This window comes from Strigops habroptila, chromosome 14 (genome assembly GCF_004027225.2).
Source record: "Strigops habroptila isolate Jane chromosome 14, bStrHab1.2.pri, whole genome shotgun sequence".
Classification (NCBI taxonomy): domain Eukaryota; kingdom Metazoa; phylum Chordata; class Aves; order Psittaciformes; family Psittacidae; genus Strigops; species Strigops habroptila.
This window is the reverse complement of record NC_044290.2, coordinates 10,546,958-10,619,046: the sequence shown is the minus strand read 5'-3', so window position 1 is coordinate 10,619,046 and position 72,089 is coordinate 10,546,958. Positions and strand designations below refer to the sequence as shown.

The window sequence follows — 72,089 nt, the reverse complement described above, 5'->3', positions numbered from 1 at the left end:
TGTTAATAAAATGAAAGGGGGGAAGAAGAGAAAAATTCAGATTTTCTCTTGCAAATTTTACAGTTACTTATCACATACCTCAATTATCTCCACCTTCATTTCATATATGAAAAATCTGTGCCTACAGAATGACTCAATAAAAGCCAATAAAATGAGAACAGTATGAGACAGATCTCTGGATTGTCTAAATAAAGCATGGCTGAGGTGACATCATTGGGGCAACAGTGATTTATACCAGCTGAGGATCTGGCCCATAAACTGGGAATAACTCTTTCTGTGGTGTTATTTATGTCCTCCTGTTATTGACTGCTTAGGAATAAGCTCTCTGTTATAAACAACCTGGGAAGCGACGGAGGCACTTGTGTCTTAATGAGACCCTGGTTCAAAGCACTGCCCTGTTCCACTGACCCTTCTATAGATCAGAAAGTCTCCTTGATTTAATTACCTTATAGAACCCCAGACTAGACAGCTCCAAAAGTCATTTATGTCCCAATCTTTCTTTTCTTCTTTTTGGTGCACTTTATATAATGATTTACAATTCAGCCAAGGGACTCTTCAGGCAACCGATGAGAATTGTTTGTATGCAATTACATTGTTTCTTCAAAAAAAAAAAAAAAAAAAAGTCTATTTTGAGACTGTAAAGGTCTTGTATCATTTCCCAAGCACATAGAAGAAGCAGTTCTGCCTTTTAAGTCTAAAGGACCAAAACCATCAAGGATAGAATTAAGAGAATTTAAATTAGAGGCAACACACTGCACACATTGGGAATGTTCTTGTTTGAAAGTTCATAATCCAGTCTTGCACAGAGTTTCCAGCTGATGCTACAGGATTGCTCCACCAGGATCATCTCATCTTCAAGCGAATTACCCCCCGCGCCCACTCCCTTCAAATCTATGAGATAAAGCAGTGGAAATAATATGGTGTTGCCTTGCATTCACAAATGACTATTCTGTCTCAGGATGTCTCACAGTCTCTAATTAGATAAGGTTTAAAACATCCCCTCAAATCAATGAAAATGAAAAATCCAACTATTACATCTTACTTTCTTCTGGAGCAATACAACACTGCATCCAAACGTGCAGCAAACAGCCTTGGCTCCTCTCTGGTGCTTCCTCTGTGCTGCTTCCCATGGGATTTCTTCTCACTGCTGACAGGGAGGGATGCTCAGAGTCACCACAGCCCAAATCGAGTGTAACCAAGCCCAGGGATCAGAGCCATCAGCAGTGCCCTGTGCCCAGAAGTGTCTTACGGTCACTGAACCAGTGTGGGAGTAGTGTTCATGCTATCAAAAGTCTTAATAAATATTCAATAAACACCAACCTGCCTGATGAGCCTTTGGAAAAATAAACAAACACTCCTCTCAAAGCCTTTCCTCGTCTCTGTGTATTCAAAAGCTTTCGTGTTATAGTTGCCAGAAGTCCCCGGATGATTTACAAGCTGACATCCCATTGCATTTTCATAATTTACTGAAACACACAATTCCCACTCACTTTTCTTCAAAACTCCTTTCTGCACATCCCCTACCCTGACTGAGGAGCTGCCTTTTCCCTTTCCACTAAAGCTTTCTCTCCTGGTACCTCCCCCTTGGCATTTTCCATCTCTTTCCTCTCTCTGACTACAGATAGTTAGAGTTTCAGTCTATAATGTCATGGTCTGACCTTGGCACAACTGCGAGTGTCTGCCTCAGTCTCAGGGGTTTAAAAGCAAGAGCCTGACACAGAAATGACTCAGGTCCTTTTGCCCTGGACATGAGCACAGTACCTGTGCTCAGCAAAGCACTGTGCTCAGCAAAGCTCTGTCATTAATTACCTCATGCCATTAATTATCATCAGTGTTCAAAATGTAGCAGAATTCTGAACAAAGCATCCCATATAATAGCATATTTATACCCTGTGAATACACTTTTTTCTTTACTTTCAAAACCCGTAAGCAGAAACATTCCCTCCCTCAGGAATTAAGTCTCCTGGGCAGTTATAATACATATTAAGAGACGAACTTTAACCCACACTGTAAACCATATATTAATACTTAATAAACCCCTGCCTTCTTTCAGCACAAAATATTATTGCTCTGAGCCAATACATGTTTAGCTGGAACAATGATTTATATTTGTGCAAAATAAACAGTCTTCAAGTGAAGTTCTTTTGAAATTGAGACATATTTTTGTGAATTTGTTGGGTCCCTAAAAATAACGTTGTAGGCTATAAGATCTGACAATACCAGTAGTTACACCACCATATTTCAGGTTAAGAACCCTACCCTTCCTCTGGGTATCAGGATTCCCTTTTCCTCCTTGATGTCAAGGACATTTTCATAGAATCCCAGATTTGTTTGAGTTGGAAGGGACCTTAAAGCTCATCCAGTTCCAATCCCCTGCTATGGGCAGGGACACCTTCCACTAGAGCAGGTTGCTCCAAGCACCGTCCAACCTGGCCTTGAACACTGCCAGGGATGGGGCACTGAAGCAGCGCTTCAGAAACCCATCCCTGGGTTGGAACTGGATGAGCTTTAAGGTCTCTTCCAACCCAAACCATTCTATGATTCAATAGTCACAAGGCAGGTTTCAGGAACACTCTCTGCCTGTGTGTGCTGCACAGTTCTGCTGGATCCCCATCCAGATCCCAGGGCTGGATTGATGCTGCATCACATGGCACAGACAGGATTTGCTGAAGCCACTGGAGGTTTAGGAACCGGAGACCTACAGGACTTGGAGTTTACTTCACTCAGGCTTTGAAAGCCCAGCCCCCCTGTAACACTTACCGGTGTGGTGCTGGTAATTATGTTAGTGAGAGGACCTGGATCCTCACAGGGTTTAAGTGGGTACCATTCAAACAATGCAACCACACAGCCTCACCTTGCCACGGGTCTGGTACCTACGAACCATCAGCAGCGCAGCCTCAGAGGACAGAATGCAAAATCACTGTGTGAAAAGAGAAATGACACCAATAACAACAGAACGAAGCCCTCCCATGTATCAAACAGCTGGAACGGCTGCAAGCAAATCCTGTCCATTACCTGGCAAAATAGGATTAAAATTATGCCTGTAAGTTCCTTAAGGGGACAGATATGGTACATATGAAACTTACATATACTTCAGGGCTTCCCTGTCTCTCTGCAGTCAGATTTGCAGCTTGCTTTCAGAGGTTACTGCAATGAGTGTCCTGGGGTTCGCTTCTCTCTTGGCTGGGTGCTGTGGACCTACCCCTGCACCCTCGGGTAGGGTGAGTGCTCCCACCGCTTCCACCTGATGCAAACCTTGGGTACCACTTGAGCATGACTATAAAAGCCAGCCCAGTCTGCTTATTTATACTACAAATGGGACAAGAATAACACAAATCACTGTGATATGCACTGCTGACGATGTGTCTGGGCTTTTGCCTAGTTGTAAATCACTGTGACACAGCAGAGCTTCAGAAAGTGAGATTGCTTTTGGTGTTACCTAGTACTTTTGTCAACATCAACCCAGCCCTGCTGCATAAAACTAAGGGGAAAAACCAACTTCTTACTGGTTTTTGCTCCATATTTCTAAGTGCTCTCCTTAGCCCAGTTCTCAGTGTTCCCAAGTGATGGGGACTCCAACACAGGCAGCAGTCCTGTTTATTTATAAGAATGAACCAGAGCTACACAAAAGGTTATGGCTACAGGCCAAATGTCTTTGACATCATAGCCTGTCATTAATGGCATAAATCCTCCGTGATTTCATTTCCCAGTCAGCTAACCAGCATCTATCACAGATTATTTTAAAGGAAAAAAGATGTCTAAACATTTACCTTCAAAGCCCAAACAGATCATATCGTTCTTTTCTGCTTTCCCAATATTAAATATATTCCCTTGCATATGGCATTTTTATTACAGGTTGCAACCAGTCACTGAGCTTGTTTCAGAAAGAGATATGGACAAAAAGAAGATTTCTTATTGTTCCCTAAGGGAAAGAACAAAACCAGCATTTCATTTCACAAAACCTTTGCTGACCACAATACTCTGCTTTTTCACTATATTTTTGTTCCTCTGCTTGTGCACCAGATCTCTATCTGGTCATTCGTTTTGAAGGAGAAAAAGGTTAAAAAGGTTGCTCTCTGCGCGGCAGCCTCTTAAATATGAGAGCATTTAAGGTGGACAGGCCAGAACAGTTTTCCTTCAGACCATGCCTGGCCCTTCTTTTCCATACGATTGTGGTTATGTGCAAAACATGAGTAAACAACTCAGAGCACAGAAGGACAGAATATACATGTAGTAGACTGAATATACATGCAATACCTGAGTGTTTTAATTTAAGACACCTCAGTATTTTAAGCCTTACTGACCTTAGTATATTTGCTGGTGGATAACACGCTGATTGATAGTAAGCCTTGATATTTGCCCAGTCATTGCTGGTTACATTAGATTGGGCCTAAGAAGTATAAGAGAAGTTTTCCAAACCAGGGCTGCTACTAAACCTGCAGGGGTAAACTGGGAATTCTACATATACATGCAAAAGCAGAGAGTCAGGTTTGATCTTGCCTTTTTGCATATAAACCAAAATCACAGAAATTAGTCCACATTATAGCATTTGCGAGCAGAAGGACCCGACAGGGATGCATCCAGAAGAAAACATCCATAATACAATGCACAGCACTCACTTATCAGCTCTCATCTCAAAAGCATCCTGGGAGAAGTTAATTACACACAATTACAGATGAATTCTGAGATCTGAATGAATTCAAATGAAGAAAACAGGCTCAGATCAAGCCCATTTCACGTCTGCTGCACAAGGGGCAGAATTACACGGGCAATTTGGTACACGGTGGCAGCAGCTTGGCAGAGACAGCGAGCGTGGGTCCTCCTGATGCCAGTGCAAATGCCCAGAGGCTGTATTTTCTCAGTCCCTGATGCCTTTTGGTCACAGGGGATGGAGCATCACAAGTAGCCCCACACAGTGATCAGTGTGCCAAGGGACCAAGGCAATGCAGCCAAGAAGGTATGATATTCCCAGTGCAGAAAATAATACACAGGGGTACACGAGCAAGACTGGCTGAGCAAATACAGTCTCCCCTCTCTCTGGCCACCCTGCAGTGTTCAGAGGGAAAGGACAGAACTGGAGCTGGACATTACAGCACAATCCCAAAGTTCCCATTCGAGCCATCACTCCTGCCTTTATCTCACATTAAGCCTGTACCCCAAAGCCCTCACCACCACCAAAGAATAACAAAAGGACCTCACGCATACCTTCACCAATATAAATTAGATGTTTCCTTTTTTTGAGCTGTCTGGAATCTCAGGAGGCACCCGCAAGCAAACGCTACCCAGACGTGCAGACAGCACAGATGTGTCAGAGCGCTCATGCGAGAGCCAAAGTTAAAATATGCCTGCAAAGCACCAGTAGCTTCATTCTTATGACTAACACATCCCAAAGGTGCCATAACATGCACTGATGCAATGAATTCTGGGGCGCTGGAAGGAGTACAGTGAGAGGAGGAGCTGGAGAGAAGAGTTTCTTAGGAAAGCCAGCAAGTTATTTTTCCACAATTTATCATGCTACTTTTACACTGGGAGTTAGCCTTTTCCTCTGACTGCAGAGATGAAAAGTCACACAACTCCAGCATGAATTAAGCCAGCCAAGAAAAAGAAAAGCAGCTTTCTCTGCTCCCCAGGGCATATATTATGCCTATTTGTTAACATTTTTTGATATGTGGAGGAGAGAAACTTCAAGGAAGGAATGCGGTCATCTCCTATCTGAAGGGAAATCTACCATGCTGGAATGGGCTGAACGTGTTTAGTTAGGAAGATGTGTTAGGGGCAGTAATATATTTGAGTGGTCATGCTTACACTTTTCAGTGCAAATAATACAGTGTAGCGCTGTGAGTAACAGTCACACAATGGACTCTTACAGTACCAGTGGAAATAATAACTAGTACATCTGTACCCTGGCAGAAGCAGAGGAAGTGTGCCCAAGCAGAGAGGGAGGTCAGCAGCAAAAGGCAGACCCCATCTGTGGTCACGGAAGCTCACAGGGTTTATGTGCTCCTGTGGATAATGAAGTGGGTGTCAGCAAAACTCCATGAGCCTTTAGAGTAGATAAAGTTACCTGTAAGCGTGTTGGGAAGCTTCCTCCTGAACAGCCACCAGCAACAACCATTATCTGAAGCAATCTTTCCAGGGACATGGAAACACCCATGGAAGGAAACCTGCAAGAGTTGAAGTGTGTGAATGAGGCTTTCAAACAATACATCATGAATTATGTCTCAAATACATGCACATAATTTACATGGGTAACAAAACCTCCAAGTCTGAAACCCCAGAATACGAAAGGCTGCAGCTGTTGAATCATTTACTGTAACAGCACTATCGGCATTAAAAAGGCACCACGATGCAATTCCTGCATCAGATGAAAAGGAGGGACAATACATGCAAATGCTACTCACATTTTCTTTCCCTGCTCTCCCAGTGGTTTAATTTATATCTGATGAGACCACAGTTTTAAGAAGGAGTATGGCACATTAGTCTCACTGGTAATACCGCTCAGGATGAAAGCACTCTCGTTATTCGCACTGAAAGATTCAGATTTGCTTAAACAAGAACTGTCACAACACGCTGAGGTCCAGGGATTCCTAGGGGAGCTGGTCTGACATATTTGAAGCTGATTTGCATTAATTCATGAATCTTGCAGAGTCTATTTGCCCAATGGTTCTAAAGATGTTTAGTCAATGCATACCTTGAGTTAATTCAGTAGAAAAACTGACAGATAACATGCCAAGGGCCAGGCACAGCAATTCTGGCAACCCCTCTTCATTAAACACCAAGCCTGAAAAACTGTGCAAGGATCTCATCACGGGAGTTAATGAGCTATAAATATTGAAAATACCAAGACACTCCAACTACATTGAAAACCAGCAGCTATAAAGGTAAATACCAAAACCACAAGGGTCCTTGAGGTCAAAGCTGATGATGATTGTCACTGGGACAAGAGAAAAAAGAAAGGGGACAGAATGAGAAGGGCAGAAATAAACTCCTGAGCCCACTGGGAGATAGGTTTGGAAAACTTGAGATAATGCTTCTAACACAGCTCCAGCCCTGGCTGTAATTAGGATAAATCAGGGCTTCCCCAATTGCTTTTAATCCCCTCGGCTTTGCAAACAGGAGTGACCATGCACCAGCCCCGCAGTCTCTCTACCCACTGGTACTGCCAGAGGCAATTTCCCATATGGAATCAGGTTCACAGGCTGGCCAAGTATGGAGGGGAGAAGGGACATTGAGGACACTGGGATCTGCAAGAGCACCATCAGCACAGCCTTTGCAAAGCAGGATATAGGTGGCATCATGCCTTCCTCCACTGAATTCATTGCTTTCCTTTCCCAGATACTACTGCCACAACCACCCCAAACCCTGCAGATATGGGTCCTTCAGGTGGAACTACTCAGCGTGCTAAAAAAGCAGACGGAGCGTGTTTGTACTCCACTTGCTTTGAAATGCAGTGCATGCATTTGAGTGGCTTCATACCTTTATTCACTTTATTTTTCCTTTAAAGCTTTTTTTTCCCCCCTCTTCAGTTAGCTGCTGGGCTTCTTATTAGAGGGTAGGCTTCTCTTGCCAAGCTCTGTTGCAGAAGAAAGAATGGAATTCCCTCTGTTTCCATCTGTGTATCACAGACGCATCCTGAGTCAACTGCAGACAGCCAAAGCTCTCTTGCCTAAGGTGTAAACAGAGAAAATACCAACTTTTTGATCTGCTGCTACCTTTCCAGCGTAAGTGAAGCCAGTGCAAGTATCAACATGGGAAAGAGAAAAAAGTATTTGCTTGGTCTGTCTTGTGTTCTCTGTGTGCATGCAAAGGACTCACACAGAAATACAGGCGTGAAGATGGAAATGCTTTGGATAAAGGTAGACCTTCATCCTTCCTGGGAGCTAACGGCCACTGCACCACTTGAGAATATTAAAAGACTTCAAAAATCAAGTTAAAGCAGTGTGATTTCTCTGGGTAATCTCTCTGCCCCAGGGTGAGATTCATCTCTGTTCTGTGCTATTAAACTGTAGAAATCTATTTTTTCCTCTTAGCAGCCTATTATATATCAATTAAATTGAACTCCAGTAATGATTTCAGTGGAAGCAGCATCTTGGAGTTCATTAGTCTTGAGCAACACCAGCAACCAGATCTTTCTCAAAGCCTAGTAATGAAGAAGTTTCATAGGTAGCGACCCGAGTGCTCGGGTTTGTTCTGCATTGACAACTGAGAATCAGTATCTGCAGGCTCGAGGAGGCTCAGGCAGCACAGCAAGCCCCGTGGCCCTGCTGCTCCAAGCCTGAATGAAATATAGGCATAGCCATAAGGCACCTTGCATGCCACGTAATGCAAAATAATTAATTAGCTAATTTGCATATCAAATGCAGTTTATGCACAACCAGACACTTTGCCTTTAAAAAAAAAAAAAAGAGTTAGTAAAATATCAATCCTGGAAAGCAAAACCCTTGGTTTCCTACCTGCAGCAATAGGGAAGGTCTCCCTAAGGAGCCAATGTGCCTCTTGCATCAGGAAGGAGCAAGGGGGGATCCTCCCCCAGCTGTCTAGATATGAGGAATAACCAGAGCAAGGCCACATCTATGCATACAAGACCTAACACTTAGGTTTGACTTCAGTTTATGACTTACACTGAAATCTGCTATTACTGGGAGGTGGAAGAAGGAGGATATCCAACAAGGACAGGAGACCTCTGCTGCAGCTCATGACTCCCTTTTGCACAGCTTCCCAAGGTGGTTCAATAGGTATTTCACAATTTAACATACATGTCATTTGAATGAGACTCAATGTAGATGATTCTTTAAATAAAATCTGTTTGCAGTATCTAGGGGTTGAAATCCAAGCAGTAAAGAAGGAAAAGTTTAGGGAATACTATAAAGGATAATATAAAACGGATATATTGCTGAAGCAGGTGTGTTCATAGTCCCTTCCTGGCCTGCCCACCCAAACCTATAAAATGCATTGGTTAGCATATAACCACCTGGATTTGCACACTCAAACAAGCTGTAAATGTTACAGATTAAAGACTGTACTTCAGAGGAAACTTTAGAAGGAGAAAAAAACCCTATGATCTTTGCAAGACTTATATTTCATATTTTTGACCTTTCTATAACTTTCATTGTTTTCACTTTACTGTCCTATCCCCAGAGATCAGCAAACCAGCAGGAACATCTCTGCGACCTGCAGGAAAGGACAAAGCAAAGGCAATACATCAAGCTAAAAAGAGAGGGTTATAAAATAATGTTAACTCCTTATATAATAAACCCACCCAAGGCATAAGATGAATGGCAGGATTCAGCTATGGATTTCAGATCCATCTGGAGAACTGCCAGAAGCAGGGAGCAGCCTGCTGCAGGTCCCAGTGTGATGCAGTAGTTGGTGATACTGTTTCTGCCTCTGATGTTTGAGCTAGGTGTGAGATGAACAATCCACATGATGTTGCAGGTACTCACCTAATAGCATGTACTCCTGGGACAGCATTCCTTCCCCTTCTCCTAGAAAAAAACACAGGATTGCTGTGAGCAGTTACATGCTGCTGTTGCTCTCAGCAAGCACTACTCCCACATAGCTACTCAATTCACAAAGACATGTTCCTGTTGCCTCACCTGAAACTTTGTCATTTTAAACTCAGACTCCACAACCACTCAGCTGGTTTTACTCATCCTCTAATTTCCGTGGAAAGCCATTGCAGCTGTAATGGGGTGGAGGGCAGAGTGAGGTTTTGCATGCTTGATGCATCCAGCTGGTGTGGGAAGGAAGACATCTCAGCTATTACCTTGCTAGCTACCAAAAGACACTGCCCATGTTTTGTTGCTATATTTATGCTGACTCTGCCTGACTGGACCAGTGGCCAGCGAGAGAAGGGAAAGGCACTGACAGGAGAGGGTGCTAATTATTTAGGCAACCAGAGTGAGCCAGGCAGACTATACAGAGACCTGCTGCCCCAGCAGCAAATGTCAAAGCTGGGGGTCAGAGCAGTGAGCGGCTCTCACAGAGCATGTTTTACAGTAGGGAGAATAAGCAGATCCAGGCTGTGACAGCTAATCTGTATCTCTAAATCCAGCCCTGTAATTATTATTATTATTATAAGCTTTCCAAGAGACCATTAGATTTGAGAAGTAAATTTGGATTTATAAATGGAGTTCTTCGCAATAGGGTTAGGGCTCCATCCGAGGTGTCATTCGACAGCATTGCGGGATGATTAAAAGCTTGGAAAATCATCAGAGGGTCACAACTGCACTGAAATGCGCCATGGTCACCCTCAGCCTCTGCAGGGTGCTGCATTCCAGTGAGATCAGCAGTTTCAAGCTGAGTCATGGTTGGGCAGCCTCAATATCTGCCCTAAAGGCCACACACAAACACATGAGAAAGAAGCTTCCCAACCCAGCAATCAAGGGCATTGAGTCTCTTGGTTACTCCAGGCCCTGTTATGCTTTCCCATCCTGTTACACAAACCCCAGCTCCATGCCTGCGACATCAGGCTCAGGACTCCAGACGGATGAGGCATGTACGAAGATTACCACGAGCGTGTTTGGAATTGAGCTGAGCTGAGGAGCATCGTTTCAATAAGGGGATGTTCTGGGCAGACATAAAACACAGGGATTTGAAGATGAGTTTCCTGCTTAATTTTTTAATCCCTCTCCAAATCTTTCAATGCGCTTGCTTATACCCTCTGCTTTCATCCCCCCTCCTTTCCCCTGCTTTGTAGTTTATGCAGACTTGGAGGGTTTTTTCCATTTCATACAACTTGTAACTCATGATCTGGAGCTCTGTAGCTCCAGGCAGGACCTTGAGAAAGCCTCTCTGTCTCTCTGGGCAGATCTTCCTTCTGTGCAAGTTGCCTTATGCTGTACTGCATCTGTGTTCCCATCTGGGAAATAATGATGGTATAACGATGGTATCACCTTTCCTCCTGCCTTTTGTCAACAAAGAGAACGACCTGTCTGTTCTTAAAGTGCTTCAGACAATGCCTGTGCTCAGCCAGCCATAAACACAACTATATAATGTATTATAACCTCCAGACCCTCCTCCTGGCTCATTTACACACACACTGCACACATCAATTCATTCTCATTTTTTTTATTTATTTAGAAATAATAAAATAAGACATAATATATAAAAATCTGTACAATCCACAATTTGTGCAGTACATTAGGAAGACTTTGATACAAAAAGGCTGCAAACAGGAAAATAGTAATGGACAACTGTCAGATGCCTAGATTGTTCACCTTACAACAGCTGCAGGCCGAAAGTCATTACAAAATCAGTTTCTCCTTGGCTGTGGGATGGCAACTATGCAGCACCCTTCTGCTGTACAATGGTCATGAGCAGCCATAATTTAAAGACATTACAGTACTTCTCAGTTTTACCTTGTAATCCATCATGAAAAAGAAGACCTAAGAGAACAAATGAAGTATCTGGACCCTTTGTCTTTTCCGAGAAGAGCGAGCGCTAAACTAACAACACAGAAGTTTATCATGGCTGGGAGAGAATATCCTTAAACACAGTGAATAAGTGATGATTTCTACCCTTGCTACTTAACCAAGGACACCTCGCACAGAAGGGACAGAGGAAGGAGGAGATCCATCCCCACCTGCCTCGGAAACGCTTTTGTCACTGCACGCAGGATTATGTTTTAGACAATGTGTCTCATTCAAGTATTTTCAGGGAAGGGCAGAAATAACATATTCCCCCCAGCCCCTAAGCGAAATACAGCATAAACCTTCTGTGCGAGCCGGTTGAGCCAACTTTATCCTTGATAAAGAGGCTGAACCAATGTAGGTTGGAGTCTGTGGGTAGAGCTCAGTCCATTTGAAGGGCCCCTAATGAAGCATCAGCTTGGCCCAGGCTCACCAGGAACTGAAGAAACGCTGTCACAGTCACTGTGTAGTCCTTAAAAATAACAGTATTTTTAAATCACTAACCCAATTTGCTGCTGTGGAACTGTGCTACAATAGTCTGTCCTACACCAGGCTTACCACAGTGTGTTGAGAAATACAGAACTGATGGACAAAGGGGAAAGGGTACCATGGAGTGTACATTGCAGGTCTCTTTCTAGCAGCTTCCCGGAGCCAGAGGCTGAGTGCAATTCTGCAATGTAAGATTCAACCGGCAAAGACAAAGGGTTATGAAAGAAAAGAGAAGAAAATGAAGGTGGCAGAGAGTGCAGTGGATTTACCTCAATGCACACCCTTGACAAGACTAGCACTCGGAAAGCTGGTAACTCTGAAAAATGCCAGTAACTAGAACAGGTTTTCAAATGAAGTCCATGCTTAAAAAATAAATAAAGAGAAGTTCATAGCATTAGGAATCCTATAAGGCTTGCAAGTAATTGCTAAAACTCATGCTAACCGGTAGCATCTAGGTACTAGCTAGCCGAGACTGCCGAGCAGGATTTATACTTTGTGTGGCCTTTTCTTTTTCTTCTTCTCCTTGTCCTCCTTTACAGACTTCTATTTACATTTGGCTTTAAATATGAAAATACTTGATAAACTTTATAAAATGTACATTTTAAAAATAGTTCTGAAAAACTGACTTGAAAAACAAAACAAAACAAAGAAAATCCCCCAAGCCCCGAACCTCTGCACAACAAATGGTAAGGGGAGGGGATTTTCACTTCTTTGTTTCTCTGAATTTCTTTTGCTTTAAAGAAAAAAGCTGGATCCTGCATTTCCCATCCCCTGTCTCTCATCCCTCCCTCAAATATCTCAAGTATCATTTAGTGGGAGCATTGTGCACCTGGGGGATGCTGACCTGGAGAACAGGACCCCTTTCTCCGCGTCAGCCTCCCTCTTCCATCCCTTCCCCGTTGCGTTTCCATGCACCTTCCATTTCACTGAATACTCTTTGGTTTAGGTTTTACAAGAATATCACAATAGCAGCACTAGCAGCACTCAGTTGTCTTCGCTACTGTTGACCCAGAAACTGCAATCCAATTGCCTTTATATGTTCAGCCTTTCCCTCCATTCACATTCCCCCACTCCAGTAACAGCCTTAGTACTTTCATTTAATCATCTGCCCTCTCTAGCAGCCAAATCCACATTTACAATGTCGAATTTCCACAGTTTCGAAGCCACCCAACTGCAGATACCATCTTATCAGAAATCATTTCATTGCAGGCATTTCTTTCAGGCAGGGCTGGAAGGGGCCAGAGGCCTTCACAGATATCCGTTTGCAGAAGACATTAGACCTAGAACAAGCTGTTTTTTAATGGCATACAGTGATCCAATACTGCAAGAGTTGACTAGGATTATCGTCCCCACCACCACCCCTCTCCACCCGCTCCTCGGGGAGCCGGTGTGGAGCGCAGGTTCACCATCTCCTTGATCTTAGAGGCACAGAGAATTTAAAGCCTTCTGGGTGAAGGAGCCAAAATATCACTAGAGCCAGAGCTTCACTCAAAGTCACACCATCTGCTCAGAGCTTGGTGATGTGTCTCATCCACTGACCACTCACTCTTTGCTGGGGAGAGGAGGCAGGAGGAGGACCTTGCTTTGTAGCCTCATCCTCCCCAAATCACAGAATGGTTTGGGTTGGAAGCAACCTTAAAGCTCATCCAGTTCCAACCCCCTGCCATAGGCAGGGACACCTTCCACTAGAGCAGGTTGCTCCAAGCCCCTGTGTCCAACCTGGCCTTGAACACTGCCAGGGATGCAGCATTCACAACTTCCTCAGGCAGCCTGTTCCAGTGCCTCACCACCCTCACAGTAAAGAACTTCTTCCTTATATTCAACCTAAATCTCCCTTCCTCTTTAAATATGGAAAAATATGGAGATGGAAAATACCCTTTCTCTGACACCCTTGCCCTGCTGAAGAGAAGCGTTTCTTGCAAAGGATACTACAAACCCTGTGCCACTCCCAAGTGCTGTGTTATAAAAGTTGTTTTCTCTTTTCCTCTCCATTACCCTCTCCCTTCCTCTTCAAAAACCTCTTCCTGGGGAAATTTCCCTGCACGGCTCATCTGTGCCTCAAGCCTGGACCTCAGCTTTGCGTGGTCCTGGCATGGTTTGAGCAGGAATACAGCAGAGCCGGGGGCTCAGGGCAGATGCCTGCAGAGGGTGGCTCAGTTTTGGGGAAGCTGAGGTCCAGCACTGGTTTGGGACACTTGACCTTCTGCTCAAGAGGACAGCTGGGTGCTTGTCTGCTTTTCCCCAACTGCATTTCTCCTTAGGGATTCTTTCCCCACAGAAGAGCAGGAGGGAAGGGGAAGAGTCCTAGCTCACTTCAGATCCGAGTCTTAAGCTTTTCGAATAAGGTGCAAAATAAAGGTCTTAAAAAGAAAAGAAAAAAAAATAAAACCAAAAAAGTGTCTGAGGTTTGAAATTTTTTTTTTTTTTAAAGCAGCCTCTTTTTTCTTTTTTTTTTTTTTTTCTTTTTTAAAATAAACTCCACTGTGCAAAACTCTGCATTTTCTTTGGTATCCATTTAGGTAGTTTTAACTTAGTACTTTTTTCTATGTGTCTATATATATATTTTATTTCCTTTAGACAGAGAATTAAATTCTCCCCCCCCCCAAAAAAATCATAATTTTGCTGGAGGCGATTGATTGGCCTGATCCTACATAATGCCCCTTATGTAATTGGAAAGAGAGAAATTGATTCGAGCTCTCAACCTACTGGCCTCAAAAGGAGTTTAGACTTTCTGGCAACATCGGCCTCTCTGAAGCTTTTCAACCCCAAAAGTTCAACACTGATTTATTCTGGTTTAGTTTTTAAATTACACAAGAGAAAAATAAAAAAACTACACTGCAACAAAAATAACCATTTGTGTTCATGTAGTTAGCAGCAGCTCTTTAAAAAATAATTATAATAATAATAATAAGGCAGATTCTTGCCTTTGTTATGCCATTAAAAACATTCTTGTTCCCTAGAGAGAAGCATTCTGGAAAAAGTTGAAAACAAAAATAATAATAACCCAACCAAAGCTTGCCTGCAAGTTCAAGTTTTGTAAAAAAATATATACATAATTTATTCTACAACATATGTGCCTTCTGTTCATACTTAGACATGTTTAGTGCTTTGTGTTTAGAGTTCATTTTCTGTCGTCCCTCCTCTGAGGACAGCCCTAAAACCAGCCCGGGTTTCTCAGGTCTGCTCGCCTTCACACCGCTCTTCAACAGTACCGTTGTCTGAAAACTGTTCTGGGCCAACTTCTCAGGTCAACGTGCCTTTGACCGATAGGTGTATTGGTTTTTCCTTTCAACCAAAAGAGAGAGGAAGAGTCTGTCAGTCATATTTCCGACTCCCGCCGTAGCGGCCGTGGCTCTAGAGGCACCCCTGCTTGGTTGTGGTGGTCCATGTCCGGGTGGGTGTCTGTGCTCATGCTCTCAGGCACCCCAGTGTCAATCTCGTCCTCCTCTTTGCTGGTGAGGGCCACTTCATTCTCATAGCAAAAGGAGTTTGCGTTAGAGAGAATGTACTTCTTTTCTGCTAAGTCTCTGGCACTACAGATGGGTGTGTTGGGCACTTCGTATGTTTTGTGGAACCTCGAGTAGTCCACTTTGTAGTAGTTTTTCTCTTCAAAGAGTACAGGCTCGTAGCGGTGGCCCCAGAGGATTTCGTTTGCCAGGTATGAGCTACGGCACTGGGTAGTCATGGCAGTAGCTTCCACCATGCCCTCTAAAATTACTACAATTTCAAAGTCAGCATTGTCCATGTCTTGTTTGCTCAAGTCATACAAAGGACTGTCTTCATCTATTTCATGTACTATTGTAATTGGGGAGACCAGGAATATACGGTCTATCCCACTGTCAAAGCCTACATTGATGTCTATTTGATCCAAGGGGATGTACTCCCCTTCTGATGTGATCCTGGATTTGAGGAGCTGTGCTCGCACGTGTGCCTCCACCAAGTGGCTTTTCCTCAGGTTTCCAACACGCCACATCAGGCACAGCTTTCCGTCTCTCATTGCCACCACGGCATTGTGGCTGAAGACTAGAGTTTCATTTCTCTTTTTTGGCTTAGCCATCTTTGCCATGACAGCACCAATGATGAAGGCATCAATGATGCAGCCTACTATAGACTGGAAAACCACCATGAACACTGCGATGGGGCACTCGTCTGTGACGCACCTGAAGCCATAGCCGATCGTGGTCTGGGTCTCAATGGAGAACAGAAAGGCGGCGGTGAAGCTGCTCACTTGAGAGACGCAAGGTTTGCTATTCTCTTGATCCTCCAGATCCCCATGCAACAGTGCAATCAACCAAAACACACAGCCAAAAAAAAGCCAGGAGAGGATGAAAGTCATGCAGAAGATAACTAACATCCACCTCCAGCGGATGTCCACGCAAGTGGTGAAGATGTCTGCTAGGTATCGCTGTCCCTTCTCCCCCACGTTAATGAACTGGACGTTGCAGTGGCCATCTTTTTTGACAAAGCGGCTCCTGCACTGCTGTCTGGTGTGTACCTTACTCTTGCCATTCCCAAAGCCGTTGGCAACGGCCATGGTTGCCAGCTTCATGCCGTCCTCTTCCGAAGACACGATGCTGTAGCGGTTGGTTCGCACGCTGCCCATCACTACTGCTGTGGACTCGGGTGCTTCTGCTTTAGAAAACAGTCTGAGTTTCTGCAAAACCCTTTGGAGAAACAGTTTTGAAAGTTCTAGAGGAACACACACACACGGAAAAACTGGGGAGAGGCTGGAGTCCCCAAAAGCCCTTGGATCCACCAAGGACAGTCTTCTGGCATGCAGAGTTAGCTTAACAAGCAACTGTCATAGAGATGGCATGGTCTGCAAAAGAAAGAGAAACGTCGTGTTAGATCTTGGGGGAAAAGGATAAGGAATCAAACCTGAAAGAACCAAGTAAAATTACTCCCGTGGACCTGCAGGAAGTTTCCTTATTCTTACAGCATTTTCTGGAACGCACCATGTTCATGGTCGTGTGTTGACAGGAGTGACATGATTACAACAGAGAAGGCATCACTCTTCCGACATGAAAGCACTGAAGTGATCACAGAACCATAGATTTGTTTGGGTTAGAAGGGACCTTAAAGCTCATTCAGTTCCAACCTCCTGCCATGGGCAGGGACAACTTCCACTACACCAGGTTGCTCAGTCATGTCACAAGTCTGAGCAATATTCACTTTAAAGCTGGACATGCAAATAATCTACCTACTATTTACAACTTTCTGTTTATTTTGAAACAAACGATCAGTATTAACATCCAGCTGTTCAAATACAAACACTGAAGCAGGTTTTAGTGACATACAGTGTGCCTCCTGGACTGTTTTAACTACAGCAAACAAGGGAACGTGTAAAAGGGAAGGTGACGTGTACTTGAGAAAAGCAATAAACTTGGAAAACACAAATGTCAGTGATCTCCATGAACTCACACTGCATATAACTTAGTTTTTTGATTAAGCAAACGCAAAGGAATTGTGTATTCTCTGCTAAAGGAAGTAGTTCCTCTTTAACTGCAGAAACTCATTGGGATCTGTGTAGTTTTTACACTCTCATTAGGCTTAAGTTGTACAAAGTAAACTAAATCTTATCTTGTAACAACCCCCATCTGCTCCTGCTAACACAACTAGCAAAAGGCTACGATGGAGTAGGACCAGCCAAGTGTCTTCATAACACCTTTGGCAGTGAGTACCAGCACCTTCCCTTCAGGAGCCTGGGGCAGCCAGTTCCATCTCCAACAGGTAACGGTTTTGAGTGTCCCATGGGTCTTAAATGTTAGCAATTAAGACTGAGCAGAGACTCTACAAAACCTTCTTCCTGAGGGTAGAAGCCACCAAACTTGTTTCAGGGAGGTCTGGCTTAGACCCAGGTTTAGCTTTTAACAAGTGCGTCATCCATTAAGTCATGTACTGTATATCAGAAAATGTAATTGAAATACTGCAGAGGAGAAGAGATGCCTTAATGCAACTGGTCTGTCCACGCATGCGCCCCATGAGGAAACCAAACTACAACCCAGTGATGAGGAATGTTTATCATGGGAGAAGAGAATTCAGTGCCGTTTCCAGTACAGGGGGATTAAATCATGACGCTCTTCGTAAATCAGAATCACCAAAACCCATCTGAGTTTGTCCAAAACCCAACAAAACTGCAGCTGCTCAGGAGCACCACCTCTGCCCACAAACCAGCTTCAGGACTCTGCGGCTATTCCTTGGATCCATATCTAACAACAGCAGTAGATAAGAGTTTATCTCCTTTCTCAAAGGCAGCCCCTAGAGCTCTGCAGATGTGTTCCAAAAACTTGAGGGATTTCAAACAGCTCGTCAGCCCTCCCACAACCTCCAACCACATTACAAGGGCTTTAGCTCAGCAGACACTTGTTAGGAAAGGAGCAGGTGACACACACAAAACACCATCGTGCTCCCAGTTGCATGCAGGCTGCTGTTCCCTCTGGAATCTCTTTTGAGATTACGTTTACCTTCTCTTTTCCCATCTCTTCTGTATGCTGTGCAGGAATGCATCCCCACGCCTACTTGCCCACATTAGTCATCTGTGACTTCAGCACCATACAAGACATTTTGGCAGCTTTTGGTAGGTTCAGTAATGCCGGGTCTGCGAGCAGCTCCCAGCCATGCAGGCTCACGGCAGGGCTGCCTAAAACCTGTCTGACTGTGCTGCCTACACCACTAAGGATTCATTTTTTCACCCCTCACACCTTTTTGATCATGATATTTCTCATTCCCATCAGGATATCATCTTCAAAATTACAAAAGAATTCTTTTAATGCTCTTAATTTGCACTTAAATTGGTTTTTTGGCTGAAAAATACTTTTATGAGTATTACTTTTAACCTGAACACAGCGAGAAAGTGAAATTACTGTTAATGCACTGCACACAAAAAACCTTCTTGAAAACCCACTGCATTGGTCTGCAAATCGATCACTTTTATAAGCCACATCCTATAATCACAGTCATGTTCAACTTCCACATTCAAAGTCTGTTTTATTCCCAGCTGATGAAAACACACAGCCTGGGAAACAGTTTATTTTTAAGTCTTTATTTTCTCCCCTGCATTCTCTCTTGGATTTTAGAGGAAAACTTGTGGTGGAGCGCAAGATAAGCTGTAAAGTCTCAAGTGTCTGAATATGCGGCTCCCCCGCAGAAGTCTTGACCTGAGGACATTTGTTTGAATTCCGCAAATCACTGAAATCATAACGGCAGCTTCCTGCAGGGAGCTGCCTGCATTTATAAGTTTGGGACCCAAATTAGGTGCTGTACATTGTTGTACTCCTACTGTGAATGGCCAAGCACCTTCTATCTCCTGTACCTGGCCCAGCATTTGTCCTCCCTCGGTGCCAGTGCTCTACCCTGGGATCAGACCTGCACTGATTTGGCTGTACCCATCCATAAATCCATAACCTGGGGTGTGCCTGGGGCAGCCAGTGCTACCGTTACAGACTGCTTGAGGATTATACAATAAAGCTCTGGCATGCTCCACTGTGGCGTGGTTGTCTTCTTGCACAGCACAAATCCCTTCTCTTACTTGCGAGTGCTTGGGGTGGGGAGGATGCTGGGATGGGAGCACAACCAGCACAAATCCCTTCTTTTACTTGCGAATGCTTGGCGTGGGGAGGATGCCGGGATGGGAGCACAACCAGCACCATGCACAGGGACCAGCTCTGGTCATGCTCCTGCTTGTGGCACCACAGGTTGTGTAAACCCCCCAGGCAGATCCACTGGCTCTGGCTCACACACCCAGTTGATGCTCGCCATGACCTCCCCAACTGGTTTCAGTAAAGGTTCCCCCAAAAAATCCCAGAAACGAGCAAAACAGTGTGAAAATCTAACAGTACTTCTTATTTTGCCAATTCACCTGCTGCTGAAAGGCAAAACAACTTTGCTGCCCCCCCTCCCACCTTGTTGGTAGCACCCAAGATGCCAAGTTAGTGGGGGACCAGCTTTGTATCCTCACCAGAGAGAGGAAGCCAACCCCTTACCCACCAACCCACCCAAATCTTGGTATAATTCGGCCCTAAGCACTGCAGCCAGACACGCACACACAGAGCTGTAAGTTCAATCATCCCTAGGTGTGTTGTTATTGTTATTAATCCAGGCTACCTTTCTTCCTGGAAGAGGATACAAGACTAGAGCTTGGAATTACCAGCACAGGCACTGACGCAGCATTACCAGGATGGGATGAGATGGGATGGGAGAGCCCTGGGCTTGCTCTGCTGCAAGGGGATGCTCAGGGGAGCAGAGAGAAACGGTACCATGCTGCATCTACAGCATTTCTGAACCAACGCTGGTAGAAGTGATGAGGAGGAGCCTGAATGCTCACTTTCCCCTTAGGAAGCATCTCCCTCAAGACCTGCCCCCAGGAAAGACGTTCACATCCCACATCTAAACTCAGAAACAAACAGCTTGAAGGGAATTTGTGCAGGTTTAATAAAGAGCAAAAACTCCAACGTGCAAAATGAGCCGGAGAGGGGAGTAGAGAGAGGAGCACTAATGAGGGTTTAGAGCAGCTATTCCCAGGCTGCCGGCTCTCAGCCCTGCGGAGCGACCGGGCACATGTTGCTAAGGGAGCACCAGCACTACCTTGGCTCAGCGCCTTCCCTGCTGCAAAGGAACAAAGGAGCTCCTCGCCCCAGCAAAGCCCGTTCCCACATTCCCCGCTCCCTGTAACCCTTCTCCAGATCCCCACGTTACTTAAAAGTCATTCCCTAGGGCTTCTCCGCGGGTTTCGGTAGGACTCAAGTTGTACAGAGTGGTGAGATACCTTCAAGAAAAGGATCTGGCAGTGGGGGGAAAGATAAATTAAACACCACCACCACCACCCCCCCCAAACAGATAATGAAGGGAAATTGGTGCAAAGAAATAGGGAAGAGGAACGGGAAAGTGGCGTTTGCATCTGCCGTCTGGGGTGTTTGTAGCTGGTGACAGAACAGCTCCGAGGAGGCAGCCGGCACCAGGGGGGGTGCGCGATGCACCGGCTGGAGGGTGGAAAGCAAACAAGTGTCAAGGTAAGGCTGGAACACGGAACAAGTGCGGCTGCCGGCGGCGCGGGGAGGCGGCGGCAGCCGGGGTCGGACCAAGCACCGGGACCCGCTCAGCACCGACACACGCACCGGGAGGACCCTGCACACGCACCGGGGTGAGGGACGACTCAGCCCCGGATCCCGCACACGCACCGACGTCCCGGCACAAGCACCGGGCGGCACCGGCTCAGCCCTGGACCCCGCACACGCACCGAGAGGAAGCCTGGCACAAGCACCGGGGGGTCCCGCACACGCACCGAGGTCCCGACACACGCACCGGCGGGGTCTCCCTTGCCCCGTCCCCGGCAAGATGACACAGCAGTCACTGAACCCCCGCGAATAAATCTGCCATTCCTTACCAGTATTTTTTCCTTTCACTGTCATGAACAAAGTGGAAACAATACATAGAGCCTCCTCACCGGCTCCCCAGCTGCACGGGGCTTTAATTTCTTCCCATTTTTACTTGTCAGGGCGATTAAAAATGAAGAAACTCCCTCTCCCCGTTTCCATAATGCCAATGAATGAAGTTACAGGTTCATTCCCCAACCCTCTCAAACATTTCGGACACTCCTTTCAAAAACACGCATCTCCTCTCGAAAGCTTGAGACTTCTGACCTCTCTCTTGTACAGGAAACAACAGGCGAGAAGAATGGGAAGGGATGGAGCGGGGCTGCTCCTGCTGTCATGCGAACTTCCAGCCCTTCCCCAGGATAAAATATCTCGGGGATGGGGGGGTGGAGTGGGAAGCAGCTGGTGCATGGAAAGTTATGAACACAAACAGATGCTGCAAGCAGATGCTCGAGTGCTCCCGGCATACCTATCTAATTATTTTAGGCGCTGAGAATAGCTGGTGGATGGTGCATGAGAAATGCAGGAGTTCCCCCTCCGAGCGGCTATACCCAAGCGTGCAACACAACTACGGGCAAGGAAAGCTTTATCCCGGGAATTGCGCGGCACGGAGCGCGCACCGAGCCAGCTCCCGGTGCATCCCCCACATTCCCGGGAGCAAGGGGCATCCCGAAGCGCTCCTTACCTGCCGGTGGCCGTAAGGGAGGCGCGGGTAGTTAACGTGCTGTAAGATCCAGCAGCGGGTTGGGGGGGACACGGGACTCACAGGCCCAGCCCCGGTGCCCGCCGTCCGCACTGCTCGCAACTGAGCCACCGCGCAAGCCGCTGCCCCGGTTTTGCGGGCTGCCATGTGATGTTTAATAGCGGCCCCGCCGTCTCCGCCCCCCGCGCTGCCCCGCGCCAATGGCAGCCGGGAGGCCGGGCCGAGCCGCGCCGGGGCAAAGCGGCGGAGAGCCCGGGGGAGCGGGGGGCGCGGCGGGGCCGGGCGCGGGGAGCCCCGATGGGGCGGGGAGGAGGGACGCCGGGAAGGAGGGTCCCGGGGACAGCGGGTCACAGGAGTGGACGGACCCCGGAGCGGACGGACTCCGGAGAGGAGGGATCCGAGAGCGGCGGGAGCCCGGAGCGGCGGGTCCCGGGGGCTGCAGGTTCCCGCAGCAGCTCCCCGAAGCGGAGGGACCCCGAAGCGGCGGGTCCCGGGGGCGGCGGGTCCACGGAGTGAACGGACCCCGTAGAAGTGGGTTCCGGGGGCAGCGAGTCCCCGAAGCGGAGGGTCCCCGCGGGGTGTCGCGGCTCCAAAGCCCGCAGAACAGCGGCGTTCTCCGGCCCCGCTCCGCCCGCTGCCTGCAGTAGCGCCCACGGGCAGCCGGCACCTGCCACGGGTATTTGCCCCCCCTTTCCCCCGATAAAGACTTGTGCAGGACTCCAGTGGGAAGTTGTGAAGGTCCCGTGTGGGATCGGGACATTTACTCACACCAGCTGTGTCCCGGGCTAATGTCCAAGGCCCCGTGTAGTAAGGGAAAATATCAGAGAGAGAATAGTTTTGTTCCTTTTGTTCTTTCACCTCAGTGAAGCGCTAAGATGCGGCATCTCAGCACAAACGCCTGACCCTAACACGCACTAAAGCAAGCCAAGCACTCTGCAGCGCAGCTACTAAACTTCACATCCTTCTCTTGAACTGAAACCCAACGCCCCTTCCAAAACAAGAGCTTTGATCCCCGCACTAAGATCTTTTGGAGCGAGGCTGGCAGCGAGAGAAGTATTTGCCTGGCTGCAGTATGTCAGATCCATTCCTTTGTTTCACCTGTAGCAGCTCCATCAGCAGGCTCCTGGCCATTGCTGAAATCTGCAGAAATCACAGTGATTTTTAACAGCTCGTCCGCCCTACGCTGGACGTGGCCTAAGACAAAGAAAACACGGATGAAATGTCTGGCTGAGAGCCTTGCAGGAACAAAACCGGCCTTGTAAGCACGCTCTGAAGTTTGCCAAACCCGGGCTCTGATGGACAGTGCAGGGGTGTTGGTTTCCGAGGCAGGTGTCCGCTGCCGCAGCGCTCTCCCGCTGCCCTCGGAAAGCCGCGTTCCCGAGTGCTAACAGCTGAAATGCATCAGGAGCCCTGTGTGGTGGGCTGGGAGACCCGGAGCCAAGGTGGTGCTGAGCATAAGGGCTGCAGACCACACAAGGCTTTGGAAATAGGTGTGAGCGCCTTGAATTGCACCTCTGCGACACCCAGAAAGCAGCGATGCTGCTGGGACATGAGAGTGTTAATCAGCAGTCAGGTCTTCTGCCCTGAGCTGCAGAGGGATGCACTGGTCCAAGTGGGTTGGGCACGGTCCTAAGTGGAGCTAAACTAAGGAGAGCTTCCTTATGATGTCCAGAACAAGCTCTAAATGTGATTCCCTACTCTCCACAGCAATGCCAGTGCCCCAAAACACTTGTAGTTACTTAAACTATCCTCCTCCTCCTTTGCTTCGTAAGTTTACAACTCTGACCTTATCTGTCTTTAAACACTCAGTGAAAATGCTTTGCTCAGTGCTTTCTCCCTGAGTACAGGCTTTAATACTCTCCCCATATTGCTGCTGAAGACTTTCCACCAACTGCCATGACTGTCACTGACAGAATTTGCTGAGTTCCCTATACTCCGAATGAGGAAGCACCACGGGGTTGCAGCAGCAAATACAATGGCCAAATGCAGCTGGTTTTAGAAGTCTCCAGTGTTACGAGTGCAGGATGGGGAGAGGGGAAGAAAAGACAAGTGCCTGTTTGTATTGAGCAATCCGGCATGTTGGGCAATTTCATTGTTTATGAATTATTCCTGGTTGATTCTGTTTGGTTTAAAGTGCAAGAAGAGCCCTGTAATGCAGGTGAATTTCTTATGAATGACAAAGCTGGGAAAAAATCTATAAGAGGGAATGAATGCAATTATTTTATTCATTCAGTAAGATGAAGATCATTAAATCCAGAGGATTTGAAAGCTGTAGGCACAAATACTGCAGAGTTCATGTACCTGTGTCAGAGAAAAAAATCCCTCGTTCCTCTGAGTGTATCTGTGCTTCCTATGAGCTGCTAAAATAGAAACAGTTTGACCCACCTTGGAGAAGCCTCTGCTCACCTATATGTAAGTGAAATAAAGCTGTGATCTCCTATTGCTAAGAGATGGTGCACTGACAATACACAGTTTGCTGGGGAGTGGGTTCAACAAATCTCTGCATAACATCCACTAGATGTTACAGATTACAGCCCGACCTTGTAGACTCTTACTCAGCCTTTACTCATGTAAACTGACTGCTAAAGACCACAGACCTACTAGACCCAAAGATCCCAGATCTGCCGATATGAGTAAGACTTACTCACAGCAGCGCAGACTCGGGGGTCAAGCCATGTAGCATTTGACAGCGAGGAAGGGTAGAGCATAAACATCACGACTGTTTTACAGCTTGCTCAAACTCGGTGCAGCTCTGCCCAGAAAGCTATTCTTAGAATGAAATATCAATTCTAATCTATTACCCAGATAATGAGAACTGTACCAAAGCCGCCTCTCATCTGCAGGGACTTCAGCAAGAGAAGTACTTCCAAACCCCCCAAACAGGGAAGTTGAAATTACAAGAGAAGTTTCTAAAAAACCCTTTCCTGTTGCAACAATCCAGGACAAAGAGGGTGAGAGACAGCTGAAAACTTAACCCTCAAGAGTGAGTGAGGGTTTGTTTTCCTTCTCTCAATGAATGGTTTTCTAATTTGACGTAGTCGAGCTACAGAAGTCTCTCACTGCCTCACTTACAGAGCCTCCTGGCTGAAACATTAGAAGTGCCATGTGAAATGGTCACAGTCTGAGGAGTTTTCAAGAAAAGATCCACTACCTGCAGTAGAAATGGCATCAAGGGATAAGCAGGGCTTTGGGAAGGCAGAGCTTCCATATTTCATACCAGTGTAGGAGGTGTAAGAAAAGGAGCCGGCAACAAAACAGGATGCTTTCCTTAGACAAATTTCAGCCAGGCCATGTCAGTGAAAGAAGGGTCTTTTTCTCCCTTCATTTTCCATTTCCCAGTTCTCACCATGGCCACCCTGTCCCTCAGCCTTGCTGAGATCTGCAGATGCCCTGTGGAAGCCCATCTGAGCGCTGTGTTGCAGGCACAGCCCTTGCCAGCTGGGACCAGAGGCTTTAGCCCCTGTCTTACAGCACGGGAGCTGTTATTGAATTGCTTTTTCAGTCTTGGCGGTGAAATGACCTAATTATCAGATTGCATTAGTCTTCATCTCTTAAAGTGGCCAAATCTGCTTTGGTTCTCAAGGATTTTATTGCCAGCTGAAAATAGCTTAATTGTATTGTACTTGCAAAGAAAACACGGTCTGGTGGAATCAAAGCAGTCGGTTTCCACAAGATGGGAAGAAATGCCATAAATAACGTGTTGGGCTTTTTTTCTTTGGCCTCACCATTTCCATGCATGTAAACTGGCATAAGTCAGCCTTTCTTCTCTAGCCATGAAGTCAACTGGAAAAAATTCATCAGGAAAAGGTGGTTTCCCCATTCACAGTAAATCCCTGGGGTCTAGACATTAACTGGGTCTTTATAGGTCTAATGCTGGGATCTCCAAGGAGAAATGAAGCCACACTGGTAATAGATGAATGGGTAAATCCAATGAAAATCCCACAGAGAGGTGGTTACAGGTTTGATAAGATGTGAGAGAGCAAATAAATCTATTTTGTACTTTGCAAGCAAATAGGATACACAGATGTGCAGCCAGTGACACAGTTATATTGGATAATAATGTGTTTGTTGATAGAAGGGGTGAAATATGACATAGGAAATTGGTTTCTGTACCTGAGAAGAGCGGAACTCACACACAAGTCATGGGTTTTTTCTTGCTTTCCCAGATACTTTGCGTCCAAAATCTTTGCTCCAGATTTCAGGCTTATTTAGTCTCATTCTAAAGTCAAATAATCAGCCAGTGACTATATTTTGGGCAAAAAAAAGTATATACTTTCAGTCTTTGCTACTGCAGATGGTGGATGTGGGAAGCAAGGTGAAGAAACCTTGAAATAACGAATTACAAGCAATAATCCATAGCTAAGAGTAATGGTATATAACTAGCAATCCAACAGCAACCCAAGAAGCTCTGCCAAAGAAAACTTATTCCGAACCCTATATTCCATGTGGCTCGATTCTCAATACATTAAGATGCCTAACATAAAGGATCTTTAATTTCCAGCTAAACTTTCAAACCCAACAAAATATGACCAATACCAGTTGGTAAGAAGGGATCTCTCTCAGCTATCAACACATCCTTACCTCTGGGGGGTCACAGGCCATCAATCAACTGTGGCAACTTGTCCTTAAAGGCAGCAGTGGGGAACTTAGGTTCAGATTAATGAGAAGGACATGAGTGTAAGTGATACAACAACCAACCAATTACATATTAATAAGGCCAATATATTCCTATTAATATCAAAGTTATCTAATGATCCTCCATAGTTCCCATGCTTTGGATATCTCAAGGGAAAGGGAGTTAATGGTTAATAAAACTTGCCAGAGTGGTGAGAACATGCCTATGGAGCTGACATAGGGAACTTGACAATTCCTGGAAGGAAAAGGGTTAAGAGCCAGCAACTTACACATACAAAACTGTGTGACTACACTTTCATTCTCTTCCTCACAGCTTCAGTTGGCAGTGTTACTGGTCTGCCAGGGTTTCCAAAACCAGGATAGGCTCACGCTCAGCTGAACAGAGCAGGGTAAGAGGATCTTTGTATTTGTCTGGCTTGCAAACTTGTGGTTAGGTAAATACTGTGTGTAAGGAGGGCTCTCAAGGGAGTAGGTATTCATAGGGTTTTCAATGAGCACCCTACCATGGGCTGTCACAAGTCAAGTCACTGACTTGCTCAAAAGCCCACATGGTGCTCAGCCACTTTTCAGACTCCCATCTGCAGCGGTTGGGTCCTCCCATGTAGGCAGGAACAAAACCTCAACCTCCTTCCTTGGGGAGTTTGATGATTTGATCCTTATAAATGGTTGTTAGCCAAGGTGTGAGGGTGCTTTGGTGTGTGTGCCACCATAGATGGAAATGTGGACAATTTCCAATGGGAAAGGGAATGGTGAGAAAGAATAAAAAGTCAGGTGCGATAGAAACCTTTCATCTTTTCTAAGCAAAATGAATGCAAAGTACAAGCCTTTTCTGCAGCTCTCCCCCTGACCTGTTTGTGTTACACCAAAGTGATTCAAGCTGGGCAGCTTCACTTTCTCAGCTGACATTTGGTAGCTCCTGAGAGAAAGATAATGTGAACTACGTGGCTACACAATGAAACCTGCTTCCAACAGCAGAACACTATACCCAGAAGTGACTCAGAGAACCTCTGTTAAAACCTTACGTGGTTTTCCTGCTTTGCAGTGTGCATATTGTGTTTCTGCTGATGATCATTTATTATCACTGTACCTTATTACCTACAAGTGTATCCACTCCAGTGAAAACTGTATTTATAAACTCAAGAGCATCTGATTTGTGTTAACACCACATAAACTACTGCTGCCCTTACTTTCTCACTCATTTTAGTATATTTGCTTAGATGCAAATGTCGTCAGTGTTTTCTATCAGTTTGCACCAGAACCTAAGAATTTGCCTGGAATCCATGGCCACAGCGTAACTGACAATATCAGAGTTTATTTTCTCTCCTGGAAAGCAAATAAACTTCGCTAAAAACAGAGAGTTAGATCATTGGCCACTGTGGAAGGGAAAACATTGTGGTAGAAAACAGGCTGAAGTTTCCTGAGGAGCCAGCGCTGTGCCTATTTACATCAAATGTGACCTCCCATCTTGATGGACCTGGTAGGACCCTGGGTGATCGTACGTGTGCTTGTGTTGCACTGTCAATAGTGATTCCTACACCAGGTCTGCAGTGCACCAAGGAGGGTCTCTGAGCTGATGGAGCAGCCCCACCATGGCTGGAAGAGCCTCAAGACCTTTCACAGCCATCACAGCATCTCTTCTCCCTCACGCCTGCACTTCCCTTACCAGGAAGCCAAGCTGAGCATGGGGAGCCTGGCCAAGAGACACAGTGCCCGGGCAATGGGAGGAGGAGATGGCTGGCACAAAGGGCAGTCCAGCCCTGCTCGTAACTCCTGCAGGCTGGGAAGGAGGCAGACTAATGCCATTAGCTGGCACCTTTCTGCGTTTCCCTCAGAACTAAAATTGACCAGATGAGTAAAACCAAACCGAGCTCAAACCGTTGGTTAAACTTCCTGATATTGTTTTGGACTGATTATTTGAACCAGCCCTCCAAGGCCCACCCACTAAAACACCTCTGTCACTTGAAAAACCTGTCGTCAGAGAGGAAATAATCTTCAGCAAGTAAATGCCAGAGCTTCCTTTCTTCTGCTATCATGGTCTTGGGCTGCTTATTTGCTTTTCTGATGCCGCTTGGTGCCTCCAGGCTAAATTCTGCCTTGCATTCAAGCAGATGCACAGGGGAAGGATTCCTCACCCACCCTTGGGCGTCCTGCATTAAAGTATGGGCCAAACTACCTGTCCTGTACTCTGTTTTGGCCCGATCAGGATGCACAGATAGAGGGAAAGGACGGCTGCAGAAAGAGGCTTTCCCTTGTTTTGCACTAAGGAATGTTGCACCTCAGAAGCCATAAGTTTCTTTGTAATCTCCGTAATACTTCAAAAGTTGGCTTTGATCCTCTGATAATATTTGAGCTAATGCCCAAACCCTATTAAGCAACCTTGTGACAGAGACTGGAGGGGAAACCATTGGGCCATTTCCCATCAAGTATTAAAAAATCAGCATGGAAAGATGTAAAACCATGGAATCATGGAATGGTTTGGGTTGGAAGGGACACATGGGTGCTGCAGGGAGCAGGTTACCTGCAAAAGGGCTGTCCCTCCCCTGCCTACAGGCTGGGCTGGCCACAGTTAGTGCTTTCTGCAGTTTGTGGTTGGTGTGAAGCGATCTGCTGCTGGTCCATAGCTCATGAAGAAGACAGGCTGGTTACAAGAAGTCCATATTCCTCCTCAGAGGCCTCAGACCAGCAACCCTTTATTCAGAGCTGTGCTCTGTACTTTAAGTACACACTTAACTTGGGTGCCAAATGCCTACTGAGGCTGTCAGTGAGGGAACACACAGCACCCATGTTCTGACTATCTTGGTTTGACAAAGGCCAGAGATCACATGTGGCAAAGAGTAAAGAGTGAGAGCACAAGCGAGAGAGACAGATAAAGAGAATGAACAGAGGCTCGGCGTGTTGCTTGTAACAGTACTGGAAGGTGCTTGTACTGACAGCAAAGGTGACATAAAAACCCCTCTGCAGAACCAGACCAGACCAGAGCACAACGGGCCAGCTTTGTTCGTCCTTCCTGATGGGGTGACTCCAGGATAGTGCCATCAATGCCAATCACTTCTGGGTCTTTTGTTAGAATAAACCAACAAAACAATCCTCCAAGTTTACAGAAGTTAGAAAGCATCAACCAGCTCGTCTTCCCTTAACCCCAGTCTGTGGCACTGGTCCCTAGCACCTCCGGGTGAAGCCAGGATGGGGGCACAGTTAAGGTGAGCACACTTGAAAGCACATGTGAGCACTGCAGAGAGGTGTTTGCTTTGCATTATTCACACTCTTGGAGCTCTGGCAAATTGCTTTTCCTCTGACCATACTTCACTGTAATTTTTTCAAGCTGAACTGGTTTGGATAAGAGTAAGTGTCTGTTCTGAATCTTCATTAGAAATGTCAATTGACTTTGAATCTTTCTGGAAGGTCCAGAAAGAAACAGAAGACTTCCAAGCATCTTTGTGCTTTTGGTGTCTGGAAGTGGCTTCTCTCACAGGAGAGAAAAGAGAAGAAGCAGATCTGTTTGAGTAATTTAATCTGTATAAGGTAATTTACTAGAAGGCAACACTTCGGTGCTCAGTGCTTTTATTTTCCAGCACACAAATATCCTTGACCTCATTCTTCCCCAGCCTTCAGTTGTGTTTCGGCAAACTTTTGTAAGAAGAAGCCTCCCTCAGGAGCAAATCTACGAGTCAAAGGCATGACTTCCTTTACTCAAAAAAGGACCCAGAAGACTGGATCAGCTGTATGTATCTCCTCCCTTTATATGGTTAGGCTGTTCCAGCGCTTTCATCATCTCAGGTAAAATTAGCACTATAGTAATTACCCTGTGCTGAATATACAGCTGGTGAAAGTGCACATATTTCAGAGGGATGAAACGTGAGATGGAATTGGCAGGCACCATCCATCCCCTTCTATTAAGGCTAATGTAAGGAAGGTGATGGGAGCTATTTCAGTCCCACCTCCACACGTGCAGACACACACATAGGAGGCTTCCACTCCGCTGTGATTTCCCTGCTAGAGCTTTGCACCCAACTCCCTGGGGATTGCTAATGCCAGGGTAAGGTTTGCCAAGTTATTCTTCCACTTACGTGGTACAGAATGTACCAAAGGAGGTCTGTGGGGTTTGGTTTGCCGTACCAGCCATGGGTTTGCTGAAGGGTGTTGGGAAATGGCTTGTGGCTGGTGGTGTGTAAAGTGTGCAGGGTTCATGTTTTGTGAAATTGAGAAGAAGTAGATTTGATGGTTTTACCTATTGCTTCTCCAAAAAGAAGGATAAAAGAGGAGGAAAGAGAAAGAAGGCCCAAAGGCAAAGCATTACAGGCCCTCTAACAGTGGTTGCCAGCTCAGGTGTGGCATCCTGCTGCACCCTCCCAAATGACACGAAGAAAGGTGGAGTTTTTGCCTATGGAAAAAGTGATCGCTGAAGAGAAGAGTATTTTATCAGTACATACAGTGAGTAACCCCAGCAACTGCAGTAAAGTACTCACCAAATTCTGTTTCTCGACTCACATCCTACCTCAGGTCACTCTGGAAACCCTCCCATTGAAATTGGTGGGGTCACAATTATTTCACATGAGTAAGGCCCTTGACCTGGGTGGGTGAGGAAGGTTTCCCCTTGGGTTCACTCACCAGGGTCTTTTTTGATTTCCACTTGGACATCTGAATAGAGACCTACCCATTTATGCCTAATTCCTATCTTTAATGCCCCTTTTAGGGCATGGATATCACAATGAAGCATTAATCAGTCAAAATTAGTGCTAGAGACATCCAACACAGACATTTCACCAAGCCACAGCACCAAGCAGTGGTAGTGGGGAGGCTTTGGGGAGTCTCCTCTCTACTGCTACGGCCACATAAAGGCCATCAGCTCATTTTGGCACCTGGACCAAGCAGGAATCATGCCGAATGAACATCAGACCAAAAATAGTCCCTCCCCTGTCAGGCAAGTCTGAGAGACACCCTGTGATCAAAGATGGGGAAACACGTGGAACAAATACAATGCCCAGTAGTCGCTGCAGAGCAGCTGCCTGACAGTTGTGGAGCTTCCTACACACGCCGCTGCGAAGGGGAGCCTGGAGAAAGGATGTGAAGAAGGATGATGATATAGATGGTTCAGCAGATGTTTCATTGGAGCTACTCCCATGCGTGAGAGAACGCACGAAGCTGTTCAATGGAAAATGTGCATTCAGAAGTGGACATGGCACTGAATATGAGATAATTATTAAGGCATTTCTATTTTGGAGCCCTTCTGTGTGTAGTTTTACATAATAAACATTAGGGTTGCCTTTCTACACGCACACATGTTCCCTGGACCAAACAAACAAGCAGCTTTTTGCTTCTTGTCACTGATACCTCTTGAAGTAACTATCTTTGGCCACAAATAGATCATTGCCCTATTTGAAAAGTTCCTAGTGGAGCGTGGCCAGTTTTGACTGGCTATATATACCTAAGCTGGCAAATCAAGCAACCTCTCAGCTTTTGCTTCTATATATAAAGAGGAATGATATAGAATAAATCAGGTGGAGGCAGCGCATGTCAAATCCAAATCATTTTCTTTCTGAGTTTGATTTATTCTGCTGAGCCTGAGGAGGCAGCTATAAGAAGCCTTAACCTCTGGTCCCGCGTTTGCAAAGATGGACAGACAACGCCGGGAATGTGCTGATAACGGGTTCTGTGTTCATGCTGTGGTTATAACACCGCTATTTGACGTGCCATGTAGGACGGGCTGGGAATCTGTCGTGTGGGGGGGGCACAGCCTCCCAAACCATTAGGATTTGAATGCGACAAAGCTGACCCTTGGAGGAGCAGAGGAACGGAGGAGCAGAGGAAAGGAGGAGCAGAGGAACGGAGGAACGGAGCCGGGGCTGCGCACACGGAGCTCCTGCGGGTCACGGCGCTTTCCCGGTGCGCGGTGCCCTCGGGCAGCCCCCCCTTCAAGCCCGGGGGGACGGCGGTTCCAAGGGACGCCGCCAGGTGGCGCCCAAGTGCGCGCCCTGCTGCGCGGCGGCGGCGGCGGCTGCTCCCGGCGGCCGGAGCCCGAGGGGTGCCTGCGGCCGGGGAGGGACCAGGGATGCGGGCACGGAGACACCGGGAGACGCGGGACACCCATGGGGAGGGACCTTATAGGCATTTCTGACAGTCGCAGGTGACTTTGTGCTATGGAGCAACATCGACTGACAGGTGGCAACATCACAGCTTTGAAAAGTCGAACTTCCCAGGGAGAAACGTGAGCCCAAAATGGAATTATCCAACTTCATATCGGTTTTGCCTTATTATCTGATTCCCCATCACCTCCTCTGCCACAGGGACTGACCCCAAGGAAAGCTTTAAACTCCAGAAGTAGCACCCGTGTTGTGAATTTAAGCCCCATGAAAACATCAGTCCACGTTTTTCAGCCCAGACATAAACCATAACTGCTCCTTGCTTCATCCTTGGTCCACTTCTGTCACACTTCCTCTTCTCTGCTTGGAAGTGAATTTGTTGTCAGATGCTTCCCTAAACGGGCCTCTGAGGCCCACCACAGACACCCACTCTTTGTGTTTGCAGGTTCCCAGCTCAAAACCAGCGAAGAAAGAGCTAAAAATGGCTTACAAGCAATTCTTTCTTCCCACACAAACACTTCGGATACCCTGGGAGGTATCTGTTATTTCCTGATGGAAATGTGACTGTGTCACCATAATGCTGCAGGGTAGGCAGGCAGCTGAAGGCAGACCTCCTGCACAGTGTGTAAGGAACAAGGGATAAACGAAGAGATTTAGATTAGATATGGGAGGAAATTCTTTACTATGAGGGTGCTGAGGCGCTGGCACAGGGTGCCCAGAGAAGCTGTGGCTGCCTCATCCCTGGCAATGTTCAAGGCCAGGATGGACACAGGGGTTTGGAGCAACCTGCTCTAGTGGAAGGTGTCCCTGCCTGCGGAACTGGGTGAGCTTTAAGGTTCCTTCAACCCAAACCATTCCATGATGCTGTGATTCTCTGATATATATTATATCCCCCATATAAAAATCAACTTCACACAAAATATGCACTAAATGATACATGATAAAGGGGAAGGAAATGCCAGCTGCCCTAATGAATAGTGGTAGGCAAAGCTGGAAAAATAAATTGTATAATAATCTCTTATTCTATTCCCTTTGACATAAACTAATCTTGACCCAGAACAATAGTGCTACTTTCCAAGAGAAAATAACCAAGATGCGGCTATAATCATGAAGCAGGAGTCCAATGAGAAGTGGTTTGTATGTTCTCTTTGTTGTTAAGATTCTGCTAAATGTGGTAAATTTTGTGGAAAGGACGGGAACAGGGAGAGCAACTTCCAGCTGAGGGGATTGGAACAAAATGGTCTTTAAGGTCTCTTCCAACCCAAACCATTCTATGCTTCCCTCCTAGGCAAGGAGGATGTAAGAACTGTATCTACTAAAAGCACGGTCAGACCCCACTGATAGTTATGGAAGGAGTCTGCACATTTTGTGTTGTTGTGTATCCCCCCAATGCCTCCATCCACTCCTACCTGGTCCATGTACCAAAGGTTCTCCATCAGGTGAGGAGGATGCAGGTTAAGAACACAAGTTTGGATGTAGAGGTGTGTGTATGTATGACTGTGAGCAGGGCTTTAGCTTGTTCCTCCAGAGTTCATGCTAAGAAGCTTCCACAGAATGTATTTATAACCTGGTGGGTTTGCTTGTGATTTGGCATCTTTTAAAGTCAAAAGGCTGCTCTGCACCTTATCAATCTTTCCGTGCCCTCTCAGTGCATAAAGCATGGAAGCTTAAAACTGAAGGGAAGGAAAGTAAAATGTGCTCTCACAAGGTGTGTGGTAGAGGCATGTTATTTATTTCGGAGTCTTTATTCATAGAAATGCAATGCGTGCTTCACTCTACATCATTCTACAGACTGTGATAAATGAAATTAAAATATCAAACAGAGAAAAAGCCAGACTAGTTGAGACCAGTGGTTCAACCAGTATCCTGTCTCCAGCACTGGCTGGTATCAGATGCTGGAGATAAAAGTAGGAGAAACTGTATAGTAGCCTGTTATGAATTAACATGCCCAGGAGAGAAGTTTCTTCCTGACCCTCATCTGTTAGCGGTTGGCTTACATGCCAGCACATACATTACTATACATGCTCACGTGTTTATATCTATCTATCTATACCAAGAAGCATGTGACAAAACCCTAAATCAGATTCCTGGTACTTCCACTCACAGGAAAGTCGTTTTGAGGAAGGAATTTCTTTCACCGCAAGAGGCTCACACAGTACATAACGGAGAGAGAAAAGCAGCCGAGATCCACAGCTCGAGGGAAACTGCTTTTACAAACAGCACCTGAAACAGGCACCTTCTGGAGATACTTTTGGGGGTTTTGATTATGCAGCTCAGTAGTATCTCATCTCTCTGAGTAGCTTTACCTACGTGCTACAAGGAATCTGGAGAGAGGCTTTTTACAAGGGCCTGTAGGGACAGGACAAGGGGAATGGCTTTAACCTGCCAGAGGGGAGACTGAGATGAGCTCTGAGGCAGAAGCTCTTCCCTGTGAGGGTGCTGAGGCGCTGGCACAGGGTGCCCAGAGAAGCTGTGGCTGCCCCATCCCTGGCAGTGTTCAAGGCCAGGTTGGACACAGGGGCTTGGAGCAACCTGCTCTAGTGGAAGGTGTCCCTGCCCGTGGAACTGGGTGAGCTTTAACATCCTTTCCAAGCCAAACCATTCTATGATTCTATGATTCTACAACTAAGCACATACTCACACATGTGTAAATACTTGTAAAGTGACCAGTTAAGCAGATTTCATGTTATACATTCCCTTTTTTTGATAATCAGGATCACAGAAAAACAGGGTTGGAAAATTCAAGGCAAGAGCTGATCCTGTATCACTCCTACGAGGCATTTTCTCCAACAGGCTCCCAATTCACTTCAATCTCTGTGGCTTCAGTTTAAGCCCTGTCCTACCCACTGCATACAGTAAAAGACTGTCCCTCTCTTTTAAATAACAATTTTTGTGTTTGAGAACTGTTTCTTTGTTTCCTAACCCCTTTTTGGACTGAAACACCTGAAGTTATTTCCCTGCTTCCTCACTGACATGTTTTCTAGATCTCTGGATTGTATTCAAATTGTTCCATGTCTTTCCCAAAGTGCAGTGCCCAACATCAAATAACATATCCCAGCCAAGATCTTTCACAGACAGAGGAGCGTGGAAGGATTCCTTCACGTGGCTTCAAGGTTATATTCTATTTTATACAATCCGGATGGTGTCTTTTCCAACACCACGTGAGTACTGAGACCCTTATACATTTTCCTACATTCCTTGCCATTTTTTAGACTATTTCCCGAACACTTGCCAATGCTCAAATCCAGGGTACAAGAAGATGTTTTCTACTGCAGTTATAGATGGATGGTGCTGATGATTCAGCATATAAAATCGGCTAACTAATGAGCTCTGGAATAACCACCTCCTCCCAGGCTTGTTAATGTGCTTCATTTTACCTAAAGGCATCATTTCTATCAAAAGACAAAGTGCTTGAAAACGAGAAATGCAAGATACATAAAAATAATGCAGCAGTACTACTATATGGAGTAAATTTCAGGCTGAAAAAGATTCAGCATGCTATTTTTCTTCATTAAACGCGATGAGCTCATAAAACCTTTTAATTAGTCAGAATGATGTGAGTGACACGTCAGACCTAATTTTAACAGCCTAAAGTTAGGCAGCATTGCCACAACAGTCATCTCATCTCCTTCAACAATAAATGGAGAAGGATGAACACATCCTGTTGCCTTCAGCTCCCTAAAAAGCCAGAGTAAAATGGGATAAAGTCCCCTGTGAAGACTGAAGAAGAGTTCTAGTAAGCACAGAGGCCTCAATGAGTAGGTGAACAGTTGATTTCTTGATGGCTGAGGGCAGGTGAGATATATCCCAGTTTAGGTAACCTCAAATTCAGAGATAATTACTTTTACATTAGCATGATAATTACATACAATGCAAATTAACCATAATCATCAAGGGGAAATAAAAGCACGACGAGATATTGCTTATTGAGTAAGTACAGAGATGTGCAGAGTGTGAAACTTCTATGTCACAGACAACTTCCAAATGTTAATATTCTCCTTTTTGCCATATTGAGCTGACAGCTGAATACGCTGAATTTCTCTGCAAAGGATCATTTTAACACAGTTATTTCAGATGAATAAAACTATTTCATTCTGACAAAATCACACTCTTTGGTCTCCAGATTGATCTTTGTCCTTTTAAAGAAGCGTAATATACTAAAAAAGAAAAGCAAAGGCTGACATTCTGAAATGAAAGACTTCATTGAAAATATTGCACAGCTTGCTCTAAACCCATCATCTTCTCTCTGAGGCTCAACTCGATTTTGCTGATTTCGATGTCAACCTTAAGGTCTTGTTTTGCTTTCTGAACAGTGCAAGTGAGTTTGGCAGGTAGCAAACTGTGCCTGCAGCCCCAGGGCAGCTCATATACCACTGCCCTCAGGCTGCCCAGGGAGAGGCGCTTCTAGGAATGGCTCACCATAGGAAATGAGAAAAGCTCTGCAAGATCCCACTGTGGATCCCACAGGATTATGCAGGGTGTAAGCAGGTTTCCAAAGCTACCCAGTAATACTGGGTTCAGTTCACTCCCTCCTACAAAGAACAGCCCCATAGATTAACCAGTGCAACCCTGGGATGAAGGCTTCATTTGAACTGCTGGAGAGGTGCAATGGAAAAGTAACCGTCTGTTGTGATGGTGGGGGAGTTTCAGAGCCTCGTAGAGAGACTGGGAACTGGCTTTCCAAATAAATGAGGCAGCTTTGAAAACGTGACCTAGAGGGCACACTACATTGTTTTTGTTCCCTGCCTAGATCATTATCTGTCTCTGGGTATGTCCAACATTGGTCCCTGCAGGGTAATAAAGTTTACAGTAAGGTTGCTCAAGTGCAGTAGCTGTCTAGTCAACCCAAATGTAAGCTGTTCTCTTGTGCCAATGCTAATCTGTTGCTGATACCCACGCTAACCAGCACAAAGCTCCTTCTAGCAGCTCAGCAGCGTATTACAACGTGGGCATGCTGTCAGCGAGGTTTGTAATAGAAATACTTGTGCAGATGAGTTCACTGTTTACATTCTAAAAGCTATGATGGGAGAATTTGTTGGAAGGGATTTTACTTGCAGCAGAAAGCTAGATTTGGGACTCTATTGATAGCCTACTTAAGGTCACAGTTGCTTTCTGATAAGAAACTTCTCCAGAAGGCTGACTGACAGTTGTCACTGAGTCTTCTGGATCTTCACAGCTGGTGATGAGGGCAACTGCACTAAATGACTTTTGGTCAGTACTGAATGGCTTGATCTCCAGTGCTGATGTCTCTGCTTCTTTTTCCTGTGTCTTCTCAATTCGGTTCCATTCTTGTTCCTTTCGATCCAGCTGCATGGCACTGCAGTGAGGAGCATAAACCTCTGTGGTTTCTTCAAACTGTAAGCAATCCACCTTGTAGTATTTTTTCTTTACATGTAAGACATCGTTAAACCTATAGCCCCAAAGAATCTCTCTGGGGACATACGAGCTTCTTGACTGATGTGAAGTTCCTGTTGAATCACCCGTGTAGACAAATGTGACCAGGATTTCAAAGTTGTCCTTGGCCAGAGCTTTCCGGTCTAGACCATACAAGGGGCTCTCACTATCAATTTCATGTACGATGGTCACTGGGGTAACAAGTATGATCTGGTCATTTAGCAACTTCAAGTCCTTGTATTCCATTGTCATTCTCCCCTCCTTGTCTTCCTTGTAGCGCAGAAGCTGAGCTCGTACGGAGCCCTCAACCATGTGGTTTGGCCTGAAATCACCAATGCGCCACATGAGGCAAAACTTATCATCCCTCAGGCCAACTACAGCATAGTAGCTGAAACGAATGGTTTGAGCTCTTTTTCGAGCTGTGGCCATTTTAGCCAAAGCTGCTCCGATTATGAAGGTGTCAATAATGCAGCTTAATACTGACTGCAGGATAACCATGAGGATTGCGACGGAGCACTCTTCTGTAACACAGCGGTAACCGTACCCGATGGTCGTTTGGGTTTCAAGGGAGAACAGGAATGCTCCTGTGAAGCTATGGACATTTGCAACACAGGGGGTTATTTCTTCATCATTGAATAAATCTCCATGTTGGATTGCTATCAGCCAGAAGACCAGTCCAAAGAACAACCATGAAAGAACATACGACAACGAGAATATCACGAACATATGGCGCCACTTGATGTCCACCAGTGTGGTAAATATGTCCACTACGTAGCTCTCCCATTCCCCAAAGATGTGTTTGAAGTACACATTGCAGCTGCCATCCTTATGGAGAAACCGCTTCTGCAATCTTTTCATCCCCTTTTCTGGGCTTTCTTGACAAGTGCCTTGGTAACTGATCTTATTTCCCTGTGTGTTTACAGGCCTATAGCAACCACGCTGCTCAGTCATCTTTCTCATATCTGCCTCGTGGCATCAGTTTACAGAACACACTTGTGGTCCCAGGGGCTATTCGTTTTCTTTGTTCATTGGAAATCTATGAAATAGAAGAAAAAGTTTATTTTCGTTTGAATTCCCTATGCCAGAACTGTATAATACCAAATCTGAATAAACATTCACTCTGTGGCCATCACAAGCAATTTTCTGAAGAGTGCAGACTCTGACATTCATTACGCAACCCAGCTCAAAAACGTAGGGCTGGAAATATGAGGCAGCTAGAAACTCAACTAGTTAGAAATGTCCCTATCAATCCTAACATTTAGTATGGAAATGAAGACAGAAATCAAAACCCTTTGTGGTGACCTCACTGCAAGCATCTCTTTTGATGTTCTGCTGAACATTCAGATTGGGACGGGTTCTCATGAACAGCTACAGGAATGGCATGAACCCTCTTAGAGTTAGCCAAATACTTGAGGTCGTTAATGATTTCTTTGTTGCATGTTTGTTTTTCTCCATTAGAAGAAATGCCTTGTACAACACCCTCATTTAGACACAGGACTTCAGTAGCATGGCTAGCACATCCAGTGCTAATGTTTTTCAACCAGAAAATGTATTAAACACACCATCATTTCATTCATCATTAGTCGTGCTTCAGTATTGCCCAGAGAAAGCTGGTTGTGGAATTGAGCTTTCCCGGGCCAGTGCTACAGAGGCATATTTGTTCCATTTGTAGCAAAGTATTTACATTTCAAATGAAAAAGAAACACCTCTCTGAGGTCCTGCAAATCCTCTCAAACCATTCCTTAAAGCAAACAAACAAAAACTATCCCGCTGCCAAAAAGCATTTACATTTTTATTCATGGGTTTAAAACAAACATGCAGTATGTTAATAAAATTTGTGGATGACACACATTTAGGAAGTGATGTGAATTAGGAGATTCCTCTGTCAGAGCAGAGAAAGAATGGATGTCTTTGCAGATTGCAACCAGATGAACTTCAGCAGTACGAAGTGCTAGGCTATAGGTTTAGTGACTAATAACAAGAACTTATGTTAGAAACTGAGACCTCATCAACAGGAATCCAATAAAAAAGGAAAGACTCAGCTGAAGTAATCAGTTACAGGATGCTTATGAATTACTTGTAGGATACAGCATTGAAAAAGGCAAATGCCTTTTCCTGCAGGTCTCCAGCTCATTCTACCCTATCCCAACCGCTAACACACGGAACACTGACAAGTCAGAAGTGATAGGGGACACAGCCAGGACAACCCAACATCTTTGCAAATGTCACGCTTCTAACTGACACCTCTGAAGAAAATAAGCTAAATTCCTTCTTTTCTTTTTTTCTGAGGTAAAACTGTCATTATTCTTCCAAGAACTGCAAGTTTGCAATGGAAAAATGACAAGTACTTTTCCCGTTTTTTAGCTGGTTTCAGCTGACAAAAGTTCAGATGTAGGTTTACAACGAAGCCAACAGATTCATGGAAAATGAATTTAGAAAGAAAAAAAACTTTCCTAGTGGTAGTCTTTTTCCTCAGCTCTTCATTCACTTTGCCTGAGTCTAAATGACTGCACACACTTCAAGGCAGAGGAGAGTCAAGCCCATAGAGTGTAATATATATTGGATGGACTAAATTAACAGACTGAGAGCTCTTCTCTCATCCAAGGAACAATGACAAGCATGCATAGACACTATTCCAAAAACACTTAAAAGCCAAACATAGTTTCCATTTCTTTTTTCTTTTCCTTTTTTTTATTCTTTTCTTTTTTTTTTTTTCCAGTACAGAAATGAATGTGACATATGGTGTCGTAGCCTCAGAATGTGGCCTTCATTAAAAAACACAACATTAATGTTTCCAAAAATACTTCTTGGAAGAGAGTCTTTGGAAACATTCATATGACTTGCTTTACTCATAGCTTTAAACAAACAGTGTAGCCTTAGTCTATTAAAGACTCTTGACCTAACATTTTATAAGTCATATTTAACAACAAACAAAAACTGGAAACTGTTATTTTTTTAAGAACCTCATAATGCGAGGTGTGAAAATGAAGCAAACTGTAATCAGGAGTCAATATAAGCTTCAATAAAAACCGTACTTCGGCTTAGACTGGTTTTCTTACTGACTGATTCACACTAGAGTTCCTTGAAAATACTCACAAACGTCCTGGGACTCTAAAAGGGACTAAACACTTCATGAATCAAGGACTACTGAGTTGCTTCCACTCTCTGCTGTTGCCATCAGCAAATCATCGTATTTCAAAAATGGTGTTTTTCTGGAACCATCTTTAGGTTTTGTTGGTGCTGGGAAGAATCATGGGCTGCCACACACACAGCTGCGTGGCAAAGTCCACTCTGACTTTACAGTAATCTGTCACACATAGGAGACAACTTTGATTGCGAGGCATCTTGCATTAGGAACTCTGAACTTAGGGTCTCTCCTAAGTACAGGTTGTAGTAATATATAGATGCTCATGATGAGTTTTGGACTGGTATAAATGATGCCATGAAGTAAGATGCTAGATCGGATCTTGCAGAACAATCAGAAGTAATAAGGAAGGGAACATGATGCAGAACTTCCTAAACCAGGACCAAATAACCTAACCCTGAAGCTGGATGGAGTGAAAAAGAATCAAGGCAGAGCAATACTAACAGACAACTATTGCTCTCAGGATCTGAGTTAATCGTTCTCCGTCATGTTGAAAATTGGATTGCTCAGAGTCATTTGGCATTGCACAGTGGAGACGTGCCCCAGATGACCTAAAATCCCAAATGTGCTTGGAAGTCTTAGCAAATAGTCTCCTCAGCCACTCAAAACCACCTAAAAATGCTGCCCAGTATTTTGGGTGTGCTTAAAGGTAAGCCAGCTCTGAACTTTTCCAGGCTCCCTCTGAAAGTGCCTCAAGTACAGTAATACTGCATCATAATTAATAAATCTTTTACATTGTCTGATGTTGCTGAGAACATTTAAGTCTAAAAACCCCATCCTTCAGTGTTTCTGAATTATGGAAATCTGTGTTATGCTTTGTCCTTCATTCATGGGGACACTTTCAAATAGGATTATCCTGTCCCAAACAAGAGGTAGCAAGGCCATGAAGTTCATCACTTGCTCTATTGAGACACGCTGACTTTTGCAGAACAGCCTGAAGACTATTATTATTATTACCAAATTTTAAGGGGGAGAAGACCACAGCCTTACAACCAGACTTGTGAACTTAAATCTGAGAGCCACTGCAAAACTCTTCTTTTTCAAATGGAAACATTTTACCCATCCCTCAGAACGCCATACGAATTAGATTAAAGGTCCTACTACCTGGTAAAGATTAACAAAGGGGGTGGGGGAGGATTTAAAAACATTCTCTACTCACTAAAGCTCATGGATCGGTTGCTGCAAATGATTCTCAGATGTTGCCAGGAAGCGTTTTCACCTTCCTCTAACACTAACACACAAACCCTCGCCCTTTTGTGTCTCGCTTTTACTTTCCATGGGTTTTTTTCCCCTTTCTTTCTGGGCATGTTTGTACACATCAAGGGTCTCCTTTTGCACACTGTTCTGTTGTTCAGAGGAGGAAGCGTGCTGAAGTTTGCAGTGCCTCTGCTAACCATTCTTATAACTGTATTTCACCCCCCAAATAAGAACTGATCAGAGAGAAAAATGGAGCAGTGAAGCTAAGCAGGATGGAAGGCAGACAGAAATAGAGAAATCCCAAAGATTTCATTTGATTAAATGGCAGAACGGGTTCAGATGTTTTTCTAAAGCACATATATCTCAGAGTTCAGAAAATCAGCATATATTCTAATTATCTAAGCCAAGGCTTAGATCTTACTGTGCTGGATACTGAAACATGCTCAGGGAGATACAGAACTGCTCGAGAGACCTCTATTCATGGGGTCTGCATAGTGACCCCCAAACGGGTATCCTTGAAAACTCCATCCCAATTAGATAGTGGAGAAAGGTAAGTAAATTCTGTATTTCAGAGGTCATAAAGCAGTGCAGTGGCAGAAAGAGGAACAAAGCCAACATCTACTTATACCCAGTGAAAAGCTACCACAAAGCTAACACTACCAAAAGAAAGGCTTTTTATTATATATGTCATTTTCATCTAGTTGTTCCAGATGACCTGGAACTCTTCATTTTCATCAACTTGCTCAGAAAAACAGTAACTTAAAAGCCTTAAGCATCAAGTTTAGCTTTTAAAGACTTATTAAATGTAACTGTCAAGTTAATCTTGATAGTTTGAGTTTAGGGCTCAGTGTTTTATGAGGATAATCCCCATATTGCACCTTAATACCTAACAAGTTGTTGCTACACCCCTTTGATGACTATATTTTCCCATTATGCAAACAAGCAGGGATGAATTTTTGTTCAGTGACAACTTCAGTCAACAGCCTGTTTGTAAAACATTAAGTAAAACAATGTGAAGATCTTGGTTCCAGAATAATTCTGTTCTGAGATGAAATCAAAAAGAAAACAACTCGAAACCTCCAAGTGAAGCAGGGTACTCTCACTCTAACCCCACACACGCTGACTAGCGTCAGTTTAGCAATCACCTCAGCTTCCTGCTTCACTTTGGAAATGGCCTGAAAGGTTTCCAGTTTTAGTCATTGTTGTGTAACCCTGGAAGACTTTCAGCTCAGAGACCAGAAATGTGACAAGTAGAAACCTTTTGAACTGCTTTGGAATTGACTCAAATACTTGTTCCTTTAAAAAAAACAAACACACCACCACCCACAAAATCTAAATAAATCTATTGTGGGACAGCAGTGAGACTCTTCCTTCCTTCTTTCTTTCATTCCTCCTTTCACTCTCTTTGCAAAGCAACCTAACTTCTAATACTTCCAGCCAGTCTTTCTGCTTCCAGTGTGTAATCCCTAATCCTCAGAGCAGGGCTGGCACACATCATGATTCACTGCTGGTGTATCTCATACCATGGCACCACACGACTGCCCAAGGAGGTATTTGCTAGGATATGCTTCAGGGCTTCTGCTTGTAAATCTATTGCCTGCTGGGCTTGTGAGTCTGATCTCTCTCACAAGATAAACTTATCTTCATGATGTGAAGATTTTTACTTGTCTCCTCTGGCAAAACAAAAAAGCACAATGATGTTCACAGTTTCAAAAAGTGTCTGATATTGTTCATCTCTAACAGGTCAGGCCTGAGATCCTGATAAGCACAGCTTTATGTTACAAGTGGGGGTTTTTATATGTAATGTTCCCCATCTCAGCTCAGATCCCCAAAATGACTGAAGGACATCTCTACAAAGGAAGGGGGAATGCAAACTGAACCCAGAGCCAGACCTCTAGGAGGCAAGGATGGAGGAGAGGGGTTCCCATGACATACAGTTCTGCAAGCATCACCTAACAAGTAACACCCTTCCTCTCCATCCGTTTGTGTATCTAGGTCTTACCACAGCAGCAGGTTGCAAACACAGAGTTAAAAGAAAACTTTGAATAGACTAAGCTCAAAGCTGGAAGAAAAGGATATTTCACAGACTTCTTATTCAATTCCTTTGTATAGAGACAAGACCTAAAGTATCAATATAGAAGTGTTTGATCATTACACATTTTAAAAGATAGACATAAATAGCACAGAGCAGCAGCCCTCTGCACAGATTTTCTGGTCATGCAATAATGCTGTAGTCTGCACTGGAACAACTCACAGGAACAGATATATTGACATTTAATTCATATAAGTGAAACCAGATCTCCTTAAAACAAAACCCAAAAAAGTAAAAAAGGGAAAGAAGTTTGACCCCTTAAGTTTGAGAAGACAGACTCTGGAAGGTGCTCCTGGATGAAGGCTGTTGCCTGTTTTAGAGCCACAAGACAGGTTAAAAGTGAACCAGCCCCCTGCTTTACCACTCGGAGCAACTCCCTAGATCTGTAGAAAGCTGAAAATGTCTATTGTAATTTATTCACACTGTATGCACTGCCTGGTTTTAGCCAGGAACAAGCAGTGGAAACACTGAAATACCATAAGAAATGGAAAGTGCTGGCAACTTCAAACTCCTGATTTCGGGCCTCACTGCCATTCTTTGTCTCAGACAATTTGGCAGGGGTGAAACCTAAAACTGTCGACTCTCAGGACTCTTTTCCTCTTTTTAACCCTCAGTTTTCAGCAGCTCCTGCACTGAGGTGACCGGACACAGCGTGCACTTGGCAGCACGATGCCCACCTCAGCCTGCCCTAGAGCAGAACTGGGATCCCTGGGGCCCAATGGTGACCCAGCGCAGCCCACACCTGCAATGGGGCAGCTGAATCCACACAGGGCCACTGTCATCTCCTCCTGCCTCAAAACCCCCCTTCTGGTTCTCCTCCCACCAGCTTTGAGCCATTTGCATTCTGATAGCGGGCTGAAAGAGTCTCTACTTCTGGTCAAGCCCCTGTAGCCTCAATGGTATAGCTGGTACACATCCTAGAGCTGAAAATCTACCTGACATGCAGACATGGAACAGCAGAAAAAAACTAACATATATCTAGTCTTCTTCCCTTGGAAATGAGTAGCCATCCCATTCCTTACTTCAGCAGACAGACCTCCCTGGGCTTTAATGCAAGTTGGGTATGAGGCAGTGAGTTAGCACTAATTCTCATTTCCTCCTCCCTACTCTCCTGACACACTGATGTCTGCGCTGATGCACAGTGAAGGTTAACATCAATGGCTCTGCAGATGTGTGCAATGTGATTTCTCCACACATTGAACCTTATGGATTACATTCAGCCTACAGAGGCACAGAAAAATTCTTCGAGGAACTTTTCCACCAGATCTTGTTGGCAAGGAGCAGTAGAACAGTTTGTTGCAGCTCCTAATAGACATGATGTAATATCATAACGTATTCAACAATAGGTAAGTGGCAGGTCATGAACAATGATAGAATCAGATTAGATAATGCTGACCACTTTCATGTAACGGAGCCAACACCCTCAGCTCTGTAATTTGCCACGACTCAGTGCTGTTATATCTCTTCTCAAAACACAACAGGTTATTAATAACATAGGATTTTGGGGGCAGGCAGGAGCTGATATACTAAAAGGGTTCTTCCAGCCACAGGGCCCGTTTCCTTGACGTCACCTTGTGCTACACCGCTTCCTGAGGCAGAAAGCGTACTCCTTTTTTTCCTGTTTTCTGGAGAACATTGTAAACCAAGAATCCAGGGAAGGGCACTGAGACATGAGAACGTGGAGATACTGTCTCTCCAGTTGTGCTCTTTATTCAAGTACATCTGTAGAATCAGAGAGGTACAGGTCCAGGGCTGTACTTCTCGTGGCACTACAGTTACCTCCTGCAGTCCTATGTACTTCAGTGTTCCCTGGTCCTGCAGCTCTCTGTGTGTAGCAAAACAACCAAGAGAAGAAAAGGTTATGTGGCTTTAAGCAAAGGGTTATGTGAAGAGCAGAGAACCCCTTATATTGCCTGTGTGAGTTTTAATCCTGCCAATTCAAAAGGCTTGCAGCTTTCACAATGGAAAGCCTTGTGCTGGTGTCAGTGGAGTTTGGATCAGATGCCTTGCTATTGTATTTCATGTGAGGAACAGAATAAAACAGAATCCCAAGTTAACAGCATGAGTAAGCTCTGTTCAACAGATGAGAGGAGATAGATGTGAGTAGGAAGCCTGAGGATCTCTGATTTTTTCATTAGATTTTTTCCTCCAATCCTAGTAGAAAGTTCCCTAACATGTAGTCTGACACCAGTTACTCACTTCTAAGGGCTATTCAGGGCAGACAGGAGCACTTGCAAGTTTCTACTGATCTCAACTTTCAGCTACTGACCTCAGCAGGAATTCCACTCTAATACTCAGAAGCTGTCTCATCCCACCTAATAAAATATCCCAAATGGCAATTAAATCACCAAAGCCTTTGCATTTTCAAAACTAATGCAGTGAAAATGTCATTTTGCAAAACTTCTTCGAGGAAATGGGAGACAGGGAAAAAAATCCAAACATGTAAATAAAATGAATCACAACCACTATGACCTAATTTTTTAGGAAATGCCACAAAAAAAAAAACTTGCTGTCTCAGCTTTTGAGTCCCAAATCAAAGAGGTTGAGATAAGTAGTAGCTAAGGATCAAGTCAAACAATGGAAAAGCACCAGAAAATTCAGTGACTGATATTCCCACGTGCAATCCAGGCAATCAAATACTGGCTTCAAGAAGTTCATTTATCAATCATTATTAGGGTCAAGAATCACTATTTGCTTTTCTGAGCAGCTTTGTATAACTTGCATTTGTGAATATAGAAACAGCAGAAGTCTACCCCGATATGCCTAAATATGATTTTCTCTCTAGTCTGACAGAGGATACCACATAGCTCCTATGGCTGGAGCTGCTCAGCCAAGGCCCGTAGTCCTACATGGCATCCCGAGCTCCAGGTTCTTCATCCAAACCAGAACACACTTCCACATTTGTGGAGCTATATATGTCACCACTTTTAAAAAGCCTGTGAAATATATTAAATAGTTTCAGAGATCAGAGGCCTGATCCAAACCCTCCTGAACTCAGCAAAGGGGATGTCTTTGATTTCTTGTTTTGGATCAGATCTAGCTGGGTTTCTCAGTATCACCGCAGGCAGTATCCATCGCTGCTGTTCGGAGTTGGCTGGGCTTGCTGGAATTGCAGCAATACTTTCTAAGGAACTAGGGCTTTTTTAAACCTTCATTTGCTTTGGTTCACAGACTTTGGCAGAACGTTGACTTTCCATATTGTTACTTAACTCCACTGAGGTCCATAGGAAATCTGGGAATGGGATGCTTCTTTCAGAGATGACTTTCAACACCTTGCAGAGCAGATGGCTGAGGCTCTGTGTACACATCCTCAGGAGCCCCTGTCTCAGCATGGCTGCACGTGATCTGGAAAGGCACGTTACTCTGAAACTCAGGAGGTGTTTTTTCAGATCCTACACTCAGCATGGTGTTGGCCACTCTGGTTTTCAACTGTCACTCTCCTCCCCAGTTCAATGGTCTAACTTACAGTATGCGGTGTTTTGCAAGTCAGATAATTAAAATAATGTGGGAGTGGAAAATCACGTGTGTGCTTGGACCATACATTGAAGAATGTTATTTTTACCTCAGTGTATGGGTTGCATAACTCCATTTCTGGTCTCTTGAAGCTGTCCCACAGCTTATTCCTGATCACCTGAGTGAGTTTTTGGACACAGCAATTGGTATTTTAAGAAGTGTGAATATAGGCAGAATGTACTCTTAAACCTTGTCCCTTCTCCCTCACCTTTAAAACACCATTAGATAAGTTGCTCATTCCTCTAAAGATGGGACCATTCATACTGAATCAGAGCTGAGTTTCATTTCTACCTATTCTTTAATGGTGGTCACATCAAATAATTAATGGGGTAAAACTTAACTCATCATTTATGACTCCATAAACAAAGTTTCTCCTCTCCACTTCATCCAAAACCAAGTGTAGCAGACAGATTCAGTGCTTAATTCTTTAGATTCTTTTCAATATAAGCACATAATAAGAATGAACCTGAGCCTGCTTCAAATCTTCCTAAGACTAGAGCCAGAGAGGTACAACACTTGCTGAAGGCTTTAGAACGAACCACTGGAGGAACGCTACAAACTGGTTTCTCAGTCCCATCATAATGAACTAACGAAATCAGAAAACCCTTCAGCTCTCTCAGGGAATGTTAATGCACTATTTTTTTTGTGCAAAATATTAAACTGTTTCAAAAAATGGCAGGGCTTATTTAAAAAAAATACATATATATAAGTTGCCTTTAATAAAGAGAGTGAATTTAGGGATTTTTACATAGGATTTTTGTCTTCCAGTGCATAGAGGCTGCCCCTGCCTCCCTCCCTGCCCGTGCTCTCTGCCCCATGGCTGCCCTTTGCATGGAAGCTTTTCACTCAGCAGCATGACTGACTGAAGGAGCTACTTATGGGAGCTTCAGCTCATTTCAAGATGTTTGTCATGAACCTGCTCAGCCAGCCGTGTTTTTCCTGTTTTACTTCTCAAAGGCAAACACTGTGAACAAGGGAGCAGATCTTATCACGGTGATGTTAACAAAAATACATCAAATAAAAATCTGTTATATTACAAATGTCAACACTCGTGAAAAAAGATATCTAAACTACAGTAGAGTTGCCTTTATTGCCAACGCAATTCCCGAAGATTGGTCTGAGAAGCAACTTTTCTGTTTTCCCTCATAGGTGCTATGGACCTGTGGAACAAATGGCTCTCAGTTGTTATACATTAACTCCACAGGGTGCTGTCACCAGAGACAGAAATACGCCTACATAGAATTTCACTCTCTGCTTTGATATTTACTTTCACTGTCCCCTGATCCAGCCCAAATAATTGGGAGTTAGATAAAGGATTGGTCAACAAAATTAAGTTCAAAAGGGATACACGCAGCCTAAGTGGGAGATGTTTATTCTGTATTTTCCCCAGGTTGTTTTGACTCTTGTTTTCACTGTGTAAAACTGAGCAAAAGCATCACTTTCTCCTGCCACGAAGCCAGAGGGATTCAAAAGTCACACAAATCTGTAGGCAATTAATTAAACCTCAAATCACTGCCACGGCCTGACAAGCTCCGAATCACATGAGCTTGGGCTGGTGGCATTCTTCCTCAGGAACATTTTGCACAGTGCTAAGCTGTATTCACTTCATAATGAAAAGATCTTCAGGGAATGAAGTCTGTGAAAAACACAAAGTGGTGTTTCCCACAGAAAAAGCGAGCCATACCGCTTGGGTGTCTTAGTGTGGGAGCAACTGCAAGGCTGATTAGGCTCAGGAGAGAAAGTACAGATTAAGGAGACTAAAAAGTAACCTAGAAGGTTCTGGAAGGAAGCCAGAAGTACTGTAACAAAGGGAAAGCAATCTGAAAACAATAATGTGACAGAACATCCCACGGAAAGAAGCAAGGATGCAACTCCAGTCCATATGAATGCTAGATGGATGAAGTTATCTCCCAGCTACTGCCAGCACAAACATCATTTGTGGAGCTTGACAGCTGCACAGCAATTAGGAGAGGAGCTTGTGTTTACTTGTGTTTCAAGGCAGAAGCAGCCAGTGGGTTCCAGCTACATCATGACGCGTGTTGATAATTATGATATTATGCCATTGATTTGGTCTTGGGGTGTTTTTCAAATCAGGATTTGAGATCTCTTTGTTCTCCTGTGCAAAACTCAGCTTTGAGGTCATTCTTCGCCTTACACACCCTTGGCTGTTTATGAACATCCTCACAAAACTCAAAGCCCATTTCCCATTGAGGAAGACAAGAAACAGGTTTGTGTCATTGTCTGGCTCAATTGTTCTTCATAACTACATAATAATTCCAAAGAGAGGAATACTTACTAGCTTGAAGCTTTATTGTTGTAAAAGCCTCATATCGACAATGAAAGGATATGCACGGTACCAAGCACAGGATTGAGGAGAACCTGCTTTTCATATTAAAGGGAAATGAACAAGAATGACATCCATCTACTGGAAAGGAAACTTGGTAGAAGGTTCAATGGGCGTACAGTGAATGTTAAGGGCCATTTCTGCTACCTTGTCACCAAAACAGGTGGCTCTAGAGCTCTTTGTGTGACAGAGGTCCCCTACTGACATCCCCAAGGAGGCCAAGCCTTCTATACTTTTAGCTCCCGGATAGAGGGGCAGACTTTGGCACCTTAACCTGACATTCCCCTGAAGCTGCAGGCAACATATTCTCCTGTCCTGATGTTCTGCATTGCTGGTCCTTGCTGTGGCTGCACTTCAGGAGCTGGGACAGCACTCTGGGATCTTTCAGAATAAAAGGATCATTATTGCAGAAGCTGGAAAAATGTCAGCAGGAAGGATGAAATATTGCCCCATGCCCTTGCCATACTGAACAGGGAATCTTTTCTTTCACTGTTGGTTTAGGAATTAATCCTGCAAGGTCTTGTCTGTCAGCAAATACAATCAGGTTTAAGAGCATAAATAACCATCCTAGAAATCACTGGAAACTATTTTGTTACTGTAAAATTAAGCAAGTGCAGAAGTTCTCCAATAGACTTTGAGCAGAGTACTCAGCACCCTGCAGAAATGAGCCTTTAGTTCTTAGAACCATTTATTGTGTCCAGAACAGCCATTCATTAGGGCTTTGTGCACAGAGGTTGAATTTCACTCACTTGGAAGATATTCTTTCTAACCCCCTGAGACACACAGACTCTTTGGTTGATTTGGAAAATAAAATGATTAATGGCATTTTACAAGTTTTTCCACTAAACAGATTTCAGTTGAAGTCTGTCACAAGCTGAAGAATTTGCAGGAATAGTGTCAATCTGATGACATAGTGGCAATAAATCCTATTGTACTGGATTACATTTTTACCCATTAAAATGCTTTGACCTATTGTCATCCAAGTAGAACCACATTCCACTGGCTGTTCAAAAGGTTCTGATTTCACTCTCGATTGTTACCAGGGCAACTGCACCTCGATCCAAAACTCTGCTGCACCAATCATCTGACTCGATTCGAACAGACTCATGTAGATAAAGCACTAATTACTTATTCCCATCGAAAAAGTCTAAATCAAATCATTCTGAGACCTGAAACAGACAGAAGTTGTTTGAGGGTTACTTGTTTTTCTTGCATGAGGCACCAATTGCCTCCTTTCTTTGGGGAATAGCAATCTGTGGTGACAAAATGCCTTGAAAAGATATTCTTAGTCTACCCAAAGCAAGAGTGCACTAGAAATCTCACCACAGGCCACTCCTGGAAAGAGTTCTCACTCAGTTGTGGAAAACTACCAGGATTTTCATTAATAGTCAAACAGCTGGTTAAGGCTTGTGAGTGGAAATAGAAATAGTTGGATTTTCCCACTGAGATTTCTGGTGGAAAGTGGGCTGCGTTTTATGGCAACTACTTTTATACGTATTAAGTGAATATCATCACACTTGTTCAGATTTGTCTGAATTTGAGCTATCTTTGAGTGGGAGAATGCCAGTTAGAAATGTGCATGTTCTCCCATAGCTGCTATGGATCAGCATTTCTTGGAGAGCACAATGGGCCATGTGGCCATGTCAGGGATTGGGTCAGGAGAGTCAGCTCAGGGCTGATCACTGCCAGGATGCAGGCTGGCAAAGGAACAATGAAGAGATGCCCTGATGCTGATGTACACAAAATCAGGTGCCAATTTAAAACCAGTTAGAGAGAGAGAACATTTTCAAAAGAACCAGAGAGCCTTTGTGTTCAAAGTTGCCTCAGGAATGGGTATGCCTTTCATTCTTAGACATGGAAAACTTCCAGCTAGTTTTAGTCTTTCATCCAGATGAGTCTTCATTTCACATCGTCAGGTGAATCCCTGTCTTAGTTTTCCTTTGGGCTACAGGAAAACTTGTCTGAAAAATGGCTGTTCACTGAAATTGCCTCTATTCAGTTTGTTTCCCAGACTGTTGGTCAATTCTTAGACCTTTTCAGGCTATTATTGACCTCTACCATGTTGACAGCAAAGAGAAACCAAAAATTCAATGCTTCCTCAGCTGAAACTTTCCACAGGAAATTAAGGGCTGAAACACTCTCCACTCTTCCAATTCTCCAGCCCAGCTTGTCACCACAAATAATATTTGAGTAGTTGAAGCATATTCTCTCCTGTCCACACTCTCAAAACACAAATTTAACTGCTTTAAAAAGAGGAAGCAGTGCTACTATCACGACTGAAAACTACCAAAAATGCTTAGTTCCTTGTAAAAGAAGCACAGAGGCTTCTTGGAATACAGCACTGCTTCCTGCCAGCCAGGAGGGACAGCTCGTCTGCTTCTACAATAAAAGATGAAGAATAAAATCAAGCTCTTCTCCTAACATAGAAAGAAATCCGAGGTGGCGATTGTTTGGCTTGCTTGTATTCATCATATGGCACTGTAATTGCACAATGGGTTACTGGAAACGGATGTTCTGTTACCAAACATTCTCACCAAAAGCTGATGGTGAGATTATTGGGCAAGAAGGTAACTAATAAAAGAAAGTAGGGCAAGGCAGCAGCTAATCTAGAGAATCTTAGTCACTTTGAGAACAGTGAGAGAGGTGAATTAGCAGCGTTCTCTTGAAAGCCAGAAACCTTCTTATTATGAAGTGTTCTCCAACCGATCTTTGCAAGAGCTATTCAGAACCTCTTCTAGCAGAAGGATTTCTCACATTGCAACTTTTTTGTCTGATAACACTTCCTTTGCAGGAGTTTGTTTCTTTAGAAACAGTTTCCTGAACATCAGCCCCTGTTCTTTCTGCCTCCAGAATGACAGGTACAGAAACCTTGGTAAGAACTGGACTTGTATTTCTGCTATTTCTTCCCTTCTGTTGCAGTGCCGAGTTGTTACAACTACACTAATGAAGCCCATCTAAAATATGGATTGCCTGGACATTGCCTGAATTTAGTGAGTTTGCAGCTGGTTAACTCTGATCGATCCACTGACATTTGCTAAGCAGTGCTAAACCATTTATCAACACGTACTATAATCTTGTGTTTGACAGTACATACATCAATTGTCTGATCTCTAGGGAGCCTGGCTGACTTAGAGGTACCAATCTTGTTACAGCTGTACATTCATACCTTTTGAAAAGCAGTAATGAAGCAACTGCATCAGAATGCTTGTCCTCATTTCAAAAATGCCCATCACCATTGTAGAATGTGGCATGTAGATGTCCCAAGCCTTCTTTGCATTGCTTTAAATCATGTAAACAAAGGGAAACAGAAGAGAAGAGAAAGGAGAGAAGAGAAAGAAGAGAAGATGGAGTGCTGTTAAGCCAGTTGGCGAAGTCTTTGCAGATCGTGAAAGCTAAAGAGTTTTCCTCCTTTCCTCCTTTCAGTGACTAATTTCTGTTACTGTAACTAGCAGTAACAATGTTTATTCCCACTGAAATTGAAGTATTCGCTTCCTCTTCTCCATCTCCTATGGTCACTTGAGAAAGCACTTCCCTCTCCATCCTGGCTCAGCAGGAAAGCTTATAATACTACTACAAACCCCGCTGTCTATAAAAGAATTTCTTTTGTACACTAAAAGCTATAGTCTCACTCTGTATCACCATCCCCATGGGGAATGAGTCAGGGGTAATAAGAAACACCCGCTCAAATTTCCCAGGAGACCACACTACCAGGAGAAAGGCAAGTGATGTAATGCAAAGACATTGCAAATGCTTTTATAGGAAGGGTCATATGGACAGACCACCTCGCAGACCACCCCTCTCTCATCTGGATCACCTCTGTCCTCTTCCCAGGCTCTCAGCTCCGTTGTGGCCACCGCCACAGGAAGAGAGCTTCAATCTGAAACTACAGCACAGGCACAAGTATTTGAGGAAGTCTGCCCCTGCCTTTGGCAGGGGGTTGGAACCAGATAATCTTTAAGGTCCCTTCCAATCCAAACCAGTCTGTGATTCTAGGTTGAAAAACAAGGAAGATGCAGAAGCCATTACTATGTAACCAAACCCCTGGCAAGGGCATTGCAACCCACAACATGACAATTGTATTGCCATCTTGCAACCTGTTCTGTCTGTTGGGTTAGTATTACTAGAAGGTTATTTCCAGCAGGCACACCCTGGCAGAAGTGAAAACCCTCAATATACAGCAGGGAAAGGAAATCTTGTCCACCACTTTGCCTTCTATATGACCTTCCAGAGCCTCAACCTATCTAGAAAGCTATTACAGAGTTTTTAGTACAGTTTAAAATGTTTGTTCAGGATTCAGAAATACAGAAAGAATACCTCTAAGGTGGATGAACATAATTCTTCCTTTCTTGCCTTTGCTGGTGGATTTTCATGGCGTACTAGAGGTCAGAATCTATCCACAGACTCCTTACACATATCTGTTTGTGCACAAGTACACATTCACACAGCTCCTCATACACAGACACTCAGCTCTACCAAAATTGAGTCCATTCTTGTATTTCAGGCCTTCATTACTAGGCCCACTGTACCACAACTGTTCCAACAAAGTGGTTGCCCAGACCAGACTCATAAGGCAAGCTCTGGGGCAGAATGGTTCTTCTGACTCACACTCATTTCAGCCAACATTTCTCACAGTCTGTAACCTTCAATTTCCTCTGGCATGAGCTGAAAGTGCCTCTGCTGATCTGCCCTCCTGACTCAAGAATTCATGCGGGCAGTTTTGCTGCACCTTAGCTTTGTTCCTCCTCTGGTAATGACAAGTTGGATAAACCCCACCAAAAATGGACAGACAGGAATGGAGGAATGGAGGAACTGCCAAACTGGATCAGATCTGCAGTCTGTCTAGTCTCGTATCCTGTCTCCACCAGTGGCTAATACCAAATGCTCCAGGAGAAGGTGTAAGGGCTTTGCAATAGGCAGCTCTGCAAGAATTCCCCTCCTCTAACAAATTCTTATCCTGATCTTCAGTAATTAGAGGCTGGCTTCAGCCCTGAAATTACACAGCTTAATATTCTCCCCAAACAAGTATTCATACCAGCTCTGCCTCTTTTTAATATTCAAATGAACACCAACTCTCCTTCTGAATTTCAGAGAGAAAATCTGTGTTTCCAAACAAGTAACAAGCTGCCAGTTTACATGCAAAACACACTTCAAGTTGAACAAGATAAAGAGTTTATTCCCATACAGATTGTTTAGTTAGTGTAAAACTCTCTAAGGTAACAGAATTTCTGTTTACATGTACACACTCAGAGACAAGCACAGATAAGGAAATGAGAAATGGGCTTTACCTGAATGTCTGCTGAGATCTGAAAGAATCCCTGCTTCACTCCCTCCTTTCCTTTCCTCTGTCTCTCTCCCTCTCTCTTGCATGGCTGGACTGACAGGTTGGCAGAGCTGAGAACGACAGGTTGGGTTTGTTTTTTTAGGCACAACTCCTCCCCCTCTCAAAGAGAGAAAAAAATGCAAGACTGTTTGAGAAAAGTTCACAGAAAATCCCATCCTTTCAGCACATTAGAACCGACGAGAAATATGCTGCATTTGGGAGCCCAGCAGTTTTACCAGCTTTGTCTCAAAAAGGCTCAAGGTCTACTTTGCAGCAAGCATGAAGCAACTGGAGGATTCACACCAGGAACTAATTGGACCCCAAACCTTTCCCATTTCTCTGATAACTGATCTAACAGGTAGTTAAAGTGCCTTTAAGGCAGCCTTGACAAGAAGCTTTTTTAAAAGTGGAAAGGGCTTTTTGCACACAGCATAAACACCTTCGGGCCTTGGGTTTTATCCTTGCATCCCACCACCTCTAGGTACAATAAAAGTCACCAGCAGATGTCTGAAGTCCTCATTTTTCCCCAGAACCCTCTGCTGCTGCTAACCTGCCTGCACTCACAGCAGAGCATTGTGTGTTTTAAACTCCTGTTCTACTCCATCCTCTGACTTGGTTGCATAGAGACCAGCTCGCCTGCTGGCTCTGCCACCTGAAATGTGATAGTATTCCCAGAGAGCTGGGAGAGATCTTTACCTGGCCACGCTGGCCACAAAAATGAGGTCAGTGTAAAAGGAGGTGTATGCAGTACAGAGCAATCCCACCAACTGTGTGCTTCCACCGGCCTTCCCAGGTTTTTCTGTCTCACAGAGAAAAACACATTCCTGGAAACTCCTGCAACTGCAAGGTTTTAACTCAGTCCATTAGATAGTATTACACACAAGGTGCAGACAGTGATCTTACCCTGAGCCTATCAATAAGGTCTTCAGATGAGGGCTGTGTCCCATGAACTCTGCCTGCTCTTACTCCTATGCACTGCGGCTGCTTGTGCCTGCGCCCATCTGGCCACGGAGCTTTGCTTCTGGGGACTCAAGGGCAGAAATATTTGCCAATAAATGCCAAGAAAGAGGAGCCAAGAGGTCGGTGGCTGGTGATAGAATAGCTTTTACACTCCCACTTGCCTGCAATCTATCAAAAGAATTGAGAAGCAAGTCTCTTTGGTGCTCTAATACTTTTTCCTAAGATGGCAAGTGGGGACAGATCTGCAGTTTCTATGGCCTGTAGCTATCTCTCACTTACCCCGCTGTTTCAAGCACATATACAGACTAATGACAGTCATCTGCATAAATTTGCATCACAGACTCCTTAAGCAGACTCCATGCCTCCACTGGGTCAGTTTTGCAGCTGGTTTGCAACAATAAAGTTGCAAAGACTCCATTTACCTGTGTCCCTGTGGCTGCATTGCAGTGCTCAGGATGCTGATCAGCACCAGTTCCACAAGGCTGTAAGTGTTCCCAAACTTTTGGAATAAACCAGCCAGTTTAATTTAACTTTATGGTGAACTGGATTAGAGATGAATTCAATGGGTATAACACAAAGTCAGTATCACATCATATACAATCATGATGTGATTGCATGTCCAGTCCACCTCTTACAATCTCAGCTTCTTCTCTCACACCAGGGGTCTATTGTCTGTCTATTCCAGGACCGACTTCCATTCCTCCCCAGTCTCCCACAGAATGTATTTTCTTTCTGTCTCTTTTATCAGGCAACTGTTCTCAATCGTGTTCAGCTCCTACTTAAGATTTCCAGAGAGATAACACAAATGCTCAGAAATCTTTCCTGCCAGAGGAACAAGTTAACTGAATCCAGACAAAACTGGCCAAGGCTAGCACTGAGGTTCAGTGCTAATGAATCATGGCTGAACGCACCAGTGCCTGCTGAGTGCCTCTATGAAGTGAGAAACTGTTCTTAAGGTTACAGCATGGTAATGGTCTTTATTTTTCTGCCTTGATTTCTAATACAGATGGGATGGGGATAAGACTGTACTAGCATTAAGTACGTGCCAGTCTCGGCATTACAGTATCAAAGGTAGATTTACTAGCAGAGATATCCCACTGTAGCTTGCTTTGGCACTGATGTATAACAGACTTCTCAGTGTGTCCCCCCAAGCATTGTGAGGCTGGAGATCCAGTTCTGAAGAATTGCAACTTGCAGAATCCTTATGGAGGCAGGACAGGGGTTTATTCTCTCTTCTGACCCCTGTTACCTGCCCCAACACCAAAGAGATAGGAACTGAAACATGCCCAGCACAACACTCCTACTTCACCTCTGGCATATTGACCCCACTGGGGCTGGTCATCCCATGGGCTCCTGGAGGAGGAGGGAAGCTGAGCAGCAGCATTGCAGCAAGGGGGAAGGTGCCAACCTCCAGCTATAGCCTCCTGCTCAGCTCCAGGCCAACCCCGTGATGCCAGCCTGGAATATGACATGCCTTTGTGTGGCTGTGTCTACCCCAACAGGTAAGGTCCACACAAGCCAAGAGCTAGCCCATAGTTCTTAGCAAACAGAGTTGCTGTAAGAGCTTAAAATCAGTCAATAAATGCACTTCAATTAAGCACTACAGTGAGGTCAGGTTTCTTGTTTTTCCTGTTTCACTAGCAAGTTTTAAGACAGTCTAATAATGAACCCTCAGAGCACAGCTTATTACAGCATCAGAAAGGTTGCAAAATTGCAGACAACTTGGGTTTATTACCCTCAACTACTTACACTCCCTTTGGAAAAAAAAAGGGAAAGAACATGTTTCATAATGTAAGCACTTAATCCAAAATGTCTTGATGCCAATGAGAAGATTCCCATGGCTTTCCATCAAGTAAGGATCAATGCAACTAATATAAATCTGGGATTTTCACGTTTTGCTGCTGATTTTAAACTAGTGTTTCCCATTGATTTGCAATTGGATTCTGTAAGCCCTGCTCCCCTCTCCTGCTTTGAGAACATCTGCCTCGATGGATGCACACAGACAGCCCTTTGTCTTTGCAAGCTTCTTGGGCAGGTACAAGCTGAGCAGATACCAATCGCCCTGCAGCCACCTCTGAATTGCAAAGGGAGTAAAAATCCCACAAATTTAATTCTCAGCTTTCAGCCTTTGGGACTGTGGATCATTCAAGCAACCCTGCAGTGGTCACTGATCCACATCCATCACCTCAAACCCCAGCAACAACATAATCCAGGCTGCTTCTTTTGAACTGGCTGAGCTCTTTGCTCTAAGTTTCCACCCATTCAAGGCTCAAACTCTCTTTTTACTACCTATAAACTGTAGGTGCTTAAAGTTTGATAGGGAGGTGAGAAGCCCCCTGCAGAGAAGCGCAGCAAATGGGACAGGGTGTGTTATCTCCAGTGCTTACAGACTGGTTGTCCCATGAAAATCAGCACAAAAGCTCCTGTTACCAGAGGGCACAGATGTGGATGTCACAGACCCTATGGCACATCTAAGGGGTCATTGGGAGTTACAGAAGGGCTCCAGCCCTTTTACAAGGGCTGCACAGGGAGAATATTCCAGTCTGGGGACTGAATAATTCACCAAGAAATCAGCTGGCCAGTGTGGAAATAATTTTAAATGAACTGAGCCCTTAGGTATTACATTAACTGGATCTCTAGGGAAGGATGTGGATTATTGCAGCTGAATAGAGCCCTTATTTATCAGATGGAAAAGGTTAATGTCATTTCCTTTCCTTTCCTCCATGGTTTTTCTTACCACATCACCATTTATGGATAGCATGAGGTGCAGACAGTGTAAGAACATGTGCTTGATTGTTTAAATGACCAGAGCTGTTACTTTAATGGGGGGGGGGAGGAGGGTAAGAAATTAAGATTTCTCCTGGTTTCCTGGGGGGAATTACAGTGCTAGGAAACATAAAACACTGAAGAGAGGAAATGGGCTTGCGGAGCACCTGGTCTTTGATTTGACATCCAAGAGTACCTAACTGAATGAAGGAATTTTTGCATTCTCATCTACTGTGTGTGCATAATAAGAACCAGGATCAAACTAATCTAATATCCTTATTTCATACTTTATAAAGAAAGAGTGCATTAACAAAGGTCATTTTTTTTTTTACTCCTTAATGAAGTTTAAATACAGTTAAATTAAGTTCTACTAATAAAAGGTCTATGTTTTTTTTCTAATTTGCTTCTGGAGTCTTAATAGCTGTTGACCTGAAGATAAATATCAGAGCAGTTCAGCTATCTATTATGTTCTTAACTAATGATGTCAACAAGACAATTCCAATAGGAGCTAAGGAGACAATTTCCATGGCAATAAGAGTGAGAGCAGTGAAAGCTTAGAATAAGAAAAGAAAACTTTTTGTGGTAGAAGACTCAAGAGACCTCAGTTTATTTCCCTGTCTCTAGTGCAGTATGTCCTTAGTTAAGCCACTTGGGGATATCCTCCTAATACAGTAACAAAGGTGGACCTAGACCACTCTGCCTGTTGTCAGAGAAGGATGATCACTTCTGACCATTGGGGAATTCAAGGATGTCAGGATCCAGCTCCCCATATGAGTCAATGAAGAAAGATAAGTATGGCATTTGTGTTGGACTTCTGAGTACAGCCCTTCCTCCTCCCAGTGTCTAGAGGTATTCCGATCACTCAGCATAGCTGTCATGCATATTTCTTCTCGCTATACCATAGGTAATAGATGGTTTAAGTTCCTCACCACTCTCTTGTTTCCAGAGCCAGCAGTGAACTTAACTCCGTGCTAGGCCCCATAAGACATCTGAATACAGTTTTTGGTCTCTGACTACACAGAACTACAAGACGTGGTATTGCCTCCTAGCTTCAAGGTCCAGCTGCTTCCCCCCACAAACCCAACTCTGTATTAGAGCAAAACTCAGGCATTAACCTTTCCTCTTTCCAAATCCCACTATCCATGGAAAGAAATCCAGGCTGAACAGATGATGAGGGTCAGGACCCCTGCGTATATGCTGGATGATCCTGGGACCTTTCTGGCCCCAGCTTTCCATCTGTGAAGGTAATGCTACTGTGAGCCAGCAGCATTACCTTACCTTGCAAAGGTGTCTTGAGGACAAAAAATTAATATCTGGGAGCAGTGCAGCGGGGATAGCTAATTCCAGCTCTGAATGAAATGAGGAGAAAGATGCCCATTGACTTATATGGGATTTAGAATGAGCCCTTATTCATTTTACATTAGGCACCGAACAGCCATTTGAGGATAGCAGTGAATAACTATTAATACTTGTGCACTTAAACAATCAGCATCTAAGTTATAATGGAGTAAATTGATGTATGTAGCTAAGGCAACCACAACGTGACTACTGAGCTGGCTTCATGAAGTGAGTATTTGCAGAGTATGAGAAGAAGCACATGTAAAAGCTGCGTGCATCTGGTCTGATGTGTTTTTCTTGCCTATAAAGGAACAGCTTTCCTGGACAACCAAGCACCAAGATATTAGAGCAAACAGTCTTTCATGTAAAGCCAACCTTGACTTTGTTATAATTGCTATGTAAATATAATCCCACTCATCAATTAAATGCTACTCTCCTGGGCTGGAACATTATACATGTTCATTGAGATGGAATCCCTGTCAATTCAGTTTGCTAACTCAGTATTCATGTGCATTAGCCTTGGAAAAGAGAATGTGATTGCTTGAATAAATTCAGCCACTACCTCCTGCATCCCTGGATCAGTTGACACGCGTCAGTCTGACTGTAATATGGGTTCAGAAATATGTTGCCATGGAAATCCTAAATATTCAGTTCTTGGCAGGGGAATTCAAATGGGATACTTGATAAATAGAAATAGCCCAGCCCTTGCCAACTGCAGAGCTAACCTCTTGCTCTTAAGATGCTACTGAGAGTGTCAGGAGGTCATTGTTTTATCCAAGTACTTGAAGAAGAAGTCTTAATTTTCACTAACATTTGCACTTCCAGATTCCTCAGTGGGCCAGGAAATCTCTCCCAGAACTTCCCATTGCATAAGTACAGTCTCTCCAGTGGGGTTATATTATTTTTGAGCTGTCTGGATCCAGCCAGTTCCACAGGCCAGAGGGTAACTGTTAATGGTCTCTGCCCGCTTAGGTATTGCTGCTCAGCAGTAGCCTTTGCACTCAGGATGACCTGTGCTTGCTGTCCCTGTGCACCACCCACATGGGGCCAGCCTGTGTCTGACCCCTTGTTTTACGGTTATTGTTCTGTGTGACTGAACAGTCTTAATAATTCAGCACGGTTCTATAGCTTTGCTGTTTCCTATTGCAAACTTTACAACTCAAAATACAACTCATAAATAGATTTCCCTCTCGGGCAGAATCCAGCAGCGGTTTAACAACATACAACATCCCTCTCGGGCAGAATCCAGCAGCTGTTTAACAACATACAACATCCCCCTGCAGCACTTTAGCACAAGGAGTAATGTGTGTCATACCTAATTAAGCTTTGGCAATTCAGGCTGGAGACCAATTCTTTGCTCCATGTTGGTGAAACAGCACAACTGACCATTACTGGGGGTGTTAAGTACTACTGTAATATTTAAAATCTCAGCAATTGTTACTGGGGAGGAGAAATTAAGTTCCATGGAGCATAGCGGACATTGTCCATAGAGATTGAGGCGCTGGAGCCTGTCCAGAGAAGAGCAACGAAGCTAATGAAGGGTCTGGAGCACAAATCCTATAAGAAGTAGCAGAGGGAACTGGGATTGTTTAACCTGGAGAAAAGAAGCTTTTATAGCTGTCAGAGAGCCTTATCGCTCTCTACAGCTACCTGAAAGGAGGATGGAGTGAGGTGGGGGTCAGCCTCTTTTCCCAAATAGCAAGTGACAGGATGAGAGGAACTGGCCTCAAGCTGTGCCGGGGAGGTTTAGGTTGGATGTTAGGAAACATGCCTTCACTGAAAGGGCTGTCAAGCAGTGGAACAAGCTGCCTGGGGAAGTGGTGGAGTCACCATGTTTAAAAGACGTGTAGATGTAGGGCTTAGGGATGTGGTTTAGTGGTGGGCTTGGCAGAGCCTTTTCCAACCTGAATGATTCAGTGATTCCACAGCAGAGCAAGCTCTGGGGCAGGAGCACTGTTCCGAACACCTCTTCTTCCAGGCAGTGCTGCAGAAGCACTGCGACACCGCTTCCCTTCCTCACAAACGACACCGACACACCGGGAGCGGCCCCGCGGGGCACCGGGCGCGCCCGGCGGGGCGGGGCCGGGGGCGGGGCGGCGCTATCCGTTCAGCACCACGGCCGGCGGCGGGCGGGTCCCTGCGCCCGGGCGGGACGCGGCGCGGCGCGGCGGCACAGCGCGAATCCGGGGCGGGAGCCGGGGCTCCGCTCACCTTCCCCGTAAGAGCAACGTGAGGGCGACAGGGCTCTGCTGCAGCCCTCGCCCGATCCCACTGAGACCTCAAACCTCCCACCGGAGAGCAACGCGCAGGCCGGGGTCTGCCGTTCCCTGCCCGCTCTCACTGAGCACGGCTATGTCATTCTGCAGGGGAAAGAGAAGAGGCAAATCACTGTCTCTGACTTTAAGTTCCATATGGTTCTGTACTGAAAAACAAATTAACCTGAGAGGGTTTTCTGAATTCGAGCCAAGATCAAAACGCAAGGGGAAAGTGTCTGAGTATTGAAAATGTGCCCAAGCCCCAAACCAGCAAACTCTTTTCTGAATGTCTCACTAAACCCATTCATCAGTGCTAAAATAATATGGAGAAAAGGGTCTTTTTTCCCTGTGTTAACAGAAAATATTATCTAAAACCTATTTTCAGTAAAATATTGATTGTGCACTCTCCTCAAAATAATATCTCTGCACATAGAATTACGCCAGAAGAAAACTAAGTACCTGTGCAAGCTGTGGATCCTATTGGCAATTTAGATAAAACTCTCCTTTGGGTTAATGAAGGGTAGAACTTCATTTGTCTCAGACACACATCTCCGCCACTCTCATCAACATTAGTCATTTCATTTCTGGCTGAGACTGTTTCATACTCCACTATTGCAAAAAATCTGCTCAACACCTAAATAAACCCAGCTCCCAGCGTGCTGGTTCATCACTTCAAGTTGGTTCTGGAGGGAGGAAGAAGCTGCCTTTAGAACTGAGCAGATACCTGGGGATCTGACGGCCTCCTGTGACACCACAAATATTTGTTACACTTATTTTCAGGCAAGAATTTTTCCACCAAAAACAGAGAACTTTAAGTTTCTGTTCAAAATCAGGACCTCCACAGGAACCCTGTTTTCTGTGATACATATTTAAAATATACTCACAGCAGGCCAGAAGAAACACTGAAAAGAAATGCTGCTGCTTCTACTGAGAGAGGGAACTTCTAACTACAGAAGGAAAAGTTTACCTAAAGGACTAGATTTCTCTTCCTCCTATAGAGTCCGACATTGACATTTGGCAACTTTCATGCCTTTGTGCAGAACAAAGCAAAGAATAGTGCAGAGCAGATTAAGAATCAAGAAGGGCTGAGAAACTTGAGTAGGAAAATATTCCTATCACACAAACCACTCTCGTGTCATGCACACATACAGGATAAACACTTCAGATACAACCATCTGATCTTCCTGCACAAAGCACCGCCCAGACTGCAGAATCTACCTGTCCTTCCCTAGCACCTAATACTTGTCCTGGTTTTCACTACCCCAGAGTTTTCTCCTGTGCTTCATCCTTTGACTCAAATGAGGAATGCTGCTATATGACTTCTTAAAAGACTCTTGCAGAGCTCAGAGCTGCTGTGCAGCTCCAGCAGCACAGCAGGAACTGAATTGCCAGCAGAGGGGGAGAGTTAGAGAGACACTGTGATTTGATCTAACGTTCATTGAACTCGCTAGAACGATTCTCACCGACCATGTCAATAAAAAGAAGGAAAAACCTCCCACTGAAGATGTTTGTGAGATATTTTCTCCAGTTCACGTTTTCTAGGTCCTATCCAGAACACTGGTTCTCCTTGCTCTTTAGAGTAAAGAATGTTCATCACTGTTTCTATGCAGTAAGAAAAAGCTCTGGAAAATGCCAGGCCCCATACGGCCACACAAATAATGATTAAGATGAAAAAAACATCCTCCTTGACCAGAATGAAAAGGCTCTGAGCAGCTTTAAGCAGAGAATGCCGTATGCCAACCCCTCATGCCCCTAATAAACCTGCAGTCAATCGTGCACTCTAAGTCCTTAAGCACATTGTAGAAATGGGGCAAATCCTCTTTTAGACTTTACTGGCTTAAAAAAAAAATGAAAAGCAACATAATTCCATTTATTTTAACATCATTAGATTCTGAAAAAGAAACCCTGATTATATCATGGGATAGTGTTACTGTTATTTCTATGCTTACCGCTGCATTTTAACACTTGACACTGCACATTGCTGCAGCCAGTGAGGCTTTTGCTATGGAGTTCCGCAGGAGATGAGAAGCACATTCAGAGCTGGAGCGAGGCACAAAAAGCAGTCACTGCTTTGCACTTTTTTACACCAAAAAAGTCTAATCTATTTTTTTGTCAGAACAATGCCACTGAGCCTGGATGGGGCAGTAGCACTGGAAAATGATGCTTTTCTGCTGTTTGTATGTCTCTGAAGCATGATAAGGTGGTACCCCACCTATCCTATCCTACCCTATCCTAGCCTATCCTATCCTATCCTTCAGTATCACCAGAATGTTTTGGAAGTGGCTTCTAGCATTGCAGTAAAAATAAACCCAATAAAACAACCAACCAAAAAACCCCAAACTAACAACCAGCCAACCAATGACCCAAACCCCTACAGGGGTCAAGTCCTCTCAGGCTGGGATTCTTGCTGCTGGCTCTGTCACAGCAGCAGAGCCAAAAGGGAACTCAGGCACAAAGAGCTTGACTGCTTTTAATACAGGCAATGTAGGATTTAGCCACTTCTCATTTCCCACCTTCTCCTCTGGAACAGCCCTCAGGTAAGTTCCTTATCCACTTTTTCATTAACCAGTTCAGCTGATCAGTTCTATGGGCCTAAGCAATTAGCCAGCAGAAAGCAATAAAGAGCTCCCCTGTTTCCTTTCTGATGTGTTTGCTTTCACCAACAGCCATAGAGTCCTTTAGTCCTATGAGAATTCCAGTTCTCACTGGTCCATTGGCTCCTTGGCTCTTTGTCAAGCCCTTCATCTTCAAAGCACTCCATCCCCTTTTGATGCCAGCGTCTGTATTTGCATTTCGTAGCACCCAGAACAAGCCAGGCAAATACATTTAAAGTCCAACATATGCTTTGTAGAATTGCCAGATTGGGAAAAAAATGCTCAGGAAACAGAAATCCAGGGACCCTTAACAAACATTAAGCTCCAGACAAAAGAGAAGGCAAATTCATCCTCTGCTGACCTAGGTCACCTTTGAGCAGACACAGTGTTCTTTATCAACTTGCCAATTCTCCTGTTCTTTTAGGGAACAGGTTTGTGTTTTCTTGTCTTTTCTTTGCTCATTTCTCTCTTCATCTTTGAGCAAATTGCTAAAATCTGAATTTGGCCATTGTAGAAACAGGTTCACAACCAACTTCCCACTTACTTCATAGCCAAGGTGTCAGTCTCCTGAAATTCATGCCACTCCTCATTTACCTTTTCCATCTTATGATTCAGATTTCCATAGTCACTTGGGCCTGCGTTCTGACATCCTTCCAATACACACCACCAATACTTCCATTCATTTCAGTATTCTCCAGTGGGACTGAAGCGACAAATCCAGCTGTTTGTGATAGATGGTTTGAAATACCCAGTAGCCACATTATCATCATCCCTCACTCATGGTGCCAATGATCTTTAGGGCTAAATAAACAGCTGGATTGGATCAAAACACGGAATAGCAGAGTCTTTTTTCCTAATCTAATCGGCTTACAAGTATCAGAGATGTGTGAACTGCTCCCAAACAGCTATTTATAGTTCCTTTTCAGGAACTATGAAGATGGTGTGTTTTCACAGCGCTTAGTGATCATGCCACTTTCCTATTTCATAACATGCTTGCAAGCCTTTGCTCACAGTTTCCTAAGTATTTACAGGGCAAATAATCTGACTGCCAATACAGCTCTAGGATAATGTAAAGGAACAGCTTTACTGTGAGGGCAGCACATACCATATTGCAAATGCTGCTGTAATATAAATCAAAACACAAAGAGTGCAGCTACAGTGCCTTTAGAAATCTCCTTGCCAATGACACTCAATATTGGACATGCTCATCCTCAGAAGGCAGCACAGCCACAGAAGTACAGAGAGGAGATGACACTGGGGTCTTCCCAAAGAACATACTGGAACTGTGACATTGTCAGCTTAGATGGACATCACACCCGACTTACAGGATCTACTCACGGAGTAAAATGGTATTCTGAGCAGCTAGAAACAGGAAAAATTTGGTTCTTTTACTTTGTTTGTAAACCCCATTTCTATTAAAATATTATTGTTTCTAAACCATGTAATATATATATAATATGTAATATTTATATAAAATACACCACAACAAACAGCTACTTTTTGAATGTCTATAAGTACTTGTTTTATCTTCCACTCTAACTCTTCACTCGAATTGCCTTTAATGCATTGCTTTAGCTAAAGCTTAATTATATTGTTTTCCATGTAAATTTACATCACAGCACATACAAAAAAGATTTGGGTAAGTGAATCCTTCTCCCTGCAAGACAATTTTAAGCCATCACAAAGCACACACAGATATTTAACATTATGTTAAAACAAGTATTCACACCATATTGGCATAGTAACTGGAACAACGGTCAGAGAAGTGTCCTTGTTATTTTGTACTGTGCTGATGGGTGCCTGCCTCACCACGAAGCTTTCTTCTAGAATTCACAGCTTACCCAAGAGCAGAGAAAACAATCAGGGGTGAAGGCTGAATGCAAAACAAACAGCACAGCTGGTTTGTGTGAGCCTCGTGAAAGGACTGATGTAAATTCAGATCTTCATAGTGCAGTCACGCCTCTCCACAGGGAGGAGAAGAGGCAGACCTTTTCAGACTTGAGCAGGACAGAAAACAATCAGGAGGAAAACAACAGTTACGAAGTTAAGGCGATTGGTGTGAAGGAAAAGGCAATGGAAAGCAGGGTGTATGTGTGTATACCAGTATGTGAATGAAGAAATCCACCATGCACACTCTTGCACTAAGCATAGAGATACTTTTTTAGTTTGTGTCAAATTAGGATGAAATTAGCTGGATGTATCTAGTGATTTAGTTTGAAGAAGACATAATTAAACAATGCTTGCTATTGACAGGTTTTTCTGCCCTGACAGAAATGCAGAGCACAGAAGCATGCAACCGTTTTCCCGTGTATAGGTATGGAAACAATACAAAAGGTACTTTACCTTTACTCATGCCTCCATGAGGAAGTTATTTCAAGGGTCCTTTGTTTCTTGTGTGCCAGCAGCCGTGCAACTGTAAAGAAAAACAGGAGTTGGGTTAATAATAAAGAAAGGTACAAGCTGTAGACTCCAAAGACTCAAGTTAAACATTTACTCCAGTTTGTTCTTGTGAGCAAACTCAGAGGGTCTGCTTTGCTCACTGCTGGCATCTTGAGAAACAGGTGACAGCCAATGTGCTGCTTGCCCAGGCACTTCCCTGTCTGCAGCTCAGACACCCGCAGCAGAAAGCTGAACTCACCTGTGCGCATGTAGGCTGGGATTTGAAAAACAAGCAGCAGGAAATTCTCCCATGTAAGAAAAGCCCTTCACAATGGTACTCCAAATATTTACACATGGGATTAGAATTGGAATTACCCACTGATACACAGTTTTAGAATAAACAGGTTCAAGTTGATACTTACATTCTATTTTATTTACTCAGATTTTTTTTTTCCCCCTACAGAAGGTCTTTTGTTTCTGCATTAGCATGAGGTTAGGGTAAAGACTTCGAGCCTACACAGAAGCGCAACCTCCTTTTCTATCGAGCCACAGGGCAGGCAGCATTATGTGTCAGTTCCTGCTGGGAAGATACGTGCAAAAAAGTGAGTGTGGAGTGCAGCCTCTGTCCCTACTCAGAAACTCAGCACCTTCCAAAAAGTGTACTAGCTACTGCCTGTCACTTTTCTCAACACTATGTTCAGGCTGTTCATTTAGGCACTTTAAGATTAATCAAGCACTTAAAGACGAATTTGGGCCATCTGAATTTCTAGGTATGCTTCTGTACCATGGAAGGTCAGGAGCAGATCAGAATGCAATCTGTGCAGAGACCTGATGCATTTCTGAAGCTCATCTACGAAATGAACCCGTGACAGAAAACCAAACCAAAAGCAAACCGTAAGGACTACACAGAGGAATGAGTTGGTGAGAGGTGGCATGAGGTTTCTCCAGCTCACACACCCAGCCATCAAGAGGAGTCAGTTATGCCAACTCACGTTAATCTTGGGGTTGCTGCATCAATCATTATCTTGTGTGTGGAGACAAGGTGGCAGCCTCATTTCTTTTAATGACACCTCTGTTCTCCAGAAGTGTACTCCAGCGGCCAATGTACCAGGCTATGACTCAGGAGAGATGAGTATAATTCCCAGCTCAGCGGCTAAGCAGCTATAAACTTAGGGCAAAATGCCCTTTGTCTGTCTGGTCTATTTAGACTATGGGCTCTTTGAGGTAAGACCAGTCTTTGACTGGATATTTGCACAGCACCTAATACAATGGAAATCCAGCCTCAGTTTGGTAGTTCTGTAATACAAATTAATAACAATAACTAGACTTGACTGCTTGACAAAAAGCAAATAGTTTGGAAAAAGCTGACTTAAATCTTTCTATCCCACTTACCCAGACCAAAAAAATTTACAAATGTTATTTCTTTTGGCAGCTGAAACCTAATCCTACCTTGGTTAGCATAACAGAGAGAACAGGAAGCGCTGTGAAGGAATGTTTCATTCCCTAGGACGTCTTTGATCCCCCTTCCCTCCCTTTTCCTATCAGGTAATTTTCAAATCTTGATGTTTCCAGTTAGTCTACGTATCTTCTTGTTTTGTCTACTTCGGTTAAGCCTTATTTAACTTCCATTTCATGGATGAAAAACTGGTCTGCATTTAGACTTTGCTGTTGTGTAAGCCAGAACCTGAGAACTTCAGAATCCCAAAAGGGAATACAGCTAAAATTCACAACCCTTGCTGGTGGAAACCCAATCATTGCTGTGCTTTAACACAGGCAAGGTGCATTCATACATTACATAAATGCTAAACAAATCATTTAATCATTTTCTGGTGCAGCCACCACTTTTTGTCACTCAGAGTTAGTGTCTCTGTTCAAGTTCCCAACACATGGAGGAAATTTTTTCACCATTATACATCTTGATTTATGATCATCTCAAATGTGCAAAGCTCAGAACAAATTTATGTCTGTTTAATATTTTGGGTTCTGAAGGAATGTGTTGACCCCTATTTCAGTCCCACATGGAATGCAAGGCTGCATCTCATGTGGGCAAGCTTTTGACAATAAAACAAGTAATAATTAAAACACGCATGACCCTCAAAGGACTTAATTACCACACACTGCAGAGTGCAGGCTCATGCTTGTAGCAAAGACAAGTCTGTAGCACTACAAAGCAGGAGATGACAACACACGCAAGATAAAAATGAAAACAAGATCATCTTGGAGGAGATAACACAACAGCCCTTTTGCCTGCAGATGAATGGTCCTGTCACACAAGCTGGAGCTCCAGCAGCATGTGCAGAGCACACCACTTGGAACTGAAGCAGCTGCATATGTACTGTTTTTTTTGCCTCGGCTCTTCTTGCTTTGAACCAATCACCGTTTGCTCTGCCTGATGATTGCAGCAAGCTGCATTTCTCTTTAGCCTTGATCTCTTCAGATGGTTCTTCTTTCCCTACTTACTGTCTTCTTCGTTCCCTCTGGCATCGTTTGCACCTTCAAGTTACCAGTCGAAAGTTACTTACAAGGCAATAGGAGTGAAGGCAATAGCTGCTGCAGAAATTACTCTGGCTGGTCACGTATTTCCATGACCCTCCTGCAGCTGCTCCTGGTCAAACACACTCAACGGTGGCAGTGATGGGGTTAGCTGCAGCAATGACAAAGCATCATGCATCTGATGGAAGATATTATCTGCCATCTGCTTCTAGCTAGGCTCAAAAAATATCTGTTCCCTAGGAGGGACTGAGCTCTTGATAACAAAATATCTTACAATCTCACAACTCCACGAATCCCACCCTGTAGTAAGAATACTTAGTCCTATTTCATGGCTAGGAAACTGGGGTGCAGAGACAACAAATTACTTCACCAATTCCTTGATTTGCAAAGCTGTCTATAACTGGAAGCCACTGGAACAGGTACCAACTTGCTTACGTGATTATTACTACTGACTGCAGCACTGTTAAGCCTGAAAGATGCCAACAGAACTGATGTTAGACTCTTTCACGTCTATCTTTCCCCCCCCCTCCTTTTTCCTCATTACCCAGAGATGTCAACATTGCTCCTTCCTTCTCTTCTCTGAGAAAAGTTACAATAACAGCTACAAAAAGTGACTGGAAGGCACACTAGATATCATTTCCTTCCTCTTTATGGCTTGAACTTGTGAAAATCCAGGAGCACTTTTATTATTATTCCATTATAACAACCTGCACATGGAGGTAGATTCTAAGCCATTATTGGCTTCACTGTTTCTGAAACAAGGACACTGCTCAGAGCTCCATTTACAAAATGTATATACCACTGTTCTGCACTCTTGCTTCCAGCTATTTATAACTCCCCAGTGCCTCGGAGCAAACAGCTGGGGAATGAGTTAGGGACTCAATGGCACTGTTAGGGCTCAATGGCACTATGCTTTCTTTCCCATTTTTCCCCTTTTAAAACAGAACTCTTTTCAGCATTAGCAGAGTAAGCCAGGCAAACAAAGTGTGCACAGAATGAGACAGTACAAAGGCTGTCAATGCCACCAGCCTGATGGTGCTTGTTTGTCACCGCCTGCAAGTCCAGATGCTGTGGATATGCACAGCCTAAATGGGAACTTGTGCCTCAAGTATCAACGTGCACTGACTATGCACCAACCTGTAAGTGTGTGTAATGGGCTGTCCCTGACTCACCTTTTTTTCCTAATCCTTCTGGGTAGTGGTTGCTAAAGGGACTTATACAGGCTGGAACTGCTCTTAACTTTACATGGGTAACTCTGCCTCATCAACCTGTGCAAGAGCCAAGGACACGTCAGGTTCCTTCCTCCTTATCTAGCAGAAGGACAGAAGAAGAAATTATAGACTGGGACTTCCATTGTTGCAGGATGTAACGAGAAGGATGGACTTATCTCGATGCAAACAGAGGAAATTAAACGGAGATGCATGCCCTTCCTTTTTATTCATATTAAAGCATTCATTTGCAACCACCTTAGAAACATTTTCTCCCATTCTCAAACACAGACCTCTCCTTGGGCTTGCAAGGCTGTGAGAGAAAGGGAGGAGATCAGAAAGGAGATGTAGCAATTTTTTACTATTCATAAGCGAATTAATAAGCCTGGAAAATATAATCAC

At 44.3% G+C, this 72,089-nt stretch overlaps 2 protein-coding genes across 4 annotated transcripts; both read right to left on the bottom strand.

The window, feature by feature from the left end:
* Positions 1-14,357: 14,357 nt before the first annotated feature.
* KCNJ2 (potassium inwardly rectifying channel subfamily J member 2) lies at positions 14,358-22,435 on the bottom strand. The gene is made up of 2 exons (XM_030506504.1): positions 21,957-22,435; positions 14,358-16,719 (listed from the first exon to the last, which is right to left on the bottom strand). Exon 2 carries the CDS (start codon positions 16,501-16,503, stop codon positions 15,220-15,222), a length of 1,284 nt encoding a protein of 427 aa, XP_030362364.1. The 5' UTR covers positions 16,504-16,719; positions 21,957-22,435; the 3' UTR covers positions 14,358-15,219.
* An 11,965-nt stretch (positions 22,436-34,400) lies between these two features.
* KCNJ16 (potassium inwardly rectifying channel subfamily J member 16) lies at positions 34,401-68,169 on the bottom strand. Of its 3 annotated transcripts, XM_030506506.1 has the most exons (4): positions 68,102-68,169; positions 67,951-68,020; positions 55,660-55,765; positions 34,401-39,119 (listed from the first exon to the last, which is right to left on the bottom strand). In XM_030506506.1, exon 4 carries the CDS (start codon positions 39,041-39,043, stop codon positions 37,754-37,756), a length of 1,290 nt encoding a protein of 429 aa, XP_030362366.1. In that variant the 5' UTR covers positions 39,044-39,119; positions 55,660-55,765; positions 67,951-68,020; positions 68,102-68,169; the 3' UTR covers positions 34,401-37,753. The 3 variants fall into 3 exon arrangements, with proteins under 3 accessions (XP_030362366.1, XP_030362368.1, XP_030362367.1); XM_030506508.1 differs by lacking the exon at positions 55,660-55,765; XM_030506507.1 differs by lacking the exons at positions 67,951-68,020; positions 68,102-68,169 and having other exon boundaries at positions 55,660-55,822.
* Between the last annotated feature and the right edge of the window lie 3,920 nt (positions 68,170-72,089).

What these genes read in the sequence shown, in the direction of transcription:
- KCNJ2 (XM_030506504.1), bottom strand. Translation starts at nt 16,503, where the DNA reads ATGGGCAGCGTGCGAACCAACCGCTACAGCATCGTGTCTTCGGAAGAG.
- KCNJ16 (XM_030506506.1), bottom strand. Translation starts at nt 39,043, where the DNA reads ATGAGAAAGATGACTGAGCAGCGTGGTTGCTATAGGCCTGTAAACACA.